This window comes from Sinohyriopsis cumingii, chromosome 2 (genome assembly GCF_028554795.1).
Source record: "Sinohyriopsis cumingii isolate HCF-2022 chromosome 2, ASM2855479v2, whole genome shotgun sequence".
Classification (NCBI taxonomy): domain Eukaryota; kingdom Metazoa; phylum Mollusca; class Bivalvia; order Unionida; family Unionidae; genus Sinohyriopsis; species Sinohyriopsis cumingii.
This window is the reverse complement of record NC_142962.1, coordinates 157,928,088-158,000,176: the sequence shown is the minus strand read 5'-3', so window position 1 is coordinate 158,000,176 and position 72,089 is coordinate 157,928,088. Positions and strand designations below refer to the sequence as shown.

Below are 72,089 nucleotides of genomic sequence, written 5' to 3'. Positions count from 1 at the left end.
CAATTAATCATCCACGAGCTCGTCTATGAGCGTTCGATATGCATTAATGTCCATGATACCGCCTGCAAATAAACGCCTGCAAATATCAGCGGCCTCATTGATTATTTCCGGAGAGTTATTTCCGGCTCGTTTTCCTCCGATTAGTACTTCCAGCCGTGATATATCACTGAGAACACTACCAGGACAAGCGTTTTCAACCACACCGCTGTATCCTTCTCCTTTTTTTGGTTTTGCACTTTTAACCTTATCGAGGAATGCTTTGTAATCGGGATCACCACGTGGTATCGTCTCTCTATGTTTACTCGCTAAATACACCATTCTTGCCCAATCCTTTAACTCCTTTACATTTTCCTCGTAACCGCTATTGATATGCTTCTTATCTCGTGTGCTCTTAGCAAAATTTGTGACAGTAAAATTAACTAATTCTTCCCTCCTGCCGAAGCCTCTAATTTTATCTATTGTGTCCTTTTTAAGTACATTACGGTATATATTCTCCCCTTTCTCTTTTTTTTCGGTATTTCTTCCGGTATTTCTTCCGGTATTTCTTCTTCTGGTTCTCTTGCAGTAGCACCTAGTTCTTCTTCGTCGGCCATTGTAACATAAGGTTCTTGTGGGTCCGTTATACCGAGTGGTGGTGGCCTCCGTGTTGTAGCAACCGCTATTTCCGCAGGAAGTGTTTCTAAAGACCTTTTTGTTTGTTCGGTCCGAGCCGCTATCTTTTCAAGTACGCCAAGCAGTGACGCCTTTTTCTTTCTTTCTTCGTCGGAAATATCCCCGTATATCGCTGTTTTTACGTCTTTGGTTGCACTCGTTATCGGAGCAAAGAGTTGTTCACTTCCAACAGTAAAATCAGTTTGTAGTTGCTGCCGCGTTTGAAGTTGTTCTCGGACACTGTCTCGTAACGGTATGAACTTTTTAAGCACCGCTAGCCGCTCTCTGGCTAGCCGAGTAGTAAGTGATTCACCTGCCATTATTGCAATTGCTCCGCAATTTCTAATTTCCCGCCGAGTGTGGCGGGGGGATATGTATACATTTAATGTGCCATCGGGGGCTCCACGGAGTTTTCGTCTATAATCCTTCTAATGTTTTTGATCTTACTAGAAATCTCCCGGCGTCGTTCATAAACACGTCCAAGTTTTTTTCGTATTATTTCAACGGCAGTAAATAGTCCAATGAATGCATTTACGTCATTGTGGTACAGGTTCTCATTAATCGTATGTTGTAATCGTTTTATAAAAAAGTACTCGCGGGCCAGGGTAAAACGCCCCCGTTTCGATTGTTCGTTAATAATCTCATAATCGGATAATATTCTTTCGCTGTTGAGACCATCAGATAATTCAATTCCTTGATTTTTTAATTTTGAAATCTCGGTTAATATATTATTGATGTCTTCGATATTCATATTCTTATAAAACATCTTATTTTTTAAAAAAAAAAAAATTATTTTACAAAATGAACCCCCGCGCAGTGTGTTATTTAGTATGAAGTATTACAGACAATTCGTCATGGTGACCTTATTTGTGTACGAAAATCGAATTCTGTGTCCGGTCCTTTTTGAGATCGCTGTTTGATATATTTGTTCTGCAACAAATCGTACTGAGGCGATACAAATGTCGAAATATTTTCCTGCCTCATTCATCGACTGAAATATTTTTTCCTCGTGCGTTGATGTATTAAACGATTTGACACCCTTTGCTTGCTTTGAGCACTTACCAGTTTGGCCTTTTTTAATATTTTCGCTTTGAGAGATAGCTTGTAGATTACACAGTCTGTTATCTCGATAATTAGAATTAATGTGATCAATAACGAGACCATCCTTGATCAATCCGTGGAAGCATTCATAGATAATTCTGTGACAGAGATGGTTTTTCCCTCCAGCATTAAATATCAAATACCCCTGATTATTTTTCCATCCAACTGGTTTTTTTAGTCTACAATTTCTAACAACACCGTCGCGAGATGTCTCGTAATTAACGAGCACAGGATGCGGCTGAAATTCTTGGTCCATTTGTATAATAATACTACTTGTCTAATTCATTATTTGGTTTAATTATAAACCTTTCAATGTAGTCTTGAGGAGTTTTGATTATTTTGTCCTTGACGGAGTCAGCGGTGGGGTCAATGACGGCGTTTTTTATTCGTTTATCGTAATAACGCTTTAACTCTCTGTATCGCTTTTCGCCACAATTGATACACAACTGCGATTTTCCTCTTACACCAACGTGGCAAACCAAGCACGGGAGGGGGCCAAGAGAACCATTACGAACGCTTTGTAAATGATACCCGCAGAATTCACCTCTACATGATTTATTGCACGGGGTTGTCGACCCAATCATCAACCATTTGCAGTGATTCATTATACTATATTCTTTCATTTAAATACTTGTTTTAATTATATGGAGGAGTTCGAGAGATTAGCAGCAATTAAGCCCTGGAAAAATATTAGGTTTAATCTCGACAGAGTCCTCAAGGACGCACCAAAAGCGTTAATAAACGATAGAACCCTGTTGAATAAAATACGCGATTGTATCAATGAATTCAAGCGTGATGGTGCATCTCATAGTTGGTCAACATTTCGAATTGATGGCGTTGTTGATGCTACCATGAACGACAACCGCGCAGCAACGATAATATCACAACTTGACGGTAAAAAGTATTTCTTCAGAGTAAAATTCATTGTCCGGGTGGAATCAGGTAATTGGATCATACGTGATAAATTTGAACCAGTTCTCAGCGACAAGAAAACAGTCATTGTTAGCCGCGACTCCAAGCCGGGGCTGTTAACCGGAATTGACAGACCATACTATGAACGAGCGTATCCTGAAACAGCAGTTGTTTATGGAATATACCCGTTAAATAAGAAACCTGATATCGGAAAACTAGCACCGATGAAACAGTCAACGGGGATAAATTGTGTAGCAGAACGAGTAATAGAGCATTTTACAAATGCGCGTCGAGGAAACAAATTGACTGATTTACGACGTAGCAAAATCAACCAGTGGGAGGAGACAGTGCGCGAGCGTGGAGCAACCATCAGCGACATAGCGAGATTAGAAACGTCGTTGAGATTTCCAATAACCGTTACAACGATAACCGGTGAAGTATTATACGAATCGAAGTATAAATCAAATGGAGCCCCAATCAAAATTATTGATCATAACGAACACGCGTGGACGCCCGCGATCACAGTGTTTCCACGGGATAGAACAGTAAAGTATATACCTGAAGAATTCTCCCGGGATGGTTTTCTCGCGGAGAGGAAACTATTTGATGCTATTGCTTGTTTGTGTAAAAACGACCCTGTATCAGTGTGGTTACTTCGCAGCGCTGAAAACGATGCGGATACCTTTGATCAGTTTGTAAGACCAAACGGTGAATTATATCGCACTGAAGCGTTTCACAACAAGATGAAAAAAACCGCCATGGAATTTGAGGAGCATGATGAACAACTGCTAACAAATTGTTTTACGATTCCATCGGTTGCGGCTCATGTTGCAGCAAGGAAAAATGCGTGGAGCCCAACGCGCAAGGAATTTTTACCGGATGTACAATCCAGTTGTTTGGAATGCTATCACGGTGGACTATGGAACACTGAATACAACCGAGACGCTATGATTTCCGTTGATATGGTTGCCTGTTATCCAGCGAGTTTTCTCGGGTATGGATCCACCGCTGAGTATTTTAAACGATTTGGACACCCCAGACATGAAATGACTCGTGTTGCTATTAATGGACCACTGCCTGATTTTGATTTAACCGGATTCGCTCGCATAGTATCATTTGAATTCGCGGCAGGACTTCATCGCTGTTGCTATATTTGGATCGGTAGACACATGACTGAAAAGAAGTGGCTGCCAATAGCGCTGCTACGGTATATGATTGATTGTAAAATGCTAGTTTCGTTGATTGTCAGTGACGCAATTATATCATACCGGGCGCAGACTGAAGTCTGGTTACCAGAACCGGAGCGTCTAGATGGCATAATTGACGAGTCCAGAAAACACATTGATGCCGACGAGGAATATATCGTCGAATGGTCCAAAAAGATATTCAACCAACGAAACCGCGAGGCAAAAGATCTCGGTAGAAGAATAATTGGTAAGTTCACACAAGGTGGAAAAAACTGCGACTACAAACGATATTGCTCACGGCTGATTATAGATGACGCAGAATATGATTTTGTAATCAAGGACGCAGTGGCAAAAAATAGATACGTGAACTGCAAAACAGCTTTCTTGTCCAATGGAACAAGGTTGGGTACAGTTGTTACCTACAGCGATGGAGACAGCCCAGCATACCCGCATTTGAGGGCGTCTATGCTGGGTTACGCCGCTATCAATTTATTCTCGATGATAAATAGATTTCCCGACATCGCGGTTAGAGTTGCGATTGATTCATTTTACATAGACGTAAAGTATAAGGAAAACGTAGCCGAGTTTACTAGTCCGGACGAGAGTTGGGGCACATGGAGAATTAAAAATGAAATACGACGCTATTATTCCCCGTCAGCAGATGTCACCGTTGAGAACAACTACTTACGCGGTGATAAATTGTCAGAATGGTCTAATGCACCACCGTGTTCTGATCCAATTTGTAGGCACAAAACAGTTTATTTAAGCGGCTGTGGCGGGTCAGGAAAGACGACTCGGGCAATTGAATTATTTCGAACGCGGGCAAGTATAATCGTGCTTACACCGACCCATAGACTAGCGCGAGAGATAAAACAACGAAATGTTGACGCCGTTACTTATCACAGCTTTTTTCGATACAGCGGCGGTGAGTGGACTCCTGATCGAATGGGCGAAAAATGTATTCCTGAGGTTATCATCTGGGATGAGATATGTACTGTTTCGTTAGATGTTTTACAAATGTTTCTTGATTGGTTGCTGCTCGCGCATACAGCGGTGATAATGTGCGGAGATCATGGTCAACCACCACCATTTGTCGGCGAGGGTCCACATGATTGGTTAAAGGGTTTTGTGGACTATTATGAAGAAACCGATACTGATTACCGAGCACTTGATGAACAACTGCGCGAGGTTAAAAAATTAATCAGATTACAGCCGGATAGAATTCAGTGTGAAATAATCCGCGAGGTGATTCCGGAAACGCCGTTAAATGAATTCTGGGAAACATGGAGACCAAACGATTTGATTGTAGCGAGTAGAAAGATAGTCAGAGACACACTTCAGCGGAAGTTGTTTACGTTGCATAAGGAAAAGTTTCCAATGCGCCCAGTGCCGTTATGTTATAGACCCGCGGATACACGGCGGCAGAACATTGAAGTTGAAATTCCAGGCCCAACAGCGTCGGGGACAAAAAAACAAATTCTCGTGCTGAATGATATCGTGCTCGTTGATATCAGCGTCGTCGAGGACGCGCTACGTGCTGATAAATCCCCGTGGACGCTAGGATACGCAACGACAATACATTCCTCGCAGGGACTGACTATCACGGACACAATTGTTTGGATGGTTGATAATCGCATCGAATGGTCAAATCTAGTCTATCTTGCAGTGTCCCGAGTACGGAGGATAAATCAGCTTCGAAGAATTGTTATTGACGGAGTCACCAACGACAACGACATCATCGATGCAAGCGTCATTGATAGAAAACTCTCGGGTTACCGCCAACAGGATAAAAAAAAACAGCGGTGTTTTGATATTGATGCCGAATTAATAATTGCGTTACGACAACAACAGAATAATCACTGCGCGAGTTGTAATTGTGTAATGCGCTGGCGTTATTCGGATAAAGACGCTCGCCAATTTACCGTGGACAGGATCGATAACAGTCTCGGTCATGTCAAAAACAATGTGAGGTTGACCTGTCTTGAGTGCAATAGACGCAACGGCGCTAGTTAAGACCACGCGGGGGCAATTGAGTATCGTCAGGTATCACTTGAAGTTGCTCGCGTGTAAACCCCCGCTGTGGGGCAGTTGAATCCAGTCTATAGATCGGTGGTCTATCAGTTGATCGTGTTATCGTTGATATGTTATGTGTGGTAACACTCCAGATAGGATCAGTAGCTCTTTTTTTACCGCCTTCAAGCTCTCCTGGTTCATACAGATATCTAACAGTGACATCGCCGAGAATCGGCTTGGAAACGCTATCTATTTTTGATCTTCCGGGTATATACTTTTTTTTAATCGCGTCGCTGGGCTTCATGTTGATTGCTCGGGTAATCTCGTTATTTAACGCTGCAATTACGCCTGGCAACCTTTTGACCCATTCACGAGATCGTTTTTCTTGGATAAATTCTTTTGCGTACTGATATCCAAATAACCGTTCAGCAAGAGTCCGATTAAATCGTTCAACAATTGCCTGATCACGATGTAGCGCAGTATGACCTCGTCGTATCGCGACGCTATGATGTTTCAGCGTTGATAAAACAGCGCCGCGAAATTCACTACCAGGATCAACTTGTAATAGATTTGGCCAGCGCAGAGGACCCCTTCGATAAATCCACTCAAACGCATCGGCTACTTCAGTTGCTGACTTTGTTTTTAACGGCTCCGCTTGTTTGTATCGACTCGCAACATCAACTACGGTTAGCGCGTATTTGTAACCGTTGTCATGCGGCAGAAATAGTATATCAGCCTGATGAACTTCATTAGGTACGCTGACATCAAAGCGCGAAAAGTTAATTTGTTTAGGCGGTGGTAGATAAATTTGCCATATAGCCTGTTTGGATAACCAATTAGCCGCAGTGGCCCTTGTTACCTTTGCAGCGCTTGCAAGCTTACCAATTGCGGCCTTCCCCTTCCAGTATCCTCTCGGAGAATGATAAATGGATTCCATGTTGTTATTAATTACCAGCGCCCATCATTAATTTACCTTTCATAGCCGATTTTACCAACCATGAGGCCAATTTTTCTTTGAATGATTTATCAGGAATAGCATTTAACGCGTGAATTAATTTTACATCCGCGATATGACGCTGTTGCAGATCGCTACTTTTGTAGTAAGCAACATCATGAGCATGACACGCCTTATCGATAGCGTTTATTGGATACTCACCGGGTTTGGGCTGATTTTGATCATCGAGTCTGATATCTAATCGTGTTCCGGGGCCACAGTAGTTATATCCTGGGAGGTGCTTTTCTCCTGGATACTTTGCCCACGGTGTTCCGGGGAGTTTTGATAACTTGGCTGCAATATCACCTCCTCGCTTTTTTTTAAAACATCTCCGGATTTCTTAGAAATGAATCTAAACTTCTTTATACCGCATTGTACGCACTTACCAGTAAGTGCTGATCTGTTATTTTTTGTTGTAACGGTTGTCATATCATTTGTGCCAGTACGCACTCTACACTTCACACAATATAGATCCATAATTTATGTATAGAGATATGAATATAATTGATTTTTCGGCGACTAAAACAAGAGAACCAGTTAAGCATGTTGCAGCGTTACCAAACTCGATCCGGATGATTATCATCGGACCATCTGGATCCGGCAAGACGCAATTGTTACTTAATTTAATAATGAGATGGATGAAGTGGGATAAGTTGTATTTAATCGCCCCTAGCGTAGATGATCAACGATGCTACGAGGTGTTGAAAGATTTCAACGAGAATGCATCAGCGATCGCTGAAAAAAATGTTATTGAGTTTATTACAGATATCAATGATGCACCAGGTATTGATGATATTGATGGCGACGTTAACAATCTAGTCGTGTACGATGATGTTATGTTAGACAATCAAAAAAACCCAGCTAGGATATTTTCCAGAGGCAGGCATAAAAACACTGACGTGATATATGTCACTCAACGATACACTCAGATTCCAAAAGTAATCAGAGACAACTGTAATATTCTTGCTGTATTCAACGGCGTTGATACACACACGCTACGAAATATTTGGCAGACATGGTGCGGCGGTGACATGGACTTTAATGTTTTTCGAAACTTTTTTAGTCATGCTCAGTCAACCCCACATGGATTTGTAACGATAAATTTACATGATCCTCGGACACGATATCGTATCGGACTTGACCAAATATTCGGTTAGTTGTAAATAGCCCCTTAGCAGCAGGGAGGGCGATGACATCGACGCGGTCGTCGTGCTTTTTTACCGGACGCTGACGACGCTGGGATCGGCGCGCAGAAGGTATTAATTAAACCAAATGACGATTGGACGATCCCCCGACGACGACGTCGTTTTTTTTTTTTACCAGGCGCCGACGACACCGGATCCGCTGAGTGCAGAAAGTATTAATTAAACCAAATGACGATTGGACAAAATGTCGGATTCGCCCTCCCTGCTGCTCCGTGTAATGAGCACAAAGCAATAACCTAAAACTGAAATCTAACTAAATAAAAATTAACACTTAAATGAAAAAAATGATTAATAGGGACAGTCCCCATTAGTCCATACGACGCGTGCGGTGCTAAACCTACAAGGGAAGGGAAGGATGGTCATCCCATTAGTGGGTGGCGTCGTTCATACGGGAAAGCCCTGCTCCTGGGGAGGAGTTCGCCCTTCTAGCCCATAAATTGGACTAATACGGGACGTCCCTAAACCAAAACATTGAATTGCACAAAACAGTATAAAAAAGACGAATGGGAATATATAAATTCAATAATTTTGCAAAATTAGGATAATCTGAATAACCATCCTTAACCACTCTAGCCAATCGAACACCTCCTTGCACTGTTATTGGTGAAATGCCCGAATAAAATGGCTGAACTATTCTAACTCCTCAAACATTGTTTAAACAATATAAAATGGTCATAAGCCCTGACCATCAGGTCCAGCCGCACAAGGTGGCAAACGATCGAATCAATAACAACACCTATAGCAGAAGTATGTAACATGAACCTCAAAAATTAGAATTATAAGATGGTCCTAAGACCAGACCATCAAGTCCCGCTGCACAAAGCCACATATTTAGACTAAATGTATATAAGGAAATTACTATAAGTTAAAAAAAACCTGACGACAAAATTAGCAAATATAAGGTGGCATAGATCCAGTTCACCAGGCGCAACCGCACAAGTGGGTAAAACCCATAAATAGATAACGTATCAACTGAAGCACCTACATCTCTATAAGATCAAAACTGCATCGAATAAATTAGATGATAAAAGGTGGTTAAACCTCTAACCATCAGGCCTAGTAAGACAAGGTGACAATAATTCAAACCTACCTAAAATATGAAACTGAAAAGGTTGGTATGCAGCTAGGGACGTGAACCAATACTATACATATTCTCAGTATCTCGCTTCTTAACAAATTACCAGAAAACACAGTTATTCTCTCTTTCAAAACAAGTACAAAACGACACTTTTATATGGGGCCACGAGTGGCCGAGTGGTTTAAAGCGCTCTCCGTCAAGGATCAATGCCATCTCACCTCTGTCTGCGTGGGTTCGAGTCTCGGGCTCGGCCAATGTGGATATATGAGAAAGCTTGCCGGTAGCTTCTCGTGGGTCGGTGGTTCTTTCTGGGGTTTTCCCGGGTTGTTCCTCCACCATTAATACTCGCCGCCATGTGTAGCCTATCTTGTGCTGAAAAATGGCATTAAACCCTATAACAACAATAACAACTTTTATATTTACTGATCGCTAGATAGAGTGGAACCAACCTGTGTTCTTCCTCTTCTGCCAATCCCAGTCATCAGAATGAGAAGAGTGTCGTTCTATCCCCCATTCGTATCATTAATCAAACTCCCTGATGTACGTGCATGTACGGAACCGGGGTGTCGTCAGTTGTGTGGCTCTATTTCCACCTGGCGATTAACTAAGTAGCGCGCTTTACGTGCAGTAATGTGTCGGGTGTCGGCAGTAGATTGCTTACCACCCGACGAAAAGCTATGTAACTTTCATCAACAGCAATAAATCTTCTTACATATCCGCATGGACGAAAACGAAGCCAATTCAAGCCAGGCAGTCAGTCTGGACATATGGAAAGCCCACAAGGCCCTAAGTAAGGCTCCAGCTGTATGGTGGAGACTGATAGCTGGAGTTAAAAGAACTTCACTGTTATTGGTGTGGTATAACAAAGAGGAAGATATAAAAAATGTATCAACGGGGAGCAGAGGAATATAGAAAACAAACCAAGAGGAGCCAAGAAGCTCGTCAGAGGACCCTATATCACTCTACATCTATCCAGGAACATCCAGCCCTAAAACCGAGACCCTCATCCAGTAACCAACCCGTTATCATGGCAAGGAGCCCAATCCCGCCGTCAAGTATCGGCAGACCATAACCGTCGACAGGGAAATGCAGACAGAGGCTTCAGACCCTGAACCCATCATTGAACCTGACACCGACATCCAGTGCAACTCTTCCTCAGAACAAATTAAAGGAAAGGAGGAGATAGAGGATGTAAAAGAGGAAGAGATCGATCTAGACAGGCAGCGGCTACTGGAAATGGGGCTGCAAGCAGCACTATATGACAAAATAAAGCGGCCACTTTGTCAATGCTGTCAAATATGTGGCCTGGAGGTCGATAAAAACTCAGAAACCCAAACCAGTGCAGTGGAATTTGGAGTCCATATCCCGAGTGCCTAGGATCAATAGAAGCTTTGCAGTGACGTCGAGGAGCGAAATTCCCGCCCCCTCTCCTCGGTTCCCAACTCCGAATAAAATATTTAAAAAGTGTGCGGTGTACACATTAAAGCGTCGTGCGGATTTTCAATACCATTTCGACGATTAATTAAGAAGTACGCAGTGCGTACATTAACCAATGGTCAATTAGTCGAACGCGACTACAATCCATGATCAGTCAGTCAGTCAGTCTGACTGTCCATCGTTGATTCGTCAAGCAAACAATATAAACTCAGCTTACAATAATAACCGAAGCCCAGGAACGCATACACCTGATCAGAAAACACCTGCTCCAGAAGAGACCTGACCTGAAGAACACCATCTTCATGAAAATGGCGCAGGATCTGGTAGAGGACGTTCTGTTCGTAGAATAATCAAGGAAAGAGAAACTGGGACGAAAGACAACGCGCGCGCGCGTGTGTGTGTGTGTGTGTGACAGAATAAGGCAAGAAATAACTTGGTTTTGCCTTAGAACGATTTGACTATCTATCGTGGTACATGTGTACAATGTTACCTAGGGTGAATAATTTTTTTTTAGATAAGCGACTGTACTAGCATGTATCTCGTCGAAAATTACTTGCGAGGAGAGACATTAAAACCACGATATGCACGGGTATTTTACCATGACTATGGCTCACTCTCCTATGGATTTAAGGTAGATTCCATTTCTATCCGACACTGGTCGTTTTGGATCTTGTCACGGAGTGAACGTTCTCCATTGTGTTCTCCAGCTATAAGGGTAAGTGTTAAATTCATATTTTATTTGATATGTGAAGCTTATTCAGGTTTTAATGTCATATCGTGTAACGATGCATTTACTATTACGCAGATCTGAAACGTTGTGAACTTTGAATTACAAGTTGCTATTAGAGTTTAATTTATTAGCATATATCTAAAGATTTTTCAGAACCCATTATGATGACCAGTTTGGTTTTATTGTATCTGTTCAGGGCTGCTTATGGATGTCTGAAGCTGTTCAGGGCTGCAAATGGATGTCTGAAGCTGTTCAGGGCTGCTTAGGGATGTCTGAAGTTGTTCAGGGCTGTGTAGAGCTGTCTGAAGTTGTTTAGGGCAGTTTACGGCTGACGGTAGCGGTGTAGGGCTGACTGTAGCTGTTTTGTGCCGAGTGCTGTCTATACGTATGTGTATACGTGTCTGTACACGTGGTGGAGCAGCGAATGTAGACGTAGCCAATACAAGGGTGATGTATGCTGTCTGTACGTATGTGTATACGTATGTCTGTACATGTGGTGGATCCGTGAAGGGTGAGAGCGGCCGATAAAAGCGTGGGCCAATCCAAGGACTCGGTGAAACTTTGTGGTTCATGAATAAGTATGAATCATACGACTGTACAAGTGTCAAGAGGCATATGTTTGTTCCAACTGATGTTTCAATTGAGTACATTTTCAACTGCATGAGATTATTTTGAATCTTATTTGTATTATAGGAGATTATGTGAAATCTCGCTTACATTGCATAATATAGGATATTATGTGAATCTCACTTACAGTACACAATATTATTTGAAACATATTTGAACTTGAGAGATTGTGTTTTGCTTTTGCGTTATTCATTTAATCCAAAACCCACTTGGTTTCTGTTGTTACAGTTTGTGTGAGAGAGAAACCATAGCTGTAACGAACCCTGTGGTCTGACATGACCGTCATGTCAGACGCTAAATATAGGACCACTCGCAAAACAAACTGAGATGTCTTTAGATAAGAGATACACTACTTTTAGTTGCCAAAAAATTGTGGTCGTACGTTGCATTAATGTTTATACATGTCTTTGTCTTTCTTATCCAAAGCGTAAAACCCTTCCCTTATAAAAAATAGGTTTGTTTGGTATAGTGTGTTTTCGAGGCGAATACTGTGTGTTGTATGGGTATAGAATGTGCCTATAAACAACCACTCAATCTTGTGTAAACATAAGTTTAAAAATGACAAAAATGGTTTATTTTACTTCTGTTCGTTTATTGTTTCCACTGGAATTCTGTGTTTAAATTTCATTTTAAATTATACCAGAATGAAATATGGAATATTGTAACCAATCTCAAACAAGTGCAGTTACAGTACTAAACTGGGGGAAACAAACAAACAAAAAATAAAATAAAAAAAAAAACAAAATTAAAAAAACGGAAAATATCAAATTACTATAGCAACAATTAAAGTGTAAGGAATAAAAAGGTTAAGGAAAGATTGTCAAATAGCAATAGAAAATGAAGCTCATGAATGGAAAACAAAGGAAATACTTGAAGAAATAAACAGATTGAAATAAAAAGGAGAACAATTAAGAAAGAGAACTTTTATTGGTTGTATCAAAGTAGGCAAGGGATATACACAGGAGAAGAAATGATAAGAGGAGAATAAAGAGAACTGAAAGAACTTAATATAAAATGTAAACGGGATTACGATAAAGAGCAAATGTATCGTAAGAAATTTACCATTATTATAAGCAATTGAACTCATCAAAACATAAATAAGGAAATATAGAAAAATACTTTGTTGGCGTACTGTTTGCAAAAAATAGAAATAAATTAAGAGAACTAACATCTTTGTGAGACTTTTATCTTACATTTAAAAATATAAAAGCTATTATTCATCTAAATAAGGACAAATCCTCAGTTACTGATGGATTATCATCAACTTTCTATTTAAAACAAATAAATCAAACCTGACTTCGATTATTGAAGTGGTATACAATCTTATATTTCTTAATAATGAAATGACACAGTCAGTTAGAGAAGGAGTTATATCAAATATATACAAAGGCAAAGAGGAAAGTGATAGTTAAAAAATGGCGACCAATATCACTAATAAATACTGAGTAACATATTGTTAAATGGAATAAAAGAATGCCCAGAACCAGTTTTATATAAATACCAATTTTGTGAAGAAAAATGGAGACAAACAGTAAAGAATACTGTGAAGTGTCGAATTTTGAATTGCAGTGAACTTTAAAGTTGAATGCATTGAGCATTACATTTTATCGCATTTAAGCCTGAAAAGTCTTTGTGAAGGTTAACTTCGACCTTTCTTCGTAAGTCTCTCCCCCCCCCCATGTCAGTGTAAACTTCAAAGGAGCAACATTCCAACTCGGTGAAATTGACCACGGTATCTTAACACGGTACTTAGAAAGTTAACATTTGAGCTACCAACCCTAACCGCGTCGGAGGACCTATGTCCACTTATAATTTTTTTAAAGGGAAAATTGTCACGCACAGTCGTTCAGATTCCGAGCTGTCTAAACCTGATGAAAGGAATTATTTCTTTGGGAAAAATTAGGGACCGCTGCCTATGATTGGGCAGATAAAGTAGAGCGTACACTTTAGAGCAATCATACTTTAAAGTGACGACCTTAGTCGAAATTCTTTAGTCTGGAAATTTCCTGGAAAAGGAAACTTAGTCGACTTCGTGGAAAGCATACAGAGATTAGTGCTTTCCTCGTTAAACGAGAAAGGGACCAGGTGGCCGTCTTGTAAAAAGAAAGATAGAGTTTAGTGCTAGGACGCACAAGTTCTGAAAGAGAACAGTAATAAGGAAGTCCTGAAAGAGAAGAGCAATAAGGTACGCAATTTTAGTTTCAAGTAATATTCTATTATTTGATTGTTTGCTTTATGCAAATGCGTTTGCCATGACTAGGTTTCCATATTATGCATCGTTTATTCAATTCATGGAAATTTGTTGATGCTAGAGTTGTTATTCAATTTATTTTATTCAGTTTCATGGAAATGCGTTGATGCTAGAGTTGTTATGCAATTTATTTTATTCAATTTCATGGAAAATGTTGATGCTAGAATTGTTATGCAATTTACCTTTTAATTTTAGTTATTAGTTCATTGGTAGAATTGATTGCATGCGATCCATATGTTCATATGTGTAGGATTTCATAGGGTTATATGAAAAAACTTCCTTTGTTTGTTAGGACGATACAGATTATCGTGAATTAACGATACTTACCTAATTATATCTGATTTTGTAATGTTTGAATAATCTTGTAGGTTGAGGATTGCTGTGAGTTACAATTTGTGAATTTCACGCAATAGTAATCGAACATATAGTAGCATGTAATTGAATGAGGTAGTATTCGATAGACGCTCACGTTGTATTTTAAGACCTACCGCAGAAACGCGAGGTCAATGTCCTACCGTACTAAATCAGAATTTACGAAGTGTGTGGAACCAGCATGCTCTGAATAACATAAGTGAATTGTATGTACCTCTAGAGAGTGTGTTATACATAATTATGGGGTAATTTTGTCCTTTAAGGAACAGCTTTCTGAGATAGAGACGAGACAGAAGTCCGAACAAAAAGAAGGACGAGGTCAGAATAAAAGGACCAGGAAATGTTCTGATTAAATTTGTCATTTTCTTGTCAAAGGGGGCTCGTATTATTTCATTTCTCCCAGTATTCTCGCTCAGTTCTGTTGAAATTCTATTCTTCTTCCACTCCCGCCGGGCTATAATATCAAGAGAGGCCATACTCTAGATAACGCCAGCCAAATCCAGTTAACCACCCCTCTTTCTAGGAGGGCGACGTTACAAATACTCTATCAAAAAAATGTATATTTGAGTATACAGAAAACAAGGTTCAGTGACTTTGATCAACCAAGAAAAGGGGTGTGATATAATGGAACAGAAATGTGTAACAAACATTAATACATTTAACCATGTTTGCTCAACCCTAGTTCGTAAGTCGTGTATAAGCTAAGTTATTATTATTACAAGCCATGTTTGATGTTTTAATCTTCCGCAGGCTAGAGTTAATCTCTTACGCAAGGTTACCGTGACCAGAGAGAAGACCCGGCATCTTGGATCGGCACAGGCTTTAGATCGAGCTACTTCCAACTACGTGTTACAGCTTTGTCCAAAGGCCAGAGGAACCCGCGATGACCGGGGCGTGTTCTAAATCCGTCCCCACATGGACAGACAGTGTGAAGACATTGTCCGCTAAGTTTGATTGGATCGAATCAAAGAGATATCCACTCGGAATTGAGACGGAGGGTGTGGTAACGATTTCGATCCCAAGTATAGCTTCTAACTAACAAGCGAAAATTTAGTTTTCCTGGGAAGATTGCTGAACAAATAGGATTAGTCCGAGAAAGCCACTCGTAATTTGGCGGGTAAACTTAGTGAGGAGATTCTAAGGAAGCACAAAGCTTCGTAAAGGTCAGTAGGGTTATTTGTTCGATTTTTGCAGAATATTACGGCATTATAATTGTAGTTATGTGTAGTATGTATACTTAATTACTCGGATTGTTTAGTACGTAGAATTACATTTGTAGTGTTTAATCTGCATGCGCATTTGAGAAATGAGTTTGAGTATTATGTAATAATTATCAATAATAATAATAATAATAATAATAATAATAATAATAACAATAATGAAGACTTTGTATAGCGTCTAATCTTTAGAAGCTCTAAGCGCTTTACAACATTAGATATAAAAAAAATATAATAATATTATTACAAAACAAACACCATGAAATTAGAAAAACATTAAAAAATAAAAAAAAAACATGCTGAGAATATTTCAGGTAGGAAACATTATTAGGTCTTTAAGTTTGTTTTTGCAGTCGAAATAAGTGAGCTTTGAGAGCCCTCTTGAATGTGATCACTGTGTATTTGTGTCTAAGTTCAGTGGGCAATTCATTCCACGTTGCTGGGCCCTGGTATGCAAAAGAACGCTGTCCATATGAATTTGTTTTCATAGTGGGAATAATGAGTATACGATTGTCAGAAGCGGAGCGTAAGCATCTTGCTTGTGTGTACACATGGGTGAGGTCAGGATAGGTATGTTGGACTAGAGTCCGACAGTTAAACGTAGCACAGAGAACAAATTTTGTGTTTGATTCCGGATCAAATGGATAGCCAGTGTAGGGTATAGAGCAGCGGGGAGGTGTGCTCTGATCGTGGTACTCTAAGTATGATCCAAGCAGCTGTCTTTTGAAATTTTTGAAGTTTTTGGAATATATATTGAGATGAACCAGACAGAACTGAGTTACAATACTACAGTCTTGAAAGTACTAATGAACATACAAGTGTTTTCGTGGCATCAGTTGAAAGATATTTACGAATTGAGCTGATGCGTCTCAGCTCAAGATATGCAGCCTTGCATATGTTCATGACATGTTGGTGCAATGTGAGAGTACTGTCCAGAGTAACACCTAGGTTTCGTACTGACTGTGTGAATTTAATGTTGGTGTTGCTGATATTTATTGTTTGAGGTAAAGGATGTGAATGAGAAAGTCTTTGTGTTGTGATCAGAATGGCCTCAGTTTTATCATCATTCATCTGCAGCTTGTTACATGTCATCCATGATTTCACATCAGAAATGCACCTCTCTACACCTTGGATGGTAGCATCAACTTCAGTTGGGTGGCTAGATTTGTATATTTGGGTGTCATCAGCGTACAGTTGGTGAGACACTGGATGATGATCTATGACACTTGAGAGTGACTGAGTGTACAGAATGAAGAGAACAGGTCTAAGAACAGACCCCTGTGGAACACCACAACATATATCAACTGGGCTGGAGTGTATTCCATTTGCAGATACAATTTGTGTCCTGTTGACCAAGTAGGACTTGAACCACAGTAAGGCTATATCATGAATGCCAAATACATGCTGGAGACGGTGAAGTAATATATAATGGTCTATTGTGTCAAATGCTGAGACAAATCAAGGAGGGTGAGGACCGTAATCTTTCCGCTATCCAACGCTGAAAGAATGTCATTAACTACTTTTAGAAGAGTAGCTTCATTACTGTGGCAAAGGCGATATGCAGATTCTACATTGCTAAAAAGACTGTTTGAATTCAGATGAGATACAAGCTGGGATAGAACAACCTTTTCTATGATTTCTGATATGAATGGGAGATTAGAAACTGGGCGGTAGTTCTTTAAATTGTCATAGTCTAGTGTTGGTTTCTTCAGCAGAGGCTTTACAATGGCAGTTTTGAAAAATGATGGGAATTCCCCGGATCAGAGAGAGGTATTAATAACATCAGTTAGTGAAGGCAATACTGGATCTAAGTACTCAAGCAGCAGTGATGTTGGAATTGGATCAAGATCACGTGACTTTGGTGCACTCTTCCTCAGGATTGTACATACGAAATCCATAGAGACAGGTTCAAATGCTGCTAATGGTTGCCGCTCAAATTCTGTATCTCAACTGTATGGTGACGATGAGTCAATTGAAATTTTAGTGTCAAGCTTATCTCTAATGGTTTGTACTTTGTCATGGAAGAAATTTGCAAACATGTCTGGAAGGTCGACTGGAGAGAAAGTAGTTGGAAGTGGTGTCGATTTGTTTCTCGACATTAGCTTGTTAGTAATCTCGTTTCCAAAACAAGGAGATGAAGAAACACATACGAATTTAACAGCCAATACATAATGAAAACAATAACGAAGATGAAAACAGGCAACAAGCACAAATATCATGAAAACGGCACTAAAAAACGGAACAGCTGTTTCAAGCCGGTTAAGCGATAGCGGCCACCAAAATACACAAAAGAGATTATGTAGATTGTTAGCTTGTGACCAGAATTAATTTTGTATGAGTTGTAATGTGAAGAAATGCGTCTAATTGTTGTGATATTGTTTAGTATAATGGGATTAGGAATATGTACTGATGTGACGCAATTTATTGATGTATGTATGAGAAGTAATCGTTACCGTGCTTTTATTAAGACGTTGTTTTACCATACAAGAACATGTGAGTACTTCGATGTGAACGGACGCCTGACCGAATAAATTTAATAGTCGTTATCTGATGATAGGCTGGGTGTAGTGTGAGATGAGAGGGGTTAGGAAATTATTGTACCGTCCTTGTGTTTTCACAGGAAGTTTCTTGGGGGACAGAACTTCCGGTTCAGATAAGACTCGAGTCTCTAAGAGGGGAGACGGAAGTGCGACTAGCAGAACAGTCGGAGTCGACAAGCCTAGTCGGTGAATAGAGTCGATGAGGAAGAGGAAAAGGAGTCGAGGAGGACAAAGTGGTAAAGGAGCATTATTGAGAAGTCGAGGAGGAGAAGGAACTTGGAGAAAGTCGGGAGGAAGAGGAAATGGAATTGGAGGAATATGAGAGAAGAATACACAGATGAGTAGAATACAAGGACAGGTGGAAAGCTACCTCACATTACAAATCAAATGATGCAATAGGCTATCACAGGCTCGAGCGGAAGGAGAGTACTTGGGAAATTTGAATCATTTGATTATTGAATTGTCATGAAATTGTTATTAGTTGAATTTTTCTTTTGTATATTCAATCATTTAATCGTCAGCATTGCTGACTGGGGGATCGGAGCTTTACATCTATGTTTCACTAATTTAACTTCCAACCAAAATCGAGCCTGGGTGGGACTTCTATAAGAAATTAAACACATATTTGAAGCACCCAACACCACACCTACCACAGTGACGGCATAACAAAAACCGTCATGCCACACATTTGATTTTGATAAATACTACTGCAAGTGGGTTGAAATATAATAATAATAATAATAATAATAATAATAATAATAATAATAATTTACGCTCCAAAGTACAAGTGAATGAAGCCGTTTACTGAAACAATTAAGATAGAATGCTCATTTAGCCAAGGATGTGCTTTTCGATGACATTAAGTGTAATTGCAATAAACATTTTGAGTACTGGAATAAGAAATAATAAAAATAACAAACAAAGAAGAGGCGATTACAAAAAGGCATGGTGCTGACGGAAAATGTCTTCTTCATTTAGCATTAATTGTACCCCCTATCCTTTAGTGCCATACTCATTTCCATATCCCCAAGTGCCACATATTACTACTGACATGAGTAATTCTCGTCGCCATTTGTCACTAGGAAAATTAAATTCAACTGGGTTAAACTGTATGTTACTAGCATGGTACTGACGACTTTCTTTGATGACACCATATTTTATATCATCATAAATAACTGGAACTTTTTACCCAATGTTATCTAGAATATTATTTCAAACCGGCTGTTACGTCATAGCTTTTAAAATAAAGCAGATAAAGAGAACACAGCATAATTATAATTTATAATTTTTTTTTTGCATTTCTAATACTTAATAGCATTTTTTGTTTGGTTAGTCCAATATATAATTTTAATTTGCATGATCTACCCTTCTCCAAAATCATTAAAGACCCCATTGTAAACAAACTTCTTGTTTTCTAAACCTTTATGGGTCATCCTTAATGGATCGTGCATTTTTTTTAATAAAATTTATTTATGTAGATGTGTATTATGTCGATGTCATATGACTATATTATTTGCACATTCTCCCGTTCGTTTGTGACCCATACTTTTTGAAAAACAAAAAGCATCAATAATAAAATATGCAGAAAACTTAGTAATTTCATTCATTGAGTTATAAATTCTAATGTAACAGTCGCCATGGGGTCTCAACCACTATCAACTTGCTGGCGTTTCATAATCAAACTTGAGTTTATTCAGTAACATAGTTACCATATTTTCATGGACGAGTCTATATTTTCAAGCAAATAGATGCTATGTAGTTCGCCGTCTTTGGTAATCTCAGTAATTCCGTAAAGTTTGGACTTATATATCTTGGCACATATGTATACAATAGTTCCTCGGTTTTATTTGCTCATTTTGTTGTTTTAGAAATACTGAACTGTTTTAAATATTGGACGCAGACATTCTTGTTTTTGTTGCTGACATTTACTATAGCAGCAGAGAGGGTGAACAGACCACTTAAGGGAATGGTCACCCTTGTGTTTAGACCAAAAAAAAACAGTGACCCTTCATAGAGGTCAATACCACGTCTACGATTATTGTTTGTCCCAAACAGAATTGTAGACGAACCCTCTCTGCTGCTATCAATCTTGGGAATCATCATCTGAATCATGGGAATCTTCATCTGAATCATGGGAATCTTTTGTTTTGTTCTTCAAGTAATATTCAAGTTCTGATGGTGGTTTTTCTATTTTTGGATTTATGTTCTTTCTTTTTCTGTAATAGTTCATCAAACTTCTGTATCGATCTCCACCGCAATTTTTACAAATCTGATATAATCCTCTAACGCCGTTGTTACATCCAACACAACTTCGTGAACCAGCATGAAGATTTTTCTTTAAAATATAATTATGTTTTTTACAATATTCTCCACGACACCTTTTGTTGCATTTATCTGTTGTTCCTTGAATTAACCACGTACAGTTGTTCATTATTTGAATGATATCTGTTTAATTAAATTTACACCCTCTCTGCTGATATCAATTAAAAAATTGTTATATTAAAAATAATGGTATATCCAGAATCTCATACTGCAAGAATGGCACGAGAACAATTAGAAGCAATTAAAAGATTTCTTCCTGTCAGAGACTCATTTAGAAAAAATCTACAAGCGCAGCAAGAAGCACAAGTTGAGTACGAAGAAGAAACTAAAAAACTGTTTAAACCCGTCACTGCAGCTACTGAAAAGGTTACAGCTGTCATCAAAGAAGATCTTCTTCCGGTATCAAAACAAACAGCAGAACAAACTGAAAAAATAGCAAGAAGAACTAAATAGACAAAGCAGATTTTACGAGATCTTCCACCTGGCATAGCCAGGGAAATAGCTGCGGCTCAACCTCCACCTGTTGGTGAGGAAATACTTTAAAGTATTGGAAAACTTCGTACTGAAGTCGCCGACGTGCAAAAAGAACATGCACCTGAACCCGAACTAGTAGAAAAAAACTTAGAATTGATTGCAAAATTTAGGAAAGGGGTTGTTGAAGAAATTAGAAATACAAAAAGAGAACAATTACCCGAAGCAATTTTAAATGGTATATTTAATAAATCTAGTATTTTAAAACCCCATTATGAAAAAGTAAATGATGATAATCTTATTAAATATATATATCGCGTATATTACAACAAAAAACAAGCTAAAGGTCAAGAATATAAAAATCTTAATGAAGAAGTAAAAAGACTTTATAGAGAGAGACTGAAACAACAAGAACAACTCGCCCAGTATCAACTTCCTCCACCTTTACAACAAATAGAACAACAGCAATTGATGTTGAAACCATCTAGAGAGAAAAGGAAGCAGATGGCAAAGGAAATGAAGCAAAAAGCAGAAGAAAAATGGAAACAAGAAGAAGAAATATTTAGAGATATAGAAACTAAACAACAGGAGAAATTACGTTCACTGGGTAAAGAAAGAGATCCTGACGATGATCCTCCAAGCGCTGTAGGAAGTGGGTTCCTGACTACATCAGAAGGAAATAATTTTGTTTGTCCTGATAATATCCTCAATGACGTGTCACGGTCAGAAGTTCTCATAGGAGGAAAACGTGCCGGAAATAATTCACCAGAAATAATTAATGAAGCAGCTGATATTTGTCAGCGATTATTTCAAGGTGGTATCATGGATATCGGAGTTTACGTAGAACTTATCGATGAACTTGTTGATGACTAATTGTTAGATAAATGGTAAATTAAAAAAGATGATCATACATAATAATCATCGTAAACCTGTACAGGGCAGAGCGGTGAACTCACGATTACCAATCTACAGAGCTACTTACGGAGATGGACTTGGTGATGTTGTGCGGAGATTATTCACAAGGATAGCTCCATAAGCAGCACCCGTTGCAAAACAAATATCGATGAAAGCTATCGATATTGTTCGTGAAAAAGCTCCTGGAGCAATTGTCAATGTTGCTGGTAAGGCGTTTTCGGCAATCAAAGAAAGACTAGCATGATTATTGCGACGAAAACAACAACCACCAGTGAAACTGGCAAGTACTGAAATTATGCCCGCAGACGTAAGTAAAATAATAAATCAGGCTGCAAATAAAAAATTAGTGGAATTATCTGAAGAGGCAGAAAAAATATAACATCAAATTTGATAGATCAAAGACTCAGTGAATCAGGAAATAATATTTTAAGCATGATATCAGGAAGTGGAGTGTCCAAACACGGTTTTCGTGTTAGACGAAAATAATTATAATAAAATGTTTAAACGTGAATCCGATGAAGCATTTGATATGGAGGCACCTGTCCTTAAAGATGAATCGGTACGTGATTATCAGTTTTATTCTTATGAGGCACGAATACCAGATCAACGTGGAAGAATTGAACTACAAGTTCATGATACAAGTAGATACTTTTTACCCGCTGAGGCTTTTCTTGAGGTAGAAGGCACAATTATAAAAATGGATGATACTAATTACGGAGGTGCAGTAAAGGTTGGTTTTGTCAACAATGGGATTATGGCGTTGTTTGATAGCGCCACTTATATGATCGATGGAACAAATATTGAATCGATTCAGAAAGATGTAGACGTTGCTACAACAATAATAGGATTAGCAAGATATTCTGATGATTATACAAGATCAGCAGGTCCTACAATGATGTTTGTGAAAGATAACTCCAATAACCCTGAAAGCGATCCGTATAATATAAGACGACCAAGAAATTTTGCCAATAACGCTGATGCTGATGTGGCCCCAGTGGTTCATGGTTCTAGCGAAAATTTCAACTTGGGATTTGCGGCACGTAGAAGTATGTTGATAGGAGACAATAGAAGATTTTCATGTGCAATTCCACTATCGCATATTTTTGGATTTTGTAGAAATTTTAGAAAGGTTATTTTTGGAGCTAGACACACGGTTGTTCTTGTGCGAAAAGGTGATGATAACGATGCTCTGTGGAGACCTGTTGGTGATGCTGGTAAAGTAATATCGTCTAAACTTTCACTGTGGATGCCGGTAATGACTCCAACGATCGCAGTAGAACAAAAATTAATTTCTTTCATGGACACTGGTGGTAAATCCTTATTGTCATGGTTAACAACAAGCACAGATAGTATGCAAATGGTTAACAACAAGCACAGATAGTATGCAAACTAACGTTAACGGTCAGTTCACATGGCATATAGCATCAGAACAGGGTGTTTCTGCACCGCGACATATTTTTGTTGCGTTTCAGGAAACTAATCACAAGTTCACTCTCATATGATATTTGATAAACTAGGTATCACAGATATTTCTTTACGGATAAACGGACAACAAGAACCAACAGAAAATATACAACTAAATTATGAACAGAATCGTATAGGACGTTCATACTATCGTTTGATGTCATTCATGGGACGTGATCAAAATGTTGATACCGGTTTGCAAATATCACAATATGATTTCAGAACTTTGTATCCGATTTATTATTTTTCACTGGAGCATCTTGATCTATCAAAACAATCTGTCGTTGATGTACATCTTAAAGCAACATTGAATACAGGTGGTGCTAATTATAGAGCAATGGCGGTCATACTCAGCGATAAAGCCATGTTACTTGAAGGTGGTAGTGGTCGAATGAGAGTCGTTGATGCACCAGTGGAAAATCTCAAATTATTCAGAAAAATATTATTTATATAAAAATGTCGTATAGTCATGTTAATGTTACTCTGACTCCCGGTCAGATCAAAAAGCTTTAATCAAAAACCACCAGCAAATGCGGAACTAAAATATCACGAAAACGAGATCAGATGGGTGGTGGTCCAAACAAATTATCGTTGACAAATAATCAGATTAAACATTTCAATAAAGCCCTAGAATCAAAATCTGGAGTTCAATTACATCTTTCTCCGAGCGCCATCAAAGACATGGTTAAAACGGGTGGTACATTTCCACTTCTTGCGGCTATTCCAGCGTTAATAGCTGCTGCCGCTCCAGCCGTAGCAAAAGCAGCCGCGTTAGGTGCTGTTGGAACAGCTGCTGGAATGGCTCTAAAGAAAGCAACTGGTGGACGATATAGCAAAAAAGAGGGACGCGGTCTAAGATTACCGGGATCTCGCTAGGGAAGCGGTCTGAGGCTCCCACGTTACATGTTCCAGCATCAAATTTTGATTTACTTGATGCTGCTAAACGATTAAAAATAAAAGCCTTTAGAGGTGTTTTTATGCGAGATCAATTACCAAAACAACCAAACAAACTCAAAACAGGTATTATTAATCTAGACTCGACTTCAGGACCTGGTACTCATTGGGTATCATACGTGGTTGATCCACGTGGAATCTTTTATTTTTATTCATACGGGTTAGCTCCACCTGCTGAATTTATCAAGTATGTCGCACCACTCTACGCAAGAACCTCTGGTTGTAAAGTTTGGTATTCAACGCTACCCACACAAACAATGACAGATCCGCCAATATGCGGCCGTGAAGTAATTAATGTACTCGACGCTATATCAAAATCATCCAAACCGCCACATAAAGTTGTGCAAGATTATACAAGCAACCGATTCGTTGCGCGTAAAGCGTTTAAAATAGATCTTGGATCTTATATAATGGTTGATATTTACGGAAGAAGATCTTCCCGCGTTAAGAGAAAATCCGGCGATGTTGATTCGTCGAAGTATGCGACTAAAGATGAACTTGCTGATATCAGGAATCTTGCTGGTGTTGATCCAGATGAGGTCGTTATTTTTCAAGATCGATATGGTAAACTAAAAACGAGCAATATCAGATGGAATGATATAGTCCGACGAGTACTCGGTGCAGTTACAGATAATATTCCCGTGTTTACTGACAGCGGCAAAATCAGAGATTCAAGTGTATCATTTACAACCATCAGAGATGAAATTGCAAGAAGCGTTGCTAATCGCGTAAAAAGTACCGGCGACACAATGACGGGTGAACTCAGCATGAACGGGAATAAAATAGTAGTTTTAAGAGATCCAACATCCGACGAAGATGCAGCAACAAAAACATACGTCGACACCGTAGATGGTAAATTATCCACGCTGCGGGCTGAGTATGACTTTCACGTGGGCGCTTTTGCAAGATTTCGCAGAAACCATCAAAGAACCGCAGAAGAATTCTTCTGCACTCCGCACTCTGTTGACATAAATCTCGCTGATATCAAGACGAACATCGACACGATCAAACGAACACAACAAGACATCGTAGCGGGGATTCCTGATATCGTTAATAAAACCAATTTGATTAAAATTCCAGCCGGAATAACTCCCGGACATATCACAAACATCGTATACACTGTATCATCGGGATTCGCAACATGGTCGCAGCAAAATAAAACCATCAAATATACCGCAACAGTCACTGGCGTGTACAGGTTGTCTGTGTTCAGTGGTGCGCGATTTGAGATATTTACAACGTATCCATGGCGTCATTCAACGGATAGGTTTTCCGGGGTTGTATCTGTTATATTAAATAGCGGAACCGAAGAAATATTTATCCTGGAAGCAGATGATAAGAAATTAACCGCAGCATCTTACTGGTGGTGTTTGGAATTTGTAGCTGAAACACCTCAATTGGTTACTGCATAAAAATATATGGACGGTGCACAATACAGATACAATCAAGCGCGTGAATGGCAGGTGGCGCTAAAAGATCAAGTCGAACAATATACAGTAAAAGTAAATAAATATCAACGACGATTAGTTATCGTTGATATGATTGTTTATTCAGTATCTGCTGTTGTTGCTGGAACTGGTGTGATATTATCAGCGGTGACAATGATGGCACCAGCAGCCGTAACTATTTGTATTTCAGCAGCAACAACGATTGCAGGTGTGCTTAATATCATCACAAAAAAAATATGCACCTGCATGAATGAAAAATTATCCGATTACATGATAAGATTGCATACAGCGACGGTCGCATACTCGAAGTTATCCTCGTTGTTATCAGCGAGTCTCAGTGATGGAATTATATCTGATGTCGAGTTTTCAATGATGACTAAAATATACGACGAAGGTATCGGTATTAAAGACATAAATACTGATAATGACAGAATTACTCCAGCAGATCTGACTAATACAACTCCGTCAAAGATAACGATGATCTCGGTAAGTTCAACTAATCCTGAATTTAGTATTATTTTTCCTACTGCAATTCCAGTAAAAGAAATAGCATTAGCTCAATTACGGGTATATTACAGCTGGCCAAATATCAGATCAAAATCATTTAATGGTACACCAGCAAATAATTCGCTTGTATTTGCTAACAAGAACAAACCAGATGGTACTCCTGACTGGATAGATGTTGGAATACCCACTGGTAGTTATGAGATCGAATAAATCAATGAGGAATTTCAACGTAGAATAAAATCAATAACCGGAAAGGAAGCAAAAATATCAATTAACGTTCATGAACCGACGCTGTCTTCGACGGTTGAGATACATTCTCCTGATTATGCCGTTGATATGTATCAATCCACGATAAGATCCGTACTAGGTTGGCCTGAAATATCACCACCGATAACACCGATACCACCAGAACCAACTCGGGCTGATTTTATCACAGATGAAAGGAAACTTATAATAGTTCCTGAATATCGAAGTAAATATCCGTGGAAACAGCCCGGATTCCCCATTTTTATAACAGCAGATGATGGTGAAGAACTTCCCAAAATAATAGATGATAGTCAACGTTTTGCTGATGGAAAAATTGTAATACTTCCACTCGTCAATGAGGAATTTATTCAGTCATATTCTGATCCTGTTAATTTTGAATTTAAACAATCAATCAACAAACTACGAGATTTCTTTTCTGATAGCTACAGCGATGATGTGAAACAGCAAATCATTGAGACGATAAAACATCTAAATCACGTTATATCAGATCTTAGATACGTTAATAAAACCATCATTGTGAATATGGTTAAACTCGGTAATATAATTATTGATAATTATAACGCTAAAGAATGGTTTCTCAATCATTACAAAATAACTGAACAACAATTGCCAACATTTGTAATACCAGGGATTAATGCTGAAGAACTAGCAAAATCACTCAATGATCTTATCAACGAAAACTTCCCTAAAATATTCGATGCGTGGAGAAAACTAGCCCCACCTCCAACTGTTCTCAGACATAATAATGACACACATGGCGGCGGCAGGCACGTTTCTCCCGGAATCGTTAATATAACCAGCACGATTGTGGTCAATCTGGTTTGTGATGTAGTCGATGGCAGCTATCAAATAGACCTCGGAAAATCAAATCAGGCTCAACAAGGATACATCCTATATACATTTACACCACAAGTCCCCCCTGGAAGTTTAATCTTGCAAGAACCAACTAATCCTGTGTATCTGCGGTGTCACAATAATATGTTAACACGAATAAATTTTAAGCTCACAGACCACCTTAATCGCTTAATTGACATGCGTGGAGAAGAGCTTGTGATAAATCTGTATGTGAAATCTTAATTAATCCAGTAAATGTTATATAATGTACCAGCACGTGATTGTTTTTTATACACTTGAAAAACGCCATCAGAACAGTGTTTTCAAAACACAGAGCAATTTAGCGTTAATTTAGTTATTGATGAATACGGAAGCGAGAACAGTTAGATGAGCTCCGCCGAGATCATCTGTAGAGAGATCAGATTCTAAATTATACACACTCCTGTATTAAACTCGATCAACTTAAAAAAAAAATATTTCAGAATAAATAAATATAATCACTGATGGGATAAATTATCAATTTTGTACAATCTGATGGGGTGGTTGGTACTGAAAATTACACAAATCAATCAGTGTGCTAATTCTGATGGGGTAATTGGTACTGAAAATTATACAAATCAATCAGTTTGCTAATTCTGATGGGGTAATTGGTACTGAAAATTATACAAATTAATCAGTTTTCCAAAAATACTACAAAAAAAAATATTTATTTTATTATTCTGAAATATTTTTATTATTATTCTGAAATATTTTATTTTTTTGTGAATCAATCTGATGGGGTGGTTGCTACTTAAAAGTATACAAATCAATCAGTTTGCTAATTCTGATGGGGTGGTTGGTACTTAAAAGTATAGAAATCAATCAGTTTTCTAAAAAATATTTTATTATTATTCTGAAATATTTTATTTTTTTTATGTAAATTAATTCTGATGTGATATACAGTGAGGGAAATTATACTACTACTCAGTCGTTACCCGCTGACATAATTTTTCTTAAGTATCTTATGCGGGTACTGATTGTTTTTTTTGTTTCGTATTCGCTGGATAATTCCGACCTGATCTTTTCTTTTGCAACAGAAAGAGGAATAAATTCATTTACTTGATTATCGTTCACCATAGCCAGTGACTGAAACATAGCTGCCTGAATCCGCTTTATGAACTTATATTGAGATGATAGAACATACTTATTTTCATTTTTAAGTTCTTTTAACGTTTCGAAGTCAGATATTATTTTTTCAGGATTTAGTTCATCAGATATATTAATTCCGTTTTATTTAAATTTTTTAATAGCAGAACTAATGTCTTTCATATTTTCATGGTTCATTATATAATATGTAAATCTTTAAAATAAAAAAAAATATCTCTGAACCCCCTATCTAGTCTTTAGCGAGTTCAAGGTACAGGTACACGAAACACTACCCCCGCTATGAGAGCCCCTAACCCGTCAAACAACGGTCTAGAGGCCCAAGAGGGTGTGCTTGGTGAAGATATACAATGAAATGGATATATACAATGAAATGGGTATGCACAATCAAATGGATATATACAATGAAATGGATATATACAATGAAATGGGTATGTACAATGAAATGGGTATGTAGAATGAAATGGGTATATACAATGAATGAATGACGGCACAAACATATATTACGAAACGAGTTTTTTAAAGTTCACTAAGTATCAATGAAATGGGTATGTACAATGAAATGGGTATGTACAATGAATGAAGGACATTACAAACATATATTATGAAACAAGTTTTTTAGCAAGTTCATTAAGTATGAAATGAAATATATACAATGAATAATTGAATAAAGGACGGCACAAACATATACGCTCAGCAAAAACCCACCCACAATAATCAAGCCGTGGGTGATACGAAAATATGTATCAACCACCGGTTGATACGTGATTGAGTTTTGCTGAGCGGGGGGATCTGGCGGAGCCCCCAATTATTATAAAAATCGCAATTATGCGCAAACCACCGACATGTTGTCAGCCATGGGGATTCGATCCTGGACCGCGAGCGTCACAGTCCAATACGATACCGATTGAGCTATCAAATCTTCTTACAAACATATGTTTCGAAAGTTAATATATAGCTAAGGAACTAATTTCGAATAATACAATTCTGAATTCAAGAAACACGTTTATGTGATATATTTTCACCAAACAAAAGCTAAATTAAGGAATTTCCTATTTACTATACCACGCCATGTATGATAGAACATCCGGTCTAGATCATCTAATTGCTAGACTGGTCAAAGGGAGTTTACTTGATAAATAAATAATCACACATACATACACAATCTCGCATTATATTTCTGCACTGAACAAGGAAAATGCACTGATTTTTAATTCCAAACACTATCGTGGACCTATGAGTCAGTACAGTGCCACACGATACAGACTATACATGTCGGTTTTCTGTACAAGCATAACTTACATTAACATAGCATGCATTTATGTAATCGGTTTCAAAACCAACAAAACAAAACAAAATAAACCATTATGGTCAATAGGGAGAATAACCTGTCTGTGTCTATGTGTTGCGCTGTTCTAATAGGGCAGAAAAATACACGAACTGTAAGTTAGAAATCTGTAATGCATACTGTATCCACCAGGCATTACAGACCTTGGATGCTGTATATGATTATGACCATAAATTACCTCCCTTTCGTGAGTCAATAAATAAGTAGTATAATAATGACAATTTCTGACCCCCCAAAAATAAATATAATTCGAGGTGGTGATGATAGTTAACAGTACTGAAAGGTGATTTTCTGCTTATATTTTTTGGAGAAAGCAGATCTGGTTATATTTTCTGCTACTTTTTGCACTGAATATGAGTGAATATCAAAGTATTTCGCAGCAAAACGTATCGAACGAAATATAATTACTTCGCCAGTTTCTGTGTTCGTGGAATTTACCGCCCTTCTAGAAACTGTCTTACATCTTCCAGTATTACCACGTGCAGAGTTCTGACTTTGCGTGACAACCCTCAGATTGGATAAGGAGTTGTTCTGAGGATCCCCGTCAATATGATCAATAACAAGACCATCTTTGATCACTCCGAAGAAACACTCATACGTGAATCGATGACAATGATACATTTTATTTCTTCCAGCGTTGAACCTTAGATAGCCAGTATTAGTAACATTACCAACTGGTCTCTTCAACCTACAATTTCTGATGACACCATTACGATCTGATTCATAGTTTGTTATTGTGGGATGTGGGACAAATATATTTTGCTCCATATAGGCAATAATATTATTTGTTTAAATCATTGTTTGTCTGAAATCTTGATATATAATCCTCCGCGGATTTTATAGCGTTTTCACTATTATTAATTTTTTTGTCATAATATCTTTTAAGTTCTCTGAACCGTTTTCCACCGCACTTTCCACATAATTCTGTTTTTCCTCGCACTCCAATACCACATCGCAGACACGGTATTGGTCCTAGACTTCCTCGTCGTATACTTTGTAAGTACATCCAACAAAATTCCTTTCTGCAGGATTTGTTGCATCGATTTACTGAGCCGATCATCAGCCATTTGCATTGAGACATTGCATATATATAATTTTCCTTATTTAAATATTTCTTTTAATTATATGAATGAGTTTGAGAGATTATCCCAAACTAGGCCTGTTAAATATAAATTCAACCTCAACAGATTATCTCCAGACTTGCCAGTACGAGATTTGGTTGATCCGAAAAATAAAAGTTTGATCAATAAAATTCACAACGCCAAGAAAGAATTTTACACGGATGGTGCATCTCATACATGGTCAACGTTCAAGATTATACGCAATACTGTCAAGGACGCCACAATGAATGACAAGCGAGCGGCAACTATCATTAACTACATCGCTGAGTATGAGGGCAATCAAAAATATTTCTTCAGAGTAAAATTTATTGTATTAACAGAAACAGGTAGTTGGATTATCCGTGACAAATATGATCCTGTCCTTGGCAATAATAAAATTGCCATATTAAGTAAAAATTCCAGACCGGGTCTATTGACGGGTATTGACAAACCGTATTATGAACGAGCGTATCCTGTAACAGCGGTTATTTATGGAATCTATGAGATAAATAAAAAACCCAACGTTGATAAACTGACACCCATGAAATTTTCAAGGTTAAATTGTGTAGCCGAGCGAGTAATAGAACACTTTACAAACGCGATGCGTGGAAATGGATTAACTGATTTAAGACGTAAAAAAATAGACTCGTGGGCTGGTTCAGTTAAGGATACCGGTGCTACAATAAAAGATGTTGCTGAGTTAGGAAAAATATTAAAATTTCCCATAACCGTAGCGACAATAACGGGAGAAGTACTGTACGAATCAAAATATAAATCGAAAGGAGCTTCAATAAATATTATTGATCATAACGCGCACGCATGGACCAGCGCAGTAACAATATTTCCACGTGATCGAACTATTAGATTTTACCCCCCCCCCCCAGATATGGGGGCAGATATGTTTGATTTTATCAACGAAATAAGTAAAAACGATCCTGTATCGGTATGGTTATTTAAAAGTAATGAGGAAGGTGAATTTGATCAGTTTGTTAGACCAAACGGTGAAATATATCGAACAGAATCTCTCCATGACGAGATGAAAAATCTCGCGGATAAGTTTTTAGAGTGCAAGCACTCCGCGGAAAATACTGACAAATTACTAACTAATTGCTTTACCGTTCCATCTGTTGCGGCTCATTTCGCTAGAGAAAGAAATTCATGGAAACCAACACGATTTGATTTACTCGAGGATGTACGCGCAAGTTGCGTCGAATACGGACATGGCGGATTGTGGAATACCAAATATAATTACAACGATGTTATTTCGGTTGATATGGTTGCATGTTATCCAGGAAGTTTTCTAGGATACGGAGATTGTTCTGTATACTTTAAAAGATTCGGTCACCCTACAAACGAGATGACGCGAGTGGCAATTAATGGACCATTACCTGATTTTGATCTGACTGGATTCGCTTGTGTTGAATCATTCGAGCTTAAGGAAAATCTTCACAAGATTTGTTATGTTTGGTTTGGTAGACATTTTTGTGAAAAACGTTGGGCGCCTATAGTTTTATTACGATATTTGCTAGATTGTGCGGCACTGACATCCTTGGTGGTTAGTGAGGCAATTATATCATATCGCGCGCAGACCGAAGTTTGGTTGCCCATGCCAGATTCTATCAGTGCTGATGAAGTTATTAGCGAGTTTAAGGAAAAATGTCCTGATGTTTCCGAAGATGATATTATCAAAGAAGCTCCTAAAATTCTCGAGATTAAACTCAAAAACGCAAAAGATCTTGGTAGAAAAATTATAGGTAAATTTACTCAGGGTGGTGCATATGATCATAAAAGACATCACACACGATTAATTTTAGATGATGCTGAATACGATTTTATAATCGTTGATACAACAGTGAGAAATATATTTGTAAATCGAGAAAGTTTATTTATCGACGGAACAAAATTGGGTACGATCGTTAGTTACATAAATGATATCTCCCCACAGTATACTCATCTAAGATCTTCCATGCTGGCTTATGTTTCTATAAATTTATTATCGATGATTAATAGATTTCCTGAGACCGCAGTCAGAGTCCCAACAGATTCGTTTTATATTTCGAGTAAATATTTAGAGTCTGTTATGAAATTTACAAGTAATGATGAACGACGGAGTTCGTGGAGAATAAGAAAGGAAATATTACACAATTACACAGAATCAGCAGATGTTCCAATGAGACATTTTTATCGTAAGTGTAATAAAATATCAGAAATGTTGAAAGCGCCATCGTTGAGTGATCCAATAACTAGATATAAGACAGTATATCTCAATGGACCTGGTGGATGCGGCAAAACGACTCGAGCGATTAATGTTTTTAGAAATTCAGATATGATCGTGCTGACACCCACACACAGACTTGCACGCGAGATGAAACAACGGCAAGTACAATCGTGTACGTATCATAGTTTCTTTCGGTGGCGCGGGGATACATGGACTCCTGAACGAATGGGAGAAAAGTATATACCTAAAATAATTATTTGGGACGAGATATGCACAGTGTCATTGGATACATTAAAAATGTTTCTTGACTGGTTGCTGACGAAAAATACCGCTGTGGTGGTGTGTGGCGATCATGGTCAACCGCCGCCTTTTGTTGGACCATCTCCACATGATTGGTTAAAATATTTCGTCGATTATTACGAAGAAATAGACGATGATCATAGAGCTCTTGATGCAAATTTAAAGGAATTTAAAAAATTAATCAGATTACAATCAAACAAAATTCAGTGTGAAATAGTACGCGGAGTAATCTCAGAGACCTCAATGAGTGATTTTTTGAATTTATGGAGACCCAACGATTTGATCGTAGCAAGCAGAAAAATAGTCAGAGACGATTTACAACAGCAATTATTTCAGCTGCATAAAGAAAAATATTCAGAATTACCCGTACCGTTATGTTACAGACCATCAGATACACGAAAACAGAATATTAATGTTGATATTCCAGGACAGACTGAGAATCAAAATCTCGTATTAAATTATATTGTCGCTGTTGATATCAGTGTGGTCGAAGATGCATTACACGCTGACAAATCTCCATGGGTGTTGGGATACGCTATGACGATCCACTCGTCTCAGGGATTAACTATTTCTGACACACGAGTCTGGATTGTAGACGATCACATCTAGTGGTCAAATTTAGTCTATTTAGCGGTATCGAGGGTCAGAAATATATCTCAATTACGTAGAATTATAATTCCTGAAATCGTTAATAAATTTAACGTCATTGAGGATGATATAATAAGAAAAAAATTAATCGGATACAAACAATCTGATAAAAAAATAAACGCGCCTTTGATCTTGATGTTGAATTTATTATTGAGTTAAAACAGCAGCAGAATAATCATTGCGCCAGTTGCAATTGTATAATGCTGTGGAGGTATTCGAGTAATGATTCAAGACAATTTACCGTAGACAGAAAAGATAATAGTCGCGGTCATACACGAGAAAATACCATGTTGACCTGTTTTGAGTGTAATCGACGTAGAGGCGCCAGCGCCTTGGCTGCTGCCACTAGTGCTAGTTAAGTGATCGTGGTGGTAGTTGTGTATCCGTGGGAATTATTTGTAGTTGCTCACGTACAAATCCACGTTGAGGAGCAGCCGAATCTAATCTGTAGATTGCAGGTCTACCTGGCGATCTTGTCACGGTGGATATTTTGTGTGTGGTAACACTCCAAATAGGATCAGCTGCTCTCGCGCTACCACCTTCAAGTTCACCCGGTTCATATAAATATCTAACTGTAACATCACCCAATATTTTTTGTTTTTCAGTACCTTTTCGTTGTATTGGTATATTTTTTTTTGTGACTGCGCTAATGGGTTTCATGTTGGTTGTTCGTGTGATCTCGCTATTTAATGCAGCTATCACGCTTGGTAATCTTGCAACCCATTCGCGAGATCTTTTATCTTGAATAAATTCCTTAGCATATTGATATCCAAATAACCGCTCAGCAAGTGTTCGATTAAATCGCTCAACAATTGCCTGATCACGGTGAATTGCAGTATGACCTCGTCGTATTTTGGTATTATGTCGTTTCATCAGCGATGATACTGGACCAAGAAAATCCTTACCAGGATCAACCTGTAGCAGCTGTGGCCATCGTAGACCACTTTGTGGTCCACCACCTCGTTGATAAATTTGTTCAAACGCATCGGCTACTTCAGATGATGGTTTCGTTGATAGCGGCTCTGCCTCTTTATATCTACTTGCAACATCAACTACAGTTAACGCGTACTTGTACGTTTTTCCACGCACAGTATCATGTGGTAAAAAGAGAATATCAGCTTGATGAACTTCATTAGGAACAATGACATCGAAATACGCGTACTGAATTCGTTTCGGTGGTGGTAGATAAATTTGCCATATTGCCTGTTTGGATAACCACGCGCTAGCAGTAGAATGTTTAACCGCTGCTGCATCAGCGAGTTTACCAATTGCTGCTTTGCCTCTCCAATATCCTCTTGGTGAATAATAAATTAATTCCATTATTAATTACCAGCCCCAAACGCTAATTTACTTTTCATCGCGGATCTTACTAACCAATTAGCTAATGACTCTCTGATATTTTTATTTTTTATGGAATTTAACGCGTGAATTAATTTCACATCTGCAATATGCTTATGTTGTAGATCTTTATTTTTATAAGCCACATCATGAATATGACAAGGTCGATCAATAGCGTTTACTGGTTCCTCGCCTGGTTTTGGTTGATCTTGATTATCGAGCCTGATATCGAGTCGAGTACCAGGACCGCAATAACTATATCCTGGTAGATGTTTTTCTCCTGGGTATTTAGCCCATGGAGTACCCGGAAACTTTGACATCAAATTAGCAATATCACCACCGCGCTTATTAGGTAAAAACGAAATTTATTTCTACCGCACACAGAACATTTTCCACCATAAGCTATTTTTTTATTTTTTGTTATAACTGTAGCTAAATCAGTAGTCGGAGTTTTAACTCTACAGCGTAAACAATATAAATTCATGTTATAATATATATGGATATAATTGATTTCTCAGCAACTCGGCAGCGAGAACCTGTTAAGCATCATCCTGCGCTACCTAATTCCATCAGAATGATTATCATAGGACCATCTGGATCGGGTAAGACGCAGTTATTACTTAATCTGATAATGAGATGGTTGAAATGGGATAACTTATATTTGGTAGCACCATCCGCTGATGATCAACGATGTTATGAAGTATTAAAAGATTTTAACGAAAACGCGCGATTACTGGACGAAGATAATGATGTTATAGAGTTTATAACAGATATTGATGAAGCACCGTCCGTTGACTTTTTAGACGGATTTATTAATAATTTAGTTGTGTATGATGATGTGATGCTAGATAAACAATCAAATCCAGCCAGAATATTTTCTCGCGGCAGACAAAAATACAGATGTGATCTATGTTACTCAGCGATATACACAAATACCAAAAGTGATCAGGGACAATTGTAATATTTTAGTTGTGTTTAATGGCGTAGACACACACACGCTGCGAAATATTCATCAAACTTGGTGCAGCGGTGACATGGATATAATTAAATTCAAAAATTTCTTTTCACGAGCGCAAGCTACTCCGCATGGATTTATAACAATAAATTTACATGATCCTAGAACAAGATATCGTGTGGGTCTTGATAAAATATTTGGATAAATTAATAAATTTAATTAAACAGATATCATTCAAATAATGAACAACTGTGCGTGGTTAATTCAAGGAACAACAGATAAATGCAACAAAAGGTGTCGTGGAGAATATTGTAAAAAACATAATTATATTTTAAAGAAAAATCCTCATGCTGGTTCACGAAGTTGTGTTGGATGTAACAACGGCGTTAGAGGATTATATCAGATTTGTAAAAATTGCGATGGAGATCGATACAGAAGTTTGATGAACTATTACAGAAAAAGAAAGAACATAAATCCAAAAATAGAAAAACCACCATCAGAACTTAAATATTACTTGAAGAACAAAACAAAAGATTCCCATGATTCAGATGAAGATTCCCATGATTCAGATGATGATTCCCAAGATTGATAGCAGCAGAGAGGGTTCGTCTACAATTCTGTTTGGGACAAACAATAATCGTAGACGTGGTATTGACCTCTATGAAGGGTCACTGTTTTTTTTGGTCTAAGCACAAGGGTGACCATTCCCTTAAGTGGTCTGTTCACCCTCTCTGCTGCTACTATCTTAGAAACCAGAAAGGACAATAAGCAGTCTTTCTGCTTGTTTACATCGAGAGCTTCCATTTACTTCGCAAATCAAATAAATCGACAGTGTGAATAGCCCCTTTGCGACAGCCAGGTTGAAATTATAAATCGATGAATGAAATGACTATAGTCTGCATTTTTGTTGTTGTTTTGTTTTGTTATCCTTGATATATTTTGTTGTTAAAATCTGGTGTGTGTTTGTGTGTGTGTGTGTGTGTGTGTGTGTGTGTGTGTGCGAATACTATAATTCATAATTCTGACATGCATTACTTGTGTTATCTGCTGATTTACCCTAAATAAATACATTATTATTATTATTATTGCGTCTCGCCTGCACATAACGAATAATTCCGCGCCCATCGAGTTAATGTCAATCTAATAAAATATCCGTTTAAAAACCAGTCTGACGACCCAGTTTGGATTGTTTTCCTTTTGTCTTCGTCATATGATTCTGAGTTGACAGTAGTTGATTTCGAAAGTGACAGAGAGAAAGGCGAAAATACATCACATTTACAAATAAAAGGTATAACTGAGGCTATAGAATAGGTACCTAGGGAGCGAAGGTAGCCACGGTAAGGTTCACTGATGATTTACCATGTCATCATGAGGCAGTAGGACGTTGCTCATAAGTATATAATGGAGTTTGTTTTAGAATACTAAATACAGTTACATTACTGTACACAAGAACAGAATTTGCTACTTTAGAAAAGTACTAAAAGAGCAGTAAAATGTTGCATGAAACAAATTCACGTTTCCCTCTTCTTTCATGCTTGTAAAGTCCAATCCCAACGACAGCGAAGAAATCTATGCTAATGCACTTTAGCATTTTGTTTCACCTTTTCAGAAGTACACCGCCGTCTGACTTTTCTGCGCATCTAAGGATTTCGTTACCAATATTGGCCCAAAACGCATACCGAATTAGATCGATTGATGAAAATCAAATACTGCAATGCTTACCATTTGAAAAGTTGTAATTGTCACCAGAATATTGTTCAAAATAATACTATAGTATTAGTACAAGTCAAATGGGTCATGTATGCGCATTTACTGTGAATTGTTATTTAAAAATTTAACACTCCTTTTCTTTAACCAAAGTCTATTAAATCCTGATTTTTAATGATCTGCACCTTAACTATTTTCAAGAAACTTCCAGACAAAAATTATCAATCTCTACGGTCTTTTACAACGGTGGCCATGTACTAAACTTGGGTAAAAAAAGAGCACGTCAAGTGGAATCATCACGATGTAAGATAGCATAAGTTTGATTATCAATATGCTTATCTTTCATTATTACATCACAGCGCACGACGCTTAATCTGGATTGTACTGGATCACACCTTTAGGTTCATTTAATCCAAAAATGTCTACATACTTTAACCTTGATTTCGCCTTATGCACCTCTCGGGGCATCTAAAAATTGACCTTGCAAAGGAATATGGATGTATCCAAATGAAGTGAATCTTTGCCACATAAAGTTATGTTGAATCAAATTCTAAGAAATGACACCCATTACTAAAACAGTCTATTTTGAATGCCTACTGCAAGTATTTCAAAAAAGTCCATGGGCTGTACATACTCAGAGACACAGGCCATGGGCTGTACGTACTCAAAGACACAGGCCATGGGCTGTACATACTCAAAAACACAGTTCTCTGTGCCCAAAAGGGCTCTATTTTTTTATACTATTATTTGTTATACAATGTACTATTTCTCTAATACTACTTTGAAAAGAAACAAAATGTTACTAACTGGATCAGAACTGTTGATGTTCATTAGCAATCCACAACATGTCACACTTGAAACTGTTTCTTTTTTACACTTTTGATGTTCAGAGATGCCGCTTAGTATGTTCAGCCAGTGTTGCATTACTTGAGTGTCTGTCAAAGCAACGTTTTAGTCAGTCTTCACTTGTAATCTCACCTCCACCAAAGGACAACCAAGTTTTAATAAAAACCTTAAAAGTCACCATTGATGAACTATAATACTTTTCTTACTTATAACACCTGAGAAGACATTATGCATATGGCCTGATTGCAGTGATAAGGTAATTAATGAACAGCTTGTTGTGTACACCTTAGCCTCAGTCTGAGTGCTCGGTCACGCATCACTTCACCAGTCATAACCACTGCTGGAATGGTTCCAGTCACCAGTAGATTGATTCAGGCTGATTTCTCTAATACATGGATATAATGCATACAAATATTTTTTATCTTATTTCAGTTTTTTTTATATAAATTTGTAATCTGCTCATTTACAAAAGCAATAGATATCAATTATAAATCATTACCAGTATGTACAGTAGGCAGCCTTAAAAATGGTATTTTTGTTCTACCACCAGTAGAATCATGTTCAAGTCATGTGGGCATTAATTATTGGTAACCCAGGCAATCTGTTACCCATCGACAGGTCACAAGCTTCTTTTTGAACACAAAATTTACAGCTTTTGTTAAATGTATGGTAAGTATGTGGTCTTCATAAAGGTAAGGGGTGTACATGGGGATAAATATAAAATATTTTCATGTCTTTCAGCCACTTGAAAATAATAATCAGTGTGACTTCCTTTTTCCATGCTTCAGTATGGAAAAGGAGTGAACATTGTGCCCTCTTTGTGGAAAAATGTGCCTATGATGGATGATAAATATAGACTCCTTTATAGAGATAGTCAGTATAGACTCCTTTGTATGGATGATCAGTATTGACTCCTTTGTAGGGATGATAAATATGGATTCCTGTGTAGGATATTGATAAATATAGACTCCTTTGTACAGATGATAAATATAGATTCCTTTGTAGGGGTGATAAGTATAGACTCCTTTGTAGGGATGATAAATATAGACTTTTTGTAGGGATGATAAATACAGATTCCTTTATAGGGATAATCAGTATAGACTCCTTTGTATGGATGATAATTATAGATTCCTTTGTAGGGATGATAAATATTGATTCCTTTGTAGGGATGATAAATATAGATTCCTTTGTAGGATATTGATAAATATAGACTTCTTTGTAGGGATGATAAATATAGACTCCTTTGTACAGATGATAAATATAGGCTCCTTTGCAGGGATGATAAATATAGACTCCTTTGTAGAGATGATCAATATAGACTCCTTTGTAGGGATGATAAATATAGACTCCTTTGTACAGATGATAAGTATAGACTTCTTTGTAGGGATGCTCAATATAGACTCCTTTGTAGGGATGATAAGTATAGATTCCTTTATACAGAATATAAATATAGACTCCTTTGTAGGGATGATCAATATAGACTCCTCTGTAGGGATGATCAATATAGACTCCTTTGTAGGGATGATTGATATAGACTCCTTTGTAGGGATGATCAATCTAGAATCCTTTGTAGGGATGATAAGTATAGACTTTGTAGGAATTATCAATATAGACTTTGTAGGGTTGATCAGTATAGATGCCTTTGTAGGGATGATAAGTATAGACTTTGTAGAGATGATCAGTATAGACGACTTTGTAGGAATTATCAATATAGACTTTGTAAGGATGATCAGTATAGACTCCTTTGTAGGAATTATCAATATAGACTTTGTAGGGTTGATCAGTATAGATGCCTTTGTAGGAATGATCAGTATAGACTCCTTTGTAGGGATGATAAATATAGACTGCTTTGTAGAGATGATAAATATAGATTCCTTTGTAGGAATGATAAATATAGACTCCTTTGTAGGGATGATAAGTATAGTCTTTTTAGGGATGATCGGTACACTCCTTTGTGGTTATGATGATCAGGATAGGCTCTTGAAGGGATGATAAATATAGACTCCTTTGAGGGGATGATAAAAATAGACTCCTTTAAGGGGATGATAAATATAGACTCCTTTGCTGGGATGATCAATATAGACTCCTTTGTAGGGATGATAAATATAGATTCCGTTGTAGGGAATGATAAATATAGATTCCTTTGTCGGATATTGATAAATATAGACTCCTTTGTACAGATGATAAATATAGACTCCTTTGTAGGGATGATAAATATAGACTCCTTTGTAGGGATGATAAATATAGACTCCTTTATTGGGATGATTAGGATACACTCTGTTGTATGGTCAGGTTCTTGTTTTTGTATTTGGCTAAATAAGATGGAAAAGAAATGGTAAAAATCATCTCAGAGGTACCATTGATATTTCAGCTGCCACCATGTCATCATGGATTATTTTATGAATAAAGCTTATCAGTCTCTCACTGAGAGATCTTTTGTCCATGAGAATCAAAGCCCATGCAGTTTGGACTAATGCTGCATATTGAGCCGTTCTTAATCATGCTTCTTAACATGGCTTCATGAAAGTCACATTCTGGAGGTCTCACTCCACCTTATTTTCATTCTACTGTTTTCTGTGTTGGGTCAGATTGAGGGCATTTATGCATTAGGCTTAAATGTCTCAGCCCAGCAAGTTGTCAAGCATCCTCCAGTATGCAGTAGAGCACCCTGCTAAGGAACAGATGTCATGTTTCCATCGATAGCTGGTCATGGGGTCCGTGACCTCCCTCTAGGCAATGTAGTGATAACAGAAAATGTATTACTGCTTGAAAATGTACTGGGTGTGTGTAAAACTAGTTAATAATGTAATTCTTGCATGGTAAGATTCCCTCCTCTCTAGCGGCTTATACATCCTTTCAGTCTCTGTCAAGAGTCAAACAAGGACTACTGTGAATGGCACATGTGACTAACATGTCAGACTTAGTTTCTTTTGTTCTAGACTTGCAGTCGTTAATTGGAAGACTGGAGTAAGGAAAGTGATAGTTGCATAATAAAAACAGGTAGTATGACATAATAAAAATTAGCTCTACCCTCCCTCTCCCTCAAGTTTACTAGTCGTTTTGCATATTTTTCCATTTGTTGTGGACTTTTTCAAAGATACTTGGTTATGTAGCAGACACTTGATATTTTTGTGGGTGGGTTGTTGTGATGCTTTTCTTGTGTAGTTTGTACCATTTTATTGAGGATTTAAGTTAATTACCATCTTTCAGTATGTCTATAGGACATTTTTGTTACAAACACCATTTTTGTGTTAAAATATTTATTTTGTGCTCTGTTATATTTTTGATCTGTGTTTATGGTTCTGATGTTTTTGGGTACATTTTTATTTCTTCATAGTAATGTCACTTTCATAAAGTGGAGAATAGGCTTGCTTATCATTAGAAATAGACTCAACATGTTTCATGTATGCTTCAGATTCTCAAAACTTGGGAGAACTACATTTCACCAGTTAGATTGCTGATAATGAGTGCCATTTATTTATAGTTATATTACCTGCAGAAGGAAAAAAGAAATCATAGAAGCAATGGAAGAATATGTCAGTATTTTTAATAAGAACAAACCACTAAAGTAAAACAGAGAATAACTAAAATAGAAGAAACATCAAAACCAATATGATAAAATAAGTGTTACATCAGGAGTTATTTACCAATTGCTGGAGTCACACTTGTATATGCCTACCTTGTGGGGGTCATGAATATGTCCCCATCGCTGTTCTGAATGATAGATCTTGTGTTTACTAAATGACTTCCAGTCTGGTGTGATATGTTGTAGAAACATCATCTTTGCTTCTTTACTAAATGACTTCCAATCTGATGTGATATGTTATAGAAACATCATCTTTGCTTGATTACTAAATGACTTCCAATCTGGTGTGGTATGTTGTAGAAACGTCATCTTTGCTTGATTACTAAATGACTTCCAATCTGGTGTGATATGTTGTGGAAACATCATCTGTGCTTGATCTGGCATTGTTGATACACTTTCACACTAGCTGATAGATATCATGCCTGGGATTCAGCTTGCTGCATTGCTATGTGGTTAACAGAACAGTATACCTTGCTCTGACAGACAGAAGCCTTGATTTAGTGAAACAACATGACTGTCTTCCTTTATTCATACTTATTTATTTCATGACTCTATGATCTTACCTTTCAGTTCTTCATTGCTGTTTAAGAGTCATATCTACTGTAGGAGATGGGGAAGTAGGCGATGCAAGAACTGCCCTCCTTCGGCTTTTCATGGTAGCTTGTACCATCATGCAAGATATGTTTCTGATAGATTTAGCCTTCAGGGTAGGTGGATTGCATGCTCAGTTGGTTGACCTGAACTACATTCCTGAGTTTTATTTGCATGCTCAGTTGGTTGACCTGAACTACATTCCTGAGTTGGAGAGTGGTTTTGTCCTTTGTTTATGCTGCCTATTTTGGAGAGTGGTTTTGTCCTTTGTTTATACTGCCTATTTTGGAGAGTGGTTTTGTCCTTCACTTGTGATCCAGGGTCATAGCATCCATGGTGGAGTTTGGATGCTAGTGCATTTCTTCTGTAATTAATTTGATATGGTAATGTATTTAACAGAAAGGAAAGTTGTATCATAAACTATGTTTCTTCTAGAATACTTGTATTATAAACTATGTTTTTTCTAGAAAACTAACACAATTATATTACCATGGAGCCCACGTACGCTTCCATGCAAATGCAGGCGTCTTTCTTGGCACTTTGCATGACTTTAAACAGTATATGGGCAGACCCAAGTGGTGGCAAGGGAGTGTATTATATAGTATCTTGAAAATGGTACTTCCCATAGATATTATTTTTGAGGTTTGTTTGATGTATTAATGGGAATGTCAAGTTTTTTGCCTCCCAGGAAGGGGAGGGATTTGGAAGGTAGCAGAAGATTATTCATGACTGGAATGTAGTTACTATTTTGGAGAAAAAAAGCATCATTTATAAATAATAAATCTCTTTTTCATTTTTTTTGAAAATCATGCATTTAATAAACATGACCTCTCAGCAAGTCATTGCAAAATTTAAGAGCACATTTAGTTGAAGGGGAATTCCAGATATTGCAGTGTCTGTTAATGGGATTCAGTTGACCTCTTAAGATTTTAGCGACTACACTGAGAAATGTAGCTTCACACAAGTATTTTCCAGTTCCCACTACCCACAAGCAAACAGCAGAAAATGGTACACTGAACAGGATCGTGTGTTCTTCCTCTAATGTCTTAAAATAGACCCACACTGATAACACTGACTAAAACATGACCAGTCTGGTTGAAGTGAAATGCCAGATGAGGACCATGTTTCCAACCATTTCAAACCTCAACCCCAAGTGGCATCAGGCAGAGACGTTCAGAGTATACATTATGAATTCTTATGTCACCATTGTCACCGTGCATAACTGCAACATCACATTCAGTTCAAGTCTTAATTATCAATGTTCCTTCCCAAGCTACATCCATACAGAAATACATGAATTTACAAATAAATTTCCATATGCACATAATACACAGATAAAACGAAAATTGAACTGAGCTCAGACATGTTGCCACTTCTTCCCATTTTTGTGTGTGAAGATGTTAACTGATTTTGCATTAGCATCCATCTCTCCTTTAGACATGTAATCTATTCATGTAGAAATGTTGGTATCAAATTTTATTCTTTGCATGATATGTAAGAATCCAAATTTAAAGCATATTCAGTTTGTTTTAATTGCCATTTGAGTTGAGTCCTCCTCAATGGATACATCATTACGGTGGCACTCTACAGTTTTGTACTTTGCATAGGGTTAGATTTTTAAAGAAAAGGAATTTCCCAGGTTTTCCTCACTGGTTATATTCAGTGTTTAAAAAAAACCTTGTGTACCTTTGATATTGTTAAAAAAAACCATTTAATTCTCCTTACATGTATTTTGGTGTGATTGATGGATGTAGTTTGCGTTGTAGAGTATACAGCTTGACCTTACTTGATTTGCACCTATAAAAAAATTGCTAGCTCCACTTCATTTTCATTTCCTGGACTTCAAAGGTAAATTATAAAAAGAAGGGTATAACATATTTTTGTTTGTATATTTTTGTACTTCATTGCTCTTTAAATAGCTTGTATTGTTTAGACTGGCAAAATTCATTTTTTTCCTCTTTTAATAACTGCTAAAGATAGTCGACTTTAGGCTATTTCAGGCTGATGCTTTGAGCACATAGGGGTAGCCATTTGGTTAGCTGTTTCCTTTGCTGATGTACTATTTCAGCAAGTACAATATCCAAAGAACTTTCAGCCACAGTACATGAAAATAAGATGTGTGCTTACAATCTGTCTACTGTAAATGTTGCAAATCCAAAAAACTTCAATTTACACCTGATATTCTTTCAGAAGTATCAGATTAAACAGCTTGGCCTCCATTGTACATGTGTCTCAGAAGTAAATAATATCTAAGGTGGGATTAGTACATATAATGTATGAATGCTAGCTGTGAAGCATATTAGGGTAAAATATCTTGCAACACAAAGTCTCACACCACAATTTAAAATAATTAGATCTAAGCAGCAATGCAAAGAATTAAGGAACATGTAATTGCATATACTGCAACAAAGTAATTATGGTACATGTAATTGCAGATACTGCAGCAAAGTAATTATGGAACATGTAATTGCATATACTGCAGCAAAGTAATTATGGAATATGTAATTGCATATACTGCAGCAGAGTAATAAAATGCAAGGAATGAGTTCATTTATGTACATTGAACAGTACTATCAGTCATTTTCAAACCACTTTTTAAGCCAAAATTTATAAGATATTTACCAGTATTAAAATATGACATGCACTTCCTAAAGCAGAAAGAGTTGTATTAGTAATATATTTGATTTCTTGTGCAGTATTCTAACATTGAAATAATACCAAAAGTTGTTTTTGATCAAGTAAGCAGAAAATTCTAGTTACAGTTTATATACATGTAGATTGTTAAGATATACACTAGACATAATAGAAATGTAATCAAAATGCCTTTCACAATTTCATGGACATATGTCACAATAGAGCACTTGCACATTCTTGGTGTAAATAACTAAGTATATTTGTGGTGTGTTAATTATTTTTTTTAAATATAATTATTTAAAGTAAAGTTTTCTAAGTTTGCTTGCTCCTAAATTTATATTTTCTGCTGATGTACTCTTTCGAGAATGTCATTAGAGAACTGGAAAGAGAAAAGTGGAAATAACAGTTTTTCATCAGCACCACTCAGCAGATGCTGCAAAAGTATGAATATTTTAGTGTAAATTGCTTGAATTAAAATATGTATATGATTATTGACTGCACAAGATTGTGCATCAAAACTTTAATATACTTTCTCCATGCACATTTAATTTTTTTTAAGTAATAGGGAATGTTGATTCTGATGGACATTTCTAATGGGTCAAATTAGAATTTAATTTTTGGGAGAAATGACTTCTCCTTTTGAACAGAATACAGAGAAATGAATTCTGAACAGGGAGAAGTTGCAGCAAAGCAAGAAACTATATATCTATATTATTATCTTTGTTTATTATAAAACATTTTGTAAGTATTGGAATGTACCATACTCATGCAGTGTATTATACTTGAAACTGTATGTCAGAGAAAAATATTTAGTGTATTTTGACCATATGACTTAAAAAATAAAAACAAATCAAACTATACATTGTAATTATTTTTAACTGACATGGGTACCAAGATTACAGCATTGGTAACAAACATCATCTGTCACTTATGCAACAAATTTAATTTTGTACTACATGTAGTTTCTTCACTAGAGAATGGCAGTTGAAACATTTGTAAACACGTTTGCAACAGTCCGTATGAGACAAGAGCATGTACAGTTGTCTTCAACGTCATAGTGTTCGTCTGTTCAAACCACACGGACGAGTAATCTGAGCTTTCCATGTTGAGAGAGCTGATTCTAAATTAAATGGGACTCTTTCAGCTGTCAGTTTTTGGTGAAGTTTTAAAAATTAGTGGCTTTTGAATAACTATTTATACCTATGTAATGAGAATGATGTAATCTAGATGAAACACTACCTCAGCTGTTCATCAACGATCAACGATAAGTGTTACACTAACTGAATAGGGACAGTACAAATATGGAAATATGGCATGGCACATGCCATTTAGGTACATCTGATTTTCAAAGTGGAATTTTGTCATGACACTCACTTTCTAGCTTCATTGCAACAATCCCTAGATATGATTGAAAATTTATGGTTTTAATAATTGTATATGTTATCGCAATAATGTCGCATTTGGGTTGGATATTTTTTCTTTGCTACTTTTTCTCTTATTTTCAGAAAATTGAGTGATGGAAGAAAACAACCTTGACCATAAGTTTCAGCATTTACTGATTCCTCCATTATAGCCTTGTTCCACACAATTCTGACCAACAAATTTTTATATTTAGCTTAAATCTTTTGTCACATAATAGTTAACTTTACCTTCTATGAATTATATAATCTCCTTAAAATTTATGTGCTCTATAAATTATGAAAACAGACAGTCTGATAAAGACATATTTCCAACACATGTTGCTTGGCTGTCATTATTATCCATTGGCAGGTTCATTTACTGTTGCAGAGCTATTTTATGAAGAAAATAATGCAGGTATGGCAGTTAAAATCTTCAAAATATACATTTAAAAAGTGCTTTCACCAATTCAATTCTTAAAGCACAAAATGTTTTTTATGTATTGATGATTTAGTTTTCATCATCAAATGATAACTTACAGAAATCGGGTTGTGATATCTTGCAAGGAGAATGAGTTAATGGTCAGTCAGTTATTAAAATACACGCCTGTGTCGTGTAAATGTGAAAGAGTTATGAACACATGCTTAGACCATTTCATCAGGGACTTAACACTAACCACTTAGCTGTGTTGAGAAAGAGAAAAAGGCAATGTTTAGATTTTTTTTGCCCACCTCGCTTGGTAGTGTGACCTCTGAATTTTCTATTGTGAAATCTGGTTTATTTAGCAAGGTAGCTGGATTAGGATTCTAGGTAAATACAAAAGAAAACACCTGGGAAAGAGTACCATTTTGCACCCCAAATCTCAAACTTAACAGATACTTACCCAAATCCTAACCCTGGGCTTTTTATGTGTACAAATACATGTACATAGAAATATACCCTATACATGTAATCTGTTGATTGGAAACCATATTGATTTTAAGGACAGAAAGTAGAATCGATAAGCAACCAAGTTTGCATTTTGCCTTTAAATTAAATGATTTGTTATTTAATGCATACTGTATTTGAAATGGACTATTTAATTGGTTGGGAACCATTCATTAAATCAAGTGTATAATCTCAAACCATGTGTCACACCCATAATAGGGTATAGGTGTACATGTCATGTAATTTGTGTCAGAAAGTTTTTGTTTTAATAAACAAATCCTGAATAAACCCTTGATTTCCACTCCCATACACAGGCTAAAATGGACATGCAAGCTAGGTAGGTTCCTGTTTTTACCTTGTTATGTGATTGGTCATGAGCAAGATTGACACACTTGTATAAAAACCGGGTTACCATGACCCATATATGACACTCCAATTGTCTTAATTAAGCATTGGTTAGCTCAGTTTGTCATATACTGTTGCTTTGTTGATGCATCCTAAGAAATATTGTGACCTTTGGTCATAATAAGGTCACCATGACCAATATTTAATGCTTCTGTGTTTGCATTAATCATTGTTGTTTAGCTCAGTTACTCAGTTTCATGTGCACACTGGCTGCAGAGAGTTAATTAACTTTATGTTTAGATGCATCATGAGAACAAGTACTATACCTTTTAGATGCATCATGAGAACAAGTACTATGCCATTTAGATGCATCATGAGAACAAGTACTATTATAGTCTATACCATTTAGATGCATCATGAGAACAAGTACTATGCCATTTAGATGCATAATGAAAACAATTACTATTATAGTCTATACCAATTAGATGCATCGTGAGAACAAGGACTATGCCATTTAGAGGCATCATGAGAACAAGTACTGTTATAGTCCATGCCATTTAGATGCATCATGAGAACAAGTACTATGTCATTTAGATGCATCATAAGAACAAGTATTATGCCATGTAGATGCATCATGAGAACAAGTAATATGCCATTTAGATGCATCATGAGAACAAGTACTATACCATTTATATGCATTATGAGAACAAGTACTGTTATAGTCTATACCATTTAGTTGCATCATGAGAACAATTACTATTATAGTCTATGCCATTTAGATGCATTATGAGAACAAGTACTATACAATTTAGTTGCATCATGAGAACAAGTACTGTTATAGTCTATACCATTTAGATGCATCATGAGAACAAGTACTATACCATTTAGATGCATTATGAGAACAAGTACTATTATAGTCTATACCATTTAGTTGCATCATGGGAACAAGTACTGTTATGGTCTATACCATTTAGGTGCATCATGAGAACAAGTACTGTACCATTTAGTTGCATCATGAGAACAAGTACTATTATAGTCTATACCATTTAGATGCATCATGAGAACAAGTACTATACCATTTAGATGCATCATGAGAACAAGTACTGTTATAGTCTATACCATTTAGTTGCATCATGAGAACAAGTACTATTGTAGTCTATACAATTTAGATGCATCATGAGAACAAGTACTATTATAGTCTATACCATTTAGTTGCATCTTGAGAACAAGTACTATTATAGTCAATTCCATTTAGATGCATCATGAGAACAAGTATTATTATAGTCTATACCATTTGGATGCATTATGAGAATAAGTACTATACCAAGTACACCCAAGAACATTTGGGTTTTTTTCCCCAGACTTAAGCAAAATGAGGATATAGCAACATCTGTTCAAGAGATTGTGGAAATGTTCAACAATTTCTTCATAAGCATCTCCAGTAACAGTATTCAGAACCAGACAAACGACTCAGTTTAACTTGATGCTCTTCAGTCATTTATAAGAGCTAAAATTTGTGATGATAATTATTTTTCAGTAGCTAATGTTAGTGAACCTGATGTTTTTGATATGCTAATTAAGCTGAATATTAATAAATCCTCTGGATTGGATGGTATTGGTCCATGAATTATTAAAATTGCTGAACCAATAATAACAAAGTCATTAACGCATATCATAAACTTAAGTTTAATGAGTGGTAATTTTCCAGAAACACTGAAATGTGCAAGGTTACATCTATCTTTAAGAAAGGAGAAAAGGAGGATCCAGAAAATTACAGACCAGTATCAATTTTGCCTGTATTGTCAGAATTATTTGAAAAGTATGTAGCAATTCATAATAATCATCTGTTATCAAATGTCAAATATGTAAAGCTTGTAGGTGTGTCCATAGATAATAATTAATTATGGAATGACCATATTGATAAGCTTAGTAAAACACTGTCATCCAAAAATGTCCTACTCAGCAGAATCAAGAATATTTACCTATGGAAACTTGCAATCTATACTACAAGTCATATATTCTTCCAGCAATGGATTATTGTTCAAATGTATGGGGATACTGTGCTAAATCTGAGCTTGACAGGATTTATAAACTTAAGAAACTAGCAGCATGCATAATGTTAGATGCATCTATTATTGATCATCCCTCAAAAGCATTGTTTACAGAACTCAAATGTTTCACAATATATGACAGGATAGATTTTAACAAGGCAGTTCTTTTATATAAATGTCTACATGGAACTGCACCATAGTATCTTCAGGACTTATTCAGGCCGTTTTCAATACATTACCAGTTGAGATCAATATCACATGGAAACCTAGCACCAAAACCAAGAACAGAGCAATTTAAAATGAACTTCCAATACTCTGGTACAGTTCTGTGGGACAAACTTCCACTACATGTAAAATCTGCTGAAAATATTAGAGTATTTAAGAAGAGATATCATGAGCATGTATATGTTTCTAATAGATAATGGAATTTAGTATTTTATTAGTAAACATGTTAAAATAAACAGTAATTATTGCTATCTTCATATAATGTGCATTGTTATCCTCTCCTTAAGAGGGCCTCGAGGGAGAATAGTCTTTGACTAATTAGTTACCCTCTATAAATAAAGCATTATTAATATTATTATTATTATTACATGTATATAATTTTAAATGCATCATGAGAACGAGTACTATACCATTTAAATGCATCATGAGAACAAGTATTAATATAGTCTATACCATTTAGATGCATCATGAGAACAAGTATTATTATAGTCTATACCATTTAGATGCATCATGAGAACAAGTACTATTGTAGTCTATACCATTTAGTTGCATCATGAGAACAAGTACTATTATAGTCTATACCATTTAGATGCATCATGAGAACAAGTACTATTATAGTCTATACCATTTAGATGCATCATGAGAACAAGTATTATTATAGTCTATACCATTTAGATGCATCATGAGAACAAGTACTATTGTAGTCTATACCATTTAGTTGCATCATGAGAACAAGTACTATTATAGTCTATACCATTTAGATGCATCATGAGAACAAGTATTATTATAGTCTATACCATTTAGATGCATCATGAGAACAATTACTATTATACTCTATGCCATTTAGATGCATCATGAGAACAAGTACTATTATACTCTATGCCATTTAGATGCATCATGAGAACAAGTACTATTATAGTCTATACCATTTAGATGCATCATGAGAACAAGTACTATTATAGTCTATACCATTTAGATGCATCATGAGAACAAGTACTATTATAGTCTATACCATTTAGATGCATCATGAGAACAAGTACTATTATAGTCTATACCATTTAAACAAACGTAAGCTCAGTGAGTTGGACATACAGCCATTGGCACTTTTCTGTTTTAGATGTATTCACATACTTTGATCATTTTGACATTTTGGCAGAAATTTCACACCTGGAATTTTTTCATTGACTGTTTCTCTTCTGTTATGTCAGAATATTATTTCTTTTACATGTTTTTAATTTAAAGTATTAACAAAGTAAAAGAATTAAAGTATTGTTCCTTATGTAAAATTACATGTATGGACTGTTTTTCAAGCTATTGTGATTAACTCTCCACATTGATACTTGTATGGACTGTTTTTCAAGCTGTTGTGATTACCTCTCCACATTGATACTTGTATGGACTGTTTTTCAAGCTGTTGTGATTACCTCTCCACATTGATATCTTTGCAGGTAAATTGAAAGACCATGGGAGATCATCCTCCGTCTTACCAGGAAACTTTCAGCCAACCAAGTAAGAAATCTTAGCATCTAAATTACTTGGTGAATGTTCAGAAGGGTTGTAGACAATTGCACAAATCATTTATCCTCGTGTTATGGGTGGATGTTGTGATACCCATTATCTGTCAATCCATCCATCCTCACATTATGGGTGGATATTTTGATACCCTTTACCTGTCAATCCATCCATCCTCACGTTATATGTGGATTTTGTGATTCCCTTTACCTGTTAATCCATCCATCCTCACTTTATGGGTTGAATATGTGATACCCTTTACCTGTCAATCCATTCATCCTCACATTATGGGTGGATTTTGTGATTACCTGTCAATCCATCCATCCTCACTTTATGGGTGGATTTTGTGATACCGTTTACCTGTCAATCCATCTTTCCTCACTTTATGGGTTGAATATGTGATACCCTTTACCTGTCAATCCATCCATCCTCACTTTATGGGTTGAATATGTGATACCCTTTACCTGTCAATCCATCCATCCTCACTTTATGGGTGGATTTTGTGATTACCTGTCAATCCATCCATCCTCACTTTATGGGTTGAATATGTGATACCCTTTACCTGTCAATCCATCTATCCTCACATTATGGGTGGATATTTTGATACCCTTTATCTGTCAATACATCCATCCCCACTTTATGGGTGGATATGTGGTTACCCTTTACCTGTCAATACATCCATCCTCACTTTATGGGTTGAATATGTGATACCCTTTACCTGTCAATCCATCCATCCTCACTTTATGGGTTTAATATGTGATACCCTTTACCTGTCAATCCATCTATCCTCACTTTATGGGTGGAATTTGTGATACCATTTACCTGTCAATACATCTATCCTCACATTATCGGTGGATATTTTGATACCCTTTACCTGTCAATACATCCATCCTCACTTTATGGGTGTATATGTGGTTACCCTTTACCTGTCAATCCATCCAGCTGTTCATTACCACATCTCCTAAACTGCATGGTGGAAATTTACAAAAGTTTGTAGATATGTGTCACTTCAGGTAACTATTTCCAACCCCCTGATGGTGATCATCCTTGGCATCCACTGCTGTGTCTATGTGTTGCCAAGTCAAAGATTCTACTGAGTTTATTATATTTGCCATATGTGTTGTCCTGATGTGTTGTCCAGATGTGTTGGCTGTATGTGTTGTCCTGATGTGTTGACCCAGCCAAGCATTCTATCAAGCTTATTGTATTTATTCTGACTTGTACACCCTAGTTTGTGTTCATGCATGTATCAGTGGAAACTGCTGTAATGTCATAAACTCCTCATGAGTCTCAAATCATGGTGAGAAGTTTGTGTTTTTGTGTTTTTTTAAATATTTTTAACATAGCTTTAACAAACTGAGTCATCACTAAACTGTCTGCAGTGTGGCAGTTTATAGTGATGTCTAGCACTGGGGCATCTTGCTGCAGACATGCAGCATCATATCTCAGCAGTCACATTATCCTGACACCAGGCTGACCAGTCCTAACGCTAACCTCTTAATGCTGGTTGCCAAGCAAGGCAGCTGCAAGTACCATTTTTGCAAGTCTTTTATATGACTTGGCCAGGGTTCAAACCCAAGACCTCATGAGGTAGAGGCTCCAACTACTTAATTCTGCCAGAGCAGTCCTGGTAAGAAAGTTCTAGGATTTGTGTAGATATGCATTAGTCTAAAATATTTTATAATAACTACCCCCTCCCATTTCACCAACACAGGGGAGGGAATGAGAAGGAGGAGGTTGGTCGCTTAGAATAATTGGGATATTTGGTTTTGTTGTATATTTTTTGTGTTAATTTTCAGTAACTGAAAATGTTAATCTTATTGAAGTTTAAAGTATTTGTATTAATTGTCAAAAATGGTTCCCCATATATACACTGACACTTTTCATGTTTAATGTATGAAATATATTGCCCTGTAAATGTATTCATCTGCATTTATGTAGGGCTGTCACTATTTAACAAAGCCAATTAAAGACTAATGTCAACAACATTTTAACTCTTTAAACATTCTTTGGCTGTTGGATTTAAACTTGCTTCCAGAATAATAGTAAATGATAGAATGAAAATTCACACACAGAGGTAGCCAGGTACACATATTTTGTAATGCAGCTTGTATGTAACATGTTGAAGAACACACACTATTCAATACAATGTATTTGGTAAGATTTGATCTTTTTTTATATATCTTTGTAGGCCAACAGAATTATCAAAGCCCACCCGTTGGGGCATACCAGGCACCTCCTGCAGGGGCATACCATGGGCCTCCAGCAGGGGCATACCAGGGTCCTCCAGCAGGGGCATATCAGGGGCCCCCAGCAGGGGCATACCAGGGGCCTCCAGCAGGGACTTATGCGCAAGGGGGTAAAGTCCCTTCATACATGGTGCCACAGTCAAGTTATGGGACCATAACAGTTACCCAGCAACATTCCCAGCCACAGGTTATTTTGGTAGGAGGATGCCCTAGCTGTAGGGTAAGGATTTGTTTTGATTTTATTCTGGGAATGTTACGGTTGGTGTCAGATGTGGTTTGGCAGATTTGTTTCAGGGTCAGGGAAAATTTGTGTTTTTTTATATATGTATTGGTCCAAAGGTATAAATCATTTTAACTGAGTTGTCAAAAGACTTCTTTTCGTGGCAAAAGACTTAATTTTCATGGTAAATATAATCTAGAAGAGAAGCCTTTTTAACACTCTTGCAGTTCAGAATCTTCTAATTTGGCTGTTTACTAACACTGTGTGTACATCTAGAAACAAAGACTTATATAGCTTTGTGTTTATTGGTTCTTTTTTTACCAAAATTCAGTCAACAAGGATATTGTGTGAACAGCCTTTTTATATACCACCATATGGTGGAATGCATTATGTTAAGATATTGTGTGAACAGCCTTTTTATATACCACCATATGGTGGAATGCATTGTGTTAAGATATTGCTCATTCTTCCATACATCTCTCTGTTCCCAACTTTATTTGCACGCAATAACTTGAGTTGTTCACCATCTTCAGTTACTAAACATTGTTGTTTGCTTGCACATTAAGTAAGGAGGAACCAAATTGATATTGGGATCAAAACCCAAAAGGTCAGGGTTACTGACTGAAGGAAGAAAAATGGTTTCTGCAGAAAACTATTTGTTATCTGCCATGTACTTTCACCAAAGCTTGAGGATGACTTGCATGATGGGTAAAAAGAAACCTATAGATTTTTGGAACAAAGTTAAAGAGTAAAAATCACTGTGACTGAGAGAAGTCATTGTGACGAAGAGAAGTCATTGTGATTAAGAGAAGTCATTGTGACTGAGAGAAGTCATTGTGACTGAGAGAAGTCATTGTGACTGAGAGATAGTGTTTGTGCAGTACCTTTAGTCCTTGACCACATACTTTAACCAGGGCTTGCACTTTTGTTTTGGAAGAGGAATGTGTTTTGGGATCTAAAGGAAGGTGAAAAAGATAAATTGGTTTTGCAGAATAACTTTATTTTGGAGTAAGTTCCTTGACCAAACATTGGAGATAGTTTTCTCCTTGGGTGATAAAGAAATCTATTGATCCTGGGGTCTAAAGATCAGGAGTCATGGTCATGGCAAGTCGAATAAGAAATTAATGGTTTCTGCACATTACATTTAGTTTAAGACTGCATTTCTTGACCAGTGTTCAAGGACATTTAGTTCAAGACTGCATTTCTTGACCAGTGTTCAAGGACATTTAGTTCAAGACTGCATTTCTTGACCAGTGTTCAAGGACATTGAAGCTCTTCAGTTAGCTATACCCTAAAAGTGCCTAATTAAAGTACTATTAAACATAGCATACATGGCAACCATTATGCTTTGGTTTAGCCTTTGTTTTTTTCCACCAATTTATGACTTACACTTGCCTGTAGATGGGTTATGCTTTTCTGGTACATAAAAAAACATAAAGTAACAAATGGTTTTGTTTGCCATTTTTAATTATCATCTCCTTAATCCCTCTCATATAAATTTGAGAATATTCTAAAAAGAAAGACTGCTGCATAAAAATAGCAGAGTTAATTTGTCTATTTTAGACCTACATGTACTTTGTATGTTTTCTATTTATGGCAACTGTATGTAACCCATTTCCATGAAAACAGATGGGTTTCTTTCATTTGAAAGATTGCCTCACAGATTCGTTATGCTGATAGTCAAGTTAGATAGTAGACCAGTCTATACTTTCAAAGAAAATGGTGCCAGATTTTTAGTGAAAGGGATTTTAGAGTTTGTCTTGAGGATGAAAACTGTTCAAACAGATCGATCTTTTATACTTAAAAACATGTACGATTGAAAAATGGACAAATCAACACTGCTTTATAAATTTCAAAAGAAGAATATAAGAGTGATGTAATGCAACACTTGGCTTGAGCACAAAAGAATGTGTGGACTTCATCATCATTCAGTGAAAGTTGTACATGTAGAGTAGTTGATTGTTAAATGTAAATAATTTGTCAGTATGTTTTTTGTTTGTATTCTGGTTCTAATCCACATTGATTTTGCCCATTTTTGCCAAGTATTTTGACCTGCAGATCCAGGTTAGTAGTAAAACTAAATGTACATTTTTCATACAATCTACTGTAATTATGGCATGTAAATTAGATTACACTTTTTATGCTCAGATCTGGCTTTTTTGCCACATATATTAGCAATAATTACACTTATACCTCTCTCGGGGTTGGCATGTATGCATTAGGCAGGTGTATAGTTTGTAGTGCTCATTTTATAAAATAATTTAACCTCAAGGAAAGAGAACTAATGAAAAATACCGTTACATTGGTAATTGTGATCAATACACAGGAATTCTCCATGAAATCAGAATACATCACATCATTGTGCATCAAGAACCAAGTTTTCATCAACTGCATCGTAGTATTAGGGGCATACATGTTACATGGATAGTTTTTAATTGCGAACTTGCACTTCTGTTAAATCAGTATGGAATATACTTTGCAAAATCTTTGGCAAAAATACATGTAGCTATAATAAAGTATTCAGAAATCTGACAAAATGGTCATTACCTTTCCAGGAATATCAGATATATTGGACAAAGCATTCTCAATAAACTTCACAAAAGAGAATTATTCTTTAAAACTTTGCCATGTCAAAAAGAGCTGAAAGAAAAGGTTAATCTATGGGGATCAAACTATACCTGAATTTTTAGGGAGAATTGACTTCTCCTTTTGGACAGTGTAGGGAGAAGTGAGAGCTGAACATTAAGAAGTGGGAGCAAAGCAAGAAATGCCCCAGTTTGTAATCATTTGAATAGGTCCCCAGTTTGTAATCATCTGAATGGGTCCCCAGTATGTAATCATTTGAATGGGTCCCCATTGTAACCATTTGAATGGGTCCCCAGTGTAACCATTTCAGATATGGTAATTAATTTACTTTACAGGTAACAAACAATTTGCTTGGTTCTACAGTTGATTTTTTTTGTTGCTCTACTTTATGTTGGCATATGGGGTGATGGCCCATGAAAAGGACCCAGTGGTTTGGTATCACAGTGGTTGAGTATGACAGTGGTTGAGTATCACAGTGGTTGAGTATGACAGTGATTTATTATCAGTCATCAGAATTAACTTCAGTCAAACAACTGGCTGTGTGTTATTTTTTAACTTTGTCACATTCATGTCATTTCATGTTCATACATTTTATTTGACATAAACAGTCATGTAAGGTATTACTTATTTCAGATTGGTGTACTCGAGGATGATTTTACCTGTCTGGGTGTGTTGTGTGCGATCATATTCTTCCCCATTGGAATTCTGTGCTGTTTGGCCATGAGGCAGAGACGGTGCCCAAATTGTGGTGCTGTGTTTGGATAGGAACAACATCTATATTGCACTTGTAGTTGGCTATATTGACATATAAGATATCATAACCCTAGATTAGAATTCAGTAAATTAGGGATTCTACTCCCTAATTTAGAACTAATTGCTTTTTTTCTACAGTTTTTTGCTGTATTTTGTGAACACCAATAGACACAACTTGAATTCATAACAGTTTTTTGCTGTATTTTGTGAACACCAATAGACACAACTTGAATTCATAACAGTTTTCATTGATTGAATACATCATAATTACAATGACAACTTTTGACTAAATAATTAAAATTTAATTGTTTTGCATAATTTGACTGTACATATATGTATTTGTAGTCCATTTTCATAAAATATTAAAATCTGCTGCTTATCTAAAGATATGCTGATAGAATTAACTGCCTAATCACATCTTGTAGCTTTGATTTTGCTGAAATAACTCATTGTGAACTTTAAACTTATGTTTGGAATCAAGCAGTCTGAACGAATGAAATTTAAGTTACCTTAAAATTGACCAATCAGAACTGGACTTGAGTTGAATTTTGGTTTAAAACATTTGATTGGTGAATTTAAAGTCTGACTGAAATTTCAGTCAGTTATGTCACTGTATTCTAGAATACAGTTTAAGGACTAAAGTTCCATTGGTGAAATCTAGGCCTGTTGTCTGGAGGTCTGCTTGCATTGTGTTTATTTAGGTTCTTCATGGTGTATTGCAACTGTAGATCCCATTCTACACTCATGATAAAATTCTTGGTATATTTCTTGTAGTTCTTTCTCATATGGTATTTGTACAGCTGTTAAGTCTAGACCTGTTAATTTTATTCTCATTTTAACCAATGACCATACGTTTGTCCAGATGATTGAGTGATTCCAGTCATTTATGTGTGTGGATATCAAATTTCATGATTTTGCACAGAGAAGCAAACATAGGGATGGTGGTCTTTATATTCATCAGTTGGCGATGGGGTTCTTTACTTTGATTTGGGGGGCTTGGGTGATACATGGTTTACAAAGAGAGGTGTACTTGTGTTCATGGGTCCTGTAGCTTCCATGGATGGTTTATTGTTTGTCGAGTCTTTAGATTTGTGGTTTGTAGCAACTGCAAAATCTGGGAAAAATTGGTACCCCACAAAAAAAAGTGAATAATAATTATTCAAAGGACAAATCGTGAGATAGGGTACATGCCAAAATGCATAGTACTGTAATTGAGGACAAGACAGGAAATTGTACTAGTACTGTATGAATTATGATGTTTGCCTATTGCTAGTATGCATTTGAAATTATATTTAGGTACCATTAATCATTGTTTAAGACATTACACATCAGTATTTAACATGTTTAGAAAAAATCCAAAACATATCTACTATCTGGAAGGGAGATTTTAGCATTGGTCAATTGGTTTTCTTCATACTAATTACCAATTAAGGGCAAGCAACATCAATTTCACTTGCTAAGCTACATTTTTGAACTTTTGTTCCCAGCTGTAGAACCTAGGATTTTTCTAGTCTTGATTACAGACTACCTTATTATACAATTTAATGAATTATCTTCCCAGTTCAAATGATTATACAGGGTAACCCCCACCCCAAAAGTTTTAAAGTTGTCATGGATAATGAGCACAGGTTTGTGATTTAAAATCACATGCTAAAATGGTCTTTAACTAAAAGAAATAGATAATTCCCAAAAATATATTATGAATTTTGTTGCTGTAAAGCAAATTTTTTACATTAAGATTCTATTTGAAAAAAATGAATATTGTTTTTGTGAAGTATATTTAACTACAGATGAATTCTTATTGTAGCCACGGAAGAAGTACTATTTGCTTGTAATAGGTGCAAGGGAAAGTTAAAAAATTACTGACATTTTTCATTATTTATAAAGAAAAAGTAAAGATTGCTCAAGTGAAGATATCTCAGAAGCTAATTCCAAGGAACAGCAATTTAACAATTTTAGCAATTTATTATCCCTTCAGATCCATTTCTCTTGCAAACTCTATCTTTGCTGTGTATTCCATCACTGAACAGGACCTCTTATTTAGCCACATTTTAATGTTATTGCTCCATACTAGTTTTGTCTCCATTTCCCTTTGTCACAAAGGGCAAATTCTAAACTTCTCTCTAATTTGATGCCTTTTACCCCAAACATCATTTATCCACCGTACTTCATTTTTGCATATGTAGAGTGTCTCATACTTTTTGTTACATAAATAAATGTGGATTCTTGTCAATACCATGGAACTATTGTGATCTGAAGGGCTGATTCCTAATAAGTACAGTACGATTAAAAAAGCTTGTTTGTGCTGATACCTTAACATTGATTTTTTACGTTATTCATAGAACAGAAATGCATATTAATCTAGTACACCATTGCCAACATTACCATTACATGTGAATTCAAAACTGATTTTGTGTGGAATGTTGCTGAACTTATTGGCACTGTCATACATTTTGTTTCCTCAGTACCCTGACTTCTTAATCAGTGACAAAAGTTGTGAACTTTCTAAAGGGAATAGACATGCTAGCTATCTGGCAATAGGTATCTGGATAATTTGGTAAGCCGAAAAAAAATTATACATAAGTTAAACGTTTAAGTTAAAAATAATGACTTTGCATTTGAGTGGTTTATGCACAGTGGGGGGTTAAAAGCATGGTGGCATTGGATTTATCACATTTAAAAGCATAGCCAGTGCTGTACAGTAATGAATTATTGAAGTAATCAGTTACTTGTTGTTGACTAGAACTCTTGCAGACAGAGGTGAGATGGCAGTGATTGGTAAAAGCTAATGCTTTAGACCATTTGGTTGCCGGGGTGCCCCAGATAAATTAACTAATCAATCACTTGAACAATGAAATTGTAATTGTAATCAATTTCTGCAAAAAAGTAAGGTAAGTAATTTTCATTCTGGAAAAGTAGTGCAAATTTCTAATTACTTCAAATCACAGTTACTATTTGTCATAGTTGCATCATAATGGCATAATTCGAATAATGGAGATAAGCAATATTATAGAACTGTTTAAAATTTTTGTGAAATTAGTTAAATGATATCGTATTCAATGTGTTACACTGAACTTTAAGTGCAAGAAACATTGTTCTGTGTAGAACATGAATTAGCTTATGAGAACGGTGAGTTGTGACAGACTGAACAGAAGTTAGGTAATTGTATTCTAATTAACCAGAGAAAAAAGTAATTGTAATTGATTACTTCAGTGTGACAGTAATTGTAATAAATTACTATTTTTTTAAATAGTAAATGTAAGTATAATTCATTACCTTTACAATAGTAATCTATATAACACTGAGTATAGCACACCCGCCATACCTTGTCAGCTGGGAAAGAATTGTAATCTTGATCGAATGCTAGGGCAGATTAAAAAGTTTGGTTGATAAATAGAGATTACATCAAAATGCAATGTTAACCACATGTTTTACATTAATTTACTGATTTGTTCATGTATATACATATTTTTATTTCTTTGAATAAAATAAATACATTCAAAAATTGCTTTTCTCTGTCCCTGAAAATAATACCCACCCATATGAGAAATTGTCATCCCAGATGAAACTGCTTTAATCTTTCCATTTTAAATGTATATGCAAATTTGGCCTTATTCAATGATGAATTCATTGGCCTTATTCAATAAAGGATTCATTGACCTAATTTAATAATGGATTCATTGGCCTTATTTAATAATGGATTCATTGGCCTTATTTAATAATGGATTCATTGGCCTTATTTAATAATGGATTCATTGGCCTTATTCAATAAAGGATTCATTGGCCTTATTCAATAATGGATTCATTGGCCTTATTCAATAAAGGATTCATTGGCCTTATTCAATAAAGGATTCATTGGCCTTATTTAATAATGGATTCATTGGCCTTATTTAATAATGGATTCATTGGCCTTATTTAATAATGGATTCATTGGCCTTATTCAATAAAGGATTCATTGGCCTTATTCAATAATGGATTCATTGGCCTTATTCAGTAATAGATTCATTGGCCTTATTCAATAAAGGATTCATTGACCTTATTTAATAATGGATTCATTGGCCTTATTTAATAATGGATTCATTGGCCTTATTCAATAAAGGATTCATTGGCCTTATTCAATAAAGGATTCATTGACCTTATTTAATAATGGATTCATTGGCCTTATTTAATAATGGATTCATTGGCCTTATTCAATAATGGATTCATTGGCCTTATTCAATAATGGATTCATTGGCCTTATTCAGTAATGGATTCACTGGCCTTATTTAATAACGGATAAGCATCTTTTGTGCAAGATTTAAAATAATCTTCATGCTTGTATGCTTTCTTTCAAATTGGGTTAAATTCTATTGAACAGTTTTTGAGATGTAGTAATTTAAGTTTTGTTTTCTATTTTTAGCTTACTGGCAAAAGGCTAGGTGGGCTTATGGTATGGTCCTACATCCACTGTGCATTATCCATCAATCCATCAGCACTTGGTTGTAATCACTCAAGAGGCCATATATCTGATAAGTTTTCTTCAGTGAAAGCTTAACTGTTTAGTACTATTATTCATATTTGACAAATGTTTTTAACTTTTTTCAATCACGTACACAAACAGTATAGAGAAAGCTAACCTGAAACTTTTGTACTCACGCTAAGGACTTCATCAGCAGATTGATTTAATCTCTGCTGACAGTTAACACCACTTGATGGAATGGTGAGCGATGTTAACTGAACATAACATCACATAACCAAAGTCATTAAATCTGACCCAAAAGATTTCAGTCAAGAACTAGATCATGTCAGTGCTGCCCTCAAGAGGTGTCATTATCCAGAATGAGTGATTAAAAAGGTTTCCAACAGGCTCAACGCTGGTCCTAATGAAACTACCAGGGAGATTAGACCAACTGGGAGAATAGTTTTGAAAGGTAACATCATTTTATCATCTGTAAAAGGAACTTCTGAATGTCTGAAGTGAGTTTTCCAATGACACAAAATTAATGTTTGTTTTAAACTGTACCAGACTCTAAACAGATATAAATTCGCCCAAAGGATAAGTCTGATAAGAAAGGTGTTTATGGACCTATGACATTAAGTGTGAAGGAAAGGGTGAAAGTCATTGCCATTATGGCTATATTGGGGAAACGGAAAGGCATTGAAAGTGAGATTTAATGAACATGGAAGACCAAGGTCAAGTTCATCTGAAGTATCACGTTACATCCACAATGTTTGCCCTTTCCATACTGTAACTTGGAACTCAGTAAAAATCCTAGATTGAGAACAATCTTGGTTTGGGTGCAGGGTTTAAAAGTTGTGTATACAAACCGATGCTGAACCGGGACAGTGTCTGTTACAACTTGCTGCATATCTGGGACAATCTGTTAACATCGCTTACCATTCCATTGAGTGATATTAACAGTCAGTACTGATTAGTTTTCATTTAGGTTTGGTATGCAAATTGTATCAACAGTTTTTCACTGAGATTTGGTCTGCAAGATTATATCATCAGTTTTCATTGAGACTTGGTATGCAAATTGTATCAACAGTTTTTCATTGAGATTTGGTCTGCAAGATTATGTCATCAGTTTTCATTGAGACTTGGTATGCAAGCTTGTATCATCAGTTTTCATTGAGATCTGGTATGCAAGCTTGTATCATCAGTTTTCATTGAGATCTGGTAGGCAAGCTTGTATCATCGGTTTTCATTGAGATCTGGTATTCAGATTGTATCATCAGTTTTCATTAAGATTTGGTATGCAAATTGTATCATCAGTTTTAATTGGGATCTGGTAGGCAAGCTTGCATCATCAGTTTTTCATTGAGATTTGGTATGCTAGCTTGTATCATCAGTTTTCATTGAGATGTGGTATTCAAATTGTATCATCAGTTTTCATTAAGATTTGGTGTGCAAGCTTGTATCATCAGTTTTAATTGAGATCTGGTGTGCAAGCTTGTATCATCAGTTTTCATTGAGATCTGGTATGCAAATTGTATCATCAGTTTCCATTGAGATCTGGTGTGCAAGCTTGTATCATCAGTTTTAATTGAGATGTGGTGTGCAAGCTTGTATCATCAGTTTTCATAGAGATCTGGTATGCAAATTGTATCATCAGTTTTAATTAAGATCTGGTGTGCAAGCTTGTATCATCAGTTTTCATTGAGATCTGGTAGGCAAGCTTGTATCATCAATTTTAATTGAGATTTGGTATGCATGCTTGTATCATCAGTTTTAATTGAGATCTGGTAGGCAAGCTTGTATCATCAGTTTTCATTGAGATCTGGTATTCAAACCGTGTCAACAGTTTTTATTAAGATTTGGTGTACAAGCTTGTATCATCATTTTAATTGAGATCTGGTAGGCAAGCTTGTATCATCAGTTTTAATTGAGATCTGGTAGGCAAGCTTGTATCATCAGTTTTCATTCAGATCTGGTGTGCAAGCTTGGATCATCAGTTTTCATTGAGATCTGGTATGCAAATTGTATCATCAGTTTCCATTGAGATCTGGTGTGCTAGCTTGTATCATCAGTTTTAATTGACATCTGGTGTGCAAGCTTATATCATCAGTTTTCATTGAGATCTGGTATTCAAATTGTATCATCAGTTTTAATTAAGTTTTGGTGTGCAAGCTTGTATCATCAGTTTTAATTGAGATCTGGTAGGCAAGCTGGTATCATCAGTTTTAATTGAGATCTGGTAGGCAAGCTGGTATCATCAAGATCTCAGTTAAGTTATGAACAACATCCATATTGATGAGATGATCTAACGTCTGATTAACTAAGCATGTAAACATTCTAGAGGCGAAATTATTTTAATATTTCAAATGTTAAGAAGGACAACAAAAACTTTTAATTCTAGATGGATTCTATAATGAGTGCTAGCAATGATATTAAAAAAGTATTGATATTTAGTTTTTTTAAAACACAATTCACAAAGTTTTAGTAAATTGAACAAATAATTACACAGCAAAAAATATAACAAGGTATTTCAATTCTAATTTAATTGGATATTAGTTAGAGAACTTTACAGCTACTGTATCTGATGCAATTTAAGAAGTTTTGAAATCATAATGTTGTATATTTTCCTTGACCAAATTGACAAAGAAAAATAATCAGACATATAACGTGGAAAGAGACAAATTTATAATTGTTAAACAGCTGTTAAGCAAGATGTAAAAAACAAACAAACTGGAAACAAATTTATGATAAAATGATTGAAGATGAACAAGAATATTTACTAGGAGACTAATTAATATACCTTGTGATTGATAGACTTTACAAACTGTTGGAGATAGGCTCTGAGAAATATGAAACATGCAACATACTTAACTACCAATTGGAGATAGGCCATGAGAAATGTGAAACATACAACATACTTAACAACCACATGGAGATAGGCCCTGAGAAATATGAAACATACAACATACTTAACAACCAATGGATAAACAGTGAGATATCTGCCACGGAGTGAGACAGGAAATTAAGAAGCTGATCAAAATTATGGTACAATCACTACTGCAATAATTACTTCAAAAGAATTCATGACAAGAAACAGTACTGAAGAGATTGAAAAGTTCCCAGATGCCTTTAAAGATGGTGTGTTCAAGTTTCAAGAGATCAAAAAGTTCCAGATGCCTTTAAAAATGGTGGGATGAAGATGGATGATAAACTGTCTGCCAATGCTAATACTATACTGACTTGATGGAAAGACCCCCTTCCCCACCCAAAAAAAGAACAAAACATAATCAGTGAAAGTGAAACTATGATTAAAATTATGAAAACTTGTCTGATTTGTTACTGGCTGAAGTAATAAAAAATGTGATAAATCATCGTACATTAGCCACTTTAAAAAGAAACTTATGGCTGAAATAAAACAATACAAATATACCAAAGAATACATTGAGAAATTATTAATATTATCAGTGTTTTACATGGAAATTTTGAAGAATTAGAAAAAAACTAAATCAGGGTTCACATCATCATTAAGGGTCATTGAAAGTCATTGAGAAATGAATACTTCATTAAAGCCTTGGAATTCATCAAGTTTTCACCTAGGTCTTGGAAAGTTCTAAAATTTGAAGGATTTTGCATTAAAATGAAATAAATAGAAATTTTCTTTAGATCATTATTTGGGGGTTGTGTGAGGATTGGAAGTTTGGTTTGATTTTTCTGCCACATGCTAGCCATTCCACCATTATCAGAATCCAAAGGAAGTTATTAGACATTGCGCATAGCATCCCCTGCACATGAGCAGTCTTTCCATTCATTGTTTCTCTGCCAAGCAAGGATGGTTCCTTTGCAACAGTCTTTTAACAAGTGATCATCACAAAATGCCTGGAAAGTGCACATTCAGTGGTAGTTGGTTGCAAAACAAAAGCTTCATTAAATGGCTGATTAAATGTGTTTTCTTGAAGTACAGAGCGCTTTGCATAGTGTGTTAGAAAAACATTGATCTTGCAGGAATGTGCATTGCTACTCTAAGGAGCCAAACAATATGAAATAAACACTTAGATTAAATGAAAAACATGATCCCAATTTCAATGCCAGCTTTCATAGGGTCAACACAAAAAAGTCATCTAATTCTTCGTCATCTAATTCGTCATCATCACTAGTCTGCATCAGGAAACTGGATTCAACTTCATCAGTGGGTTCTGCAAATTCACCAACTAACAACAAGAATGCAGTTTTGGTGGCAGATTTTATGCAGTATGTTCAAGCCTGAAGTATTATAGACATTGAAAGTAGTAAACAGTCATAATAGTTTCAGGTCATGCAGTGACAGTGGTGCTCTTTTTTGGTCAGTGTTTCCAGACATCAAGATTGCTCAGTAGTATGAATGTGGCAAGAAGAAGACTTCCTGCCTTGCAACTCTTGGCATCGCTTCTTACATCAAAGCACAGCTTAGAAAGGAAGAGAAGGTACTAATTATATAGTGCTCCTTGATGAGAGCATGAAAAAGATCTCCATAAATAATTGATGGATTTATACATAGAAATTAGGGGCAGAGACCACTGTCTCCTCACACTTCTATGACTCATAGTTTTTGAGCACATTACAACAGATGACATCTACAACCAGTTTAATTCCATATTTACAAACTAAGGACACAAATCTTGCTCAGCTTTCAATGGATGGTCCAGTTTAAAAAGTTGTGGGCTGCATGTGCTGCACTATGCTTGTTGCACAGAGTGATTCTGCTGAATGGGAGATAAAAGGTTCTCTCAGCAGCCTTTTTAACCTCTTCAGTGATGCAACAGTGTGACAAGAAGACTTCAGTTACATTACGAGGCTCTCTCCTTTTTCTTCAAAATGTTATAACCGTCGGTAGTTGAATGATCTCTTTTTTTTATTTGCATTTTTATCTCAAATAACTAAATAACTAAATAACCTACGGTTGTAATTTTATTTAGACATTTTATTCCATACGGTGATATGGAATTGTAATTGTGTGGTTGTGTGAGTTTATCACTATCAAAGTGACATGCAGAGAGATTTGAATGTACTACTGTACATTTTTTAAAGTACAACACAGAACTGTCTTGTGTATTTTTTTAATTCATTATTTCACATTCTATGTATTAGCGTTGTATTTGGTTTTATTAGCTATAAAATAGTTATTTTAAGATAATGTTGCTTCTAAGCTTTATTTTTTATATTAATATAAAGCATGTGCTTTTGTATATTGAAATTAACATAATAACAAATAATTAATTTGATTTCTAAGCTACATTAGCTAAATTCATATTTAAAAAATGAGCAGGTCGTTGGAAAATCCAGCAGAAAGAGCCATCATCATCGTTATACCTAACATTGTAGCATACTGCTGTGCAGCTAATTCAAAGACCGACTATGAGACCTGCAACAGGTCTTTCTGGAAAGTACAGAAGGGTATAACTGATTCACTGATTTTTGAAAAATGTCAGTTTTTCTTAATGATTGCTTGGGAAAAATTCAAGCTTTGCTGGTGACATACCAAACAGACAAGCCCATGTTCATATTTGATAATTCATATCTTAAGCTACATGGCAAGTGTATGATGGAGAAATTTATTAAACCAGAAACCATGCTGCAGAGAGCTTCCCTTTCCAGTAAAAATCAGTGTGGAAGATGCTTCAAAGGTCAATATTGGGTTCAGTTCTTAAAAGACTTTGCTTCAAACTGAACAAGGGACATCTGAAAAGATAAAATTTAATTTAGGTATGCTTGCTGCAAATTCCTTTTCAAAATGGTTGCAAAACTACTACAGAAGTTATCTATTTCTTACTGCCGCATCCAATGCCTGCTATGCCTGGATTCATGGCAGATGGCATCATCTTGAAGAAAACATAGGGTATCACAAAAGTGACAAAAGACCTGCACGTTCTGTCAGGCAGGGAGGGTGTAAGAAAGAATATATGACCAGGTCCTGAACCAGTTTGGAAAATTGAATGATGATCTCATCTCTGATGACTCTCAGTCATTGGGAGTCTTTGACTCTACCAAGGAGATTAAGCACCCTTTTATATGGAATGTTCAACCAGCACAAAAACCCTACTAAAGAGATTAAACACCCTTTTATATGGAATGTTCAACCAGCACAAAAACCCTACTAAAGAGATTAAACACCCTTTTATATGGAATGTTCAACCAGCAAATAAAAAATTACTAAAGAGTTTAAACACCCTTTTATATGGAATAATCAACCAGCAAAAAAAAATTCTTAACTATGAAGTGTCAGTGAGAATCTGTTCTTTTGTTTGGGGGAGAGGTGACAATAGAAACAGCAATCTCTATTAAAAGGCCAAGTTATTGTGGAGAATTTTTCTAAAGAGGCATGTGTAACACCTGAGAAATGCTGGATAAGTGGAAAACATTCCAATCATCAAGAGCTGTTTTTTGCAGCAAGTGGGGTCTGGCAAAATATTAGCAGTATCTAGACGAAAAGGAAAAGGAATCAGAGGGAGGCAAAAGAGGATGAAGAAGAAAACAATGATGGAGGAAACTGATAACTTGAAGTGCAAGAAAGGTTCATTGGAGGAAGATGGATGCAACCTTTTCCAGGCTGAAGATAAACTGGCAGATGAAACAGAAGAGATTGAGACAATCACACTTATATCTCAGTCCAATAAGGGAAACAGAAGAGATTGAGACAATCACAGTTATGTCTCAGTCCAATAAGGGAAACAGAAGAGATTGAGACAATCACAGTTATATCTCAGTCCAGTAAGGGAAACAGAAGAGATTGAGACAATCACAGTTATATCTCAGTCCCATAAGGGAAACAGAAGAGATTGAGACAATCACAGTTATATCTCAGTCCAATAAGGGAAACAGAAGAGATTGAGACAATCACAGTTATATCTCAGTCCAGTAAGGGAAACAGAAGAGATTGAGACAATCACAGTTATATCTCAGTCCCATAAGGGAAACAGAAGAGATTGAGACAATCACAGTTATATCTCAGTCCAATAAGGGAAACAGAAGAGATTGAGACAATCACAGTTATATCTCAGTCCAATAAGGGAAACAGAAGCGATTGAGACAATCACAGTTATATCTCAGTCCAATAAGGGAAACAGAAGAGATTGAGACAATCACAGTTATATCTCAGTCCCATAAGGGAAACAGAAGAGATTGAGACAATCACACTTATATCTCAGTCCAATGAACTAAAAAAATAAGGGAAACAAAAGAGCAAGTCAATACCCTGAAGTTGCAGCTGCAGGAGAAATTACAGTGTTTAATATCTGTGTCCATTTACAATGACTTTATTATCATTTGCCTTTCACATTTCATTACATTTATTGATTTCTTTATTGTTATTGTTTTCTTGTATTTAAATTAGTAGCTGAAAGTAAAACACAAGATACCAAGAGTAGTCCTTGAAAACTGAAAACTGGTAATTAAAAAGTGATTGAATTTTAGCTATCCTGATTTGTATGAACCTTGCAAATGATTAAGAATAGATTTCAATAATATTGAATAAAATGTTAAATGAAAAAGATTAAAAGACTTAAGGATTTGGTGAAAGAACTTAAAGACTTAAATCATTAACACAGAAACTGGGAAAGGGAGTATTGCATTAAATGGTAAAATTGAAAAATTAAAAAGAGGCTTGTGTAAAAGAAAACAAAGGAGTTTTTAAAACACTGAGTAAAATCAATAGATTACTAAATGAAAGATTAAGAGACACAAAGTCTAGCTATTTAGAACATACATAAGGTGGATGATGATTTTCTTTTATTCTTCTCATTTTGATGCTGTGTACATGTTCCTAGGAAACCAATCTTAAGGGCTTTTACAAATTTTCTGGTCAACAACTTACTTCTGAGTATATATATTCATTGGTGTTACAATGGAAGTTAGTATTTATATTGGATACAAGTATATATGAGCATCGATCATAGTGACCTAATTCAAGAATTAGTTCTTGTAAGGGAAGCGAATGAGTTCTAATGCACATAGTGAAGTTAAAAAATTTAAGTAAATAAATGATATCATATGGAAAATATGTACCTCATAAGCAGGTCAATGCCACAGGTGTAAAACAGGTTGATCTAATTCAAAATTGTATACAATCCAAGTAGTAATAAAAACTGAACAACATGGATTGGTGGAAATATCATGATTATGACCTAATATATAGATTATACCTGGTAGTGTTGTTTTGTTGTTATGACCTAATATATAGATTATACCTGGTAGTGTTGTTTTGTTGTTATGACCTAATATATAGATTATACCTGGTAGTGTTGTTTTGTTGTATTTCATTTGATATAAATGTAGAATGAGTTGCAACCAACTGATGTAAACAATGTAAAAATAATGTAAACAATGTAAGAATAATAACTGTTAGAAATTTAATACTCTCTTACAGTAATGATGCTGTTTTTAAGCTAAATTGATAGAATAATTTTATGATACTTAGTGATCAGTATAATACAATTACATCAGATATAATGGCTAAATCTATTAACACAAAACATGGAAATGGACTTCCTTTACATTTTGACTAATTACAAGGGAAAGAATGATTAATGAAGCTGCTAACACAACCATAACAATTATTGTACTTATGAAGAATGAGTTGTAAAGGGGTGTTTATACTGCATAGAAAAAACTGTTTATACTGTGTAGAAAAGACAATGTTTGTATTGTGTAGAAAAGACAGTGTTTATGCTGTGTAGAAAAGACTGTACTGTGTAGAAAAGATGGTGTTTGTACTGTGTAGAAAAGATGGTGTTTGTACTGTGTAGAAAAGACAGTGTACTGTGTAGAATAGATGGTGTTTTTACTGTGTAGAAAAGACAGTGTTTGTACTGTATATAAAAGACAGAGTGTTTATACTGTTAGACAAGACAGTGTTTGTACTGTGTAGAAAAAAAACTCCAGAGAGGCTGATCATGAAAGATGTTGCAATTCAACTATAGATAAAATAATGATTACTTAAGAAGGAATTTAAAGCATATTTCATTCACAGGGGGTGGAAATAAGACAACATTTTAACAATGCAAAGAAATATTTCTTTGATGAACAACAAAAGCATGCAAAATTTAGTAATATCACTTAATAATAATGTATATAGATCACCATCATTTATGCCCAGATCTAAGAAGCACACTCGACAACAGATTACATGGACTAGGACAAAAATGATTAAATGTTAAGCTAGGAATACACATGCAAATATACAGAAAATCATAGATGCAAACAGCCTGTAAATTTTGGTAATAAACTGCTTTAAAAAATAGATTAGCTTTTAGTGGCATATTGCTCACAAGGCAAAAGGTTTACAGAAATTATGGTTAAAGAAATAATGCTTGTATTGGAATGCCATTCAATTCATTTATAAAAAAGGTCCTGGTGTTGTTTTATTCATATGAAGGACTCCTACCTTTTTGTTGTCACTTTTATCAAACTAATGAAGAACCTTCTTAGTATCATTATAAAATT

The 72,089-nt window shown here is 36.2% G+C and overlaps 1 protein-coding gene across 2 annotated transcripts; it reads left to right on the top strand.

Moving 5' to 3' along the window:
- Nucleotides 1-37,705: 37,705 nt before the first annotated feature.
- Nucleotides 37,706-61,682, top strand: LOC149806182 (uncharacterized). Of its 2 annotated transcripts, none has more exons than XM_089951094.1 (4): nucleotides 37,706-37,835; nucleotides 52,306-52,366; nucleotides 54,561-54,838; nucleotides 58,058-61,682. In XM_089951094.1, the coding sequence occupies exons 2-4, from the start codon at nucleotides 52,321-52,323 to the stop codon at nucleotides 58,187-58,189; spliced, it is 456 nt and encodes a 151-aa protein (XP_089807220.1). In that variant the 5' UTR covers nucleotides 37,706-37,835; nucleotides 52,306-52,320; the 3' UTR covers nucleotides 58,190-61,682. The 2 variants fall into 2 exon arrangements, with proteins under 2 accessions (XP_089807220.1, XP_089807221.1); XM_089951095.1 differs by lacking the exon at nucleotides 37,706-37,835 and adding an exon at nucleotides 37,864-37,884.
- Nucleotides 61,683-72,089: the final 10,407 nt, after the last annotated feature.

What these genes read in the sequence shown, in the direction of transcription:
- LOC149806182 (XM_089951094.1), top strand. Translation starts at nt 52,321, where the DNA reads ATGGGAGATCATCCTCCGTCTTACCAGGAAACTTTCAGCCAACCAA. An exon ending in GGAAACTTTCAGCCAACCAA is followed by an intron (nt 52,367 to 54,560) that starts GTAAGAAATCTT and finishes ATATCTTTGTAG; the next exon opens with GCCAACAGAATTATCAAAGC. An exon ending in GAGGATGCCCTAGCTGTAGG is followed by an intron (nt 54,839 to 58,057) that starts GTAAGGATTTGT and finishes TACTTATTTCAG; the next exon opens with ATTGGTGTACTCGAGGATGA.